The 72,089-nt window shown below is 40.4% G+C and overlaps 1 protein-coding gene across 1 annotated transcript; it reads left to right on the top strand.

The window, feature by feature from the left end:
* The first annotated feature begins 13,999 nt into the window (after positions 1-13,999).
* On the top strand, positions 14,000-66,990 carry LOC145397686 (protein amalgam-like). Its single transcript, XM_080270730.1, has 8 exons — positions 14,000-14,072; positions 18,223-18,320; positions 21,344-21,551; positions 36,950-37,102; positions 39,684-40,002; positions 58,009-58,118; positions 63,485-63,652; positions 66,839-66,990. The coding sequence occupies exons 1-8, from the start codon at positions 14,000-14,002 to the stop codon at positions 66,988-66,990; spliced, it is 1,281 nt and encodes a 426-aa protein (XP_080126856.1).
* Positions 66,991-72,089: the final 5,099 nt, after the last annotated feature.

The raw sequence follows: 72,089 nt of genomic DNA, 5'->3' as shown, positions 1-72,089 counted from the left end.
CTTCGACCAACATGCAACATTTCGTGTTCCTAGGTTACTTCTTTGACTATGCATTGTCCAGGATCACAGAAAGTCACCCACCTCCCCCTGTGTGGTGGTCGTCAGGGTTCCCACCATGGTCATAAGCAGGCCCGAGTCTAAAGAGGTGTCTAACGGCTTTGGACGGGATTTCTAAATGCCGCATCCTCCTTTTGAGGGCAGCCATCGGCTGTCCAACCCTACCTAAAACATTCAAAGGTTTGTGTTTGTAGGTTAAAACCTATGGCTGCACATATCGGCTTTGGCCAAGCTCCCCAGGCATCCCCCTCCCCCCTCGCGAAAGCCTGTCTTCTGAGATCCCACCATGTTTATGATCTGGCACGATTGAAGCTCATTAGCTGTGCAAAAATACATGTTTGCAGGTAAAACACTATGGCCATTCCTTACAGCTTTGGTCAGGATCCCAGGGGTTGTCCCCCAGTGGGTGTGCTCCATTGTATTCTCTTTATTTCTGAAATATGGCCTGGATGGAGGTCGACCACTGTGCAAAGTCTCGTTTTCCTAACACTCATCCCCCACATTAGGCCATACCTCTTTCTTCAAAACAGTACAGCAACTCACTGACTGAGTAGGAAAGTGAGTGACGTGCTAAGAGACAAACACTATATTTTGCCGCCCCTGTTTATGCGGAAATATCAAATTTCGGGAAGAAAAATGATACATCTTCCCCGTGAGGTAGTGGACATCATACTAATTTCATTTTTACCAATTCCAGACGATTTCATTTAATATACGACGAGGCATAGTGAAATGAACGTCTTAAATATATCCTACTTTCACCCCAGCATTACCAGTGGGCTTCCTAAGCTAAATAAAAATCATTTGTTCGCAGCAAGTGTCAGCTAACATATTTCAGCACTGGGTAGCATTTAAAGTCAATCTGTATTTTCGTTTGTCTACGTTAGTTTTTTCTCAAGACTGTAAGAACTTGATTGTACAAATGTTAAGTTAGACACAATAAAGTTCTACCGGTACCGTACTTCATTTCGTCTACTTCACACCTGGGCATCTGTGTAGTGATGTATCATATCAAAGAGATCTGTCTGGTGGCAGAGAAACAAACCAATCTTCTCTCAGCTGAAGGTTATAATGTAGCTGATAAAAACAATAAGAATAAGAAGTGAAACATTAGGCAAACTTTTGTTCCCAGTTATATGAACTTATAGTAAGAATATCGTATAATTCCCATTAAAAGTTTTCCCTGTTAAATGCCCAGCACAAAACAATTTCTTAATTCGTTAATTTTACTATGTTTATCTGGTCTCTCCACTGCGGTGGTATCCAGTATTGGTGGGTGCATCGATACCAAAATCTCGATACTTCCGATATTAGCAATTTACCTGGAAGTATCTGTACTGATGGCTAGGTATTGATTACTAAGGGTACTAGAGATTCTCCAATTAACGAAAACATATTTTCTAAAATGTTATTTCTTTGGGAAGTAAATGATTCTACGATTTATTGGTGCACTGAACGGTAGTGTTGGTGTTCACATTCCCTGAAAAGGTTGCAGTAAAGTGAATCTAACCAGCAATGCTTCCCTGGTGAAATTTTTTATTATATTTTAGGGTGGTTCACCGGAATGACACGGTTATAATAACATAATTATCTAGCTACCAGTATCGGGAATAGATACTACCAACACTCACTAACAAAACAATAAAAACCGTACCGAAATTCTGTAACTGGAATCGCCCAACATTAGTGTCCAGCTCTGACGGCCACATCAAGTAACCTATGTGCATTCTTAACTACTCCTGACTGGGACCCTGTGGTTTTCAGTACAATCTTGACATTGAGCCAAATGTCAGGTCTCTCGGTTTATGTTGTGGTGTTGAACATATTTCTGATATTTACTGCTTAGACCACACAGTATTACTTCATTTTGGTCATAACTTCAGTTTACATATATTAATCAGAGGAGAAAATATAACCATATGTTGAAAATGTGTTTATTATGATGATATAACATTTTCGACACAACGTGGAGAATCTTTCAGTATAAGGGTGCAGTTCAGGCCTGAAGAATTTTCTTTACAGTAACACAACTTCAATATATAGGTAGGCCATAATAACATCTGTTACTCTTTTTGCATCGACACCCACCCACCATGTTCCTGGTAATGGAAAAATACAACAATAAATAATGATCACAATCTACTCACTCAATGTAATGCTACTTTGGGTTCCTGCCCATTCCTCTATTCCTTCCTTTCTCTTCTGTCTTTCTTTCCTTCATTCGTCCCTCTTCCTTCTTCCTATGGGTGACTTTACACTCCCTATTCTTCTTTCTTTCCTTCATTCTTTCTTCTTCCTTCTGCCTATGGGTGACACAACACTGGGTGACAAGCCATGTGATTTTCTGTACACCAGGAATCCATTTACTGTGCTGAGTGGTAACCATAAAATCAAATTATGGCGCCTGGTGGTTTAGTGGGTAATTAAGGCGGTCCAGTCGGATTGAGCCAGTGTACTTTCATATCCAAGGGATGGTTGTGGTATATTGCTTACGAAATGCCACTCGGGGATGATTGAGGCTGGTCACTTTCATCTTAAATGTCAGGACCAACTTGCCTAGCCCCGAGCTCCTACGCTTCTCATGGGGCAACGTAGGATTGCATGATGAATGGATGGATGGTTACAAAATAATAATCAATACTATATATATATATATATATATATATATATATATATATATATATATATATATATATGTGTGTGTGTGTGTGTGTGTGTGTGTGTTTCGAAATCAGCATTAACAGTAAGTTTTTCACAGACATTTACTTATTTAAAAGCTTCGTGAAATAACCGATGAATATCTTTTCAGGTGCATAAGTATATTCATATTTTAATGATCAGAACATCTTAGATATTGTTTTCCAGCTTTCAGACGAAATTATTCGTCTGAGAATATGTCATAGGAGCCTGAGATTTAATTAACGATTATTTTTATCCACACACGGGAACTACGGCTCACACGACATTTATACACCCAGTCACAACACATGTTGTCTAAATATAAGGCAAGAAGCACGTCTTGCACTTTGTCTTTACTTCTAGTAATCCAGAGTAGACTTACTGAGTGCAGAAACTGAATTCAAATAAGAACTGCACTTGAAACGATGCAGAAATCAATAACTATTATAAGAACATATTTTTGGATACTCTTTGGAGAGAGAGAGAGAGAGAGAGAGAGAGACAGAGACAGAGACAGAGAGAGACAGAGACAGACAGACAGACAGATAGATAGATATAGATAGATATGGATATATTGATATAAATATGGATATAGATAGATTGTTGGACGGATAGATAAATGAACTGCTTGGTTGAATAGCTGGTTGACTGATTGACTGACAGGTAGACAGAGAGATCTATCTATCTATCTGTCTATATACCTTGGCTGCTTCCCCCTAGGAAAGGGAGGTAGCCGAGACAGGACTACACACTCCCAATTTACTCATCCACTCGAACACATTCATTCGCATCTTAGCCCCAAAGAGGAGAAGGGACAGATCCTCACTGCACAACACCGCACGAGGGTCAACTGCGCAGTGCAATCAGTAACATCCGCAACAGGGCCCGACAGCGGAGCTGGTTTACCCCTGCCACATCATAACAGACCCATCCCCTTACTTGCACCTGACCTGATCAACTGATCAGACAAATGCGGGAGAATATCTCCTCAGGGCTGCATCATCATTTATTCATTCACAATTTCTCTCCATTCATTTCTATCACGCACGGCCACTCTTCCTTGCTCAACAGACATCCCTCTCGCATGCAATGCTCTCTTCTCCCTGTCCATCGATCCTATTCGTGGTCTTCCTCTCAGCCTTACACCTCTCACATCAGATCTAGTTATCTTTTTCACCAATCGCTCATTATCCATTCTCTCCATATGCCCAAACCATCGCAACACCCTCTGCCCAACTCGGTCAGCCATCATCCGAGGAACTCCAGTTCTCCTTCGCACTTCATCAATTCTCTCTCGATCCACACGCATCACTCCATACATACTCCTCAGACACCTTATCTCCATTACATTCAAACTTTTCCTCTCTGCTGCACAGAGAGATAAGTATACAATTATGTGTGGTCAACACATGCAGTTATGTACTGCATACAAATTATATGTATCACTTCCCCTCCATCTTTCTCCTCCTCCATCCAGGGTCTGATTAAAGCATATGCCATGACACTGGGACCCCCGCTTTTGCTCCCCTATAGAGCATTGAACCAAAATTTCAAGCTGGCCTCGTATACCTACACACAACTAATTGCCAGTGGATGTAAAACACGTAGCAATGATATGTTCAGGCATGTCAGATGGTCTATTTGTCTATATATCCAGGCTTTTCCCCCTAAAGAGAGTTAGCCGAGACAGGCGGCACACTCCCCAAATTACTTATCCACACTCACATTTACTCATACCTTAGCCTGTAAGGGGAATGGTAACCTGACTAATACTTCACAAGAGCCAAATTGATAAGCAACGTATTCACTGTTGTATGATCAATGTGGAAGACATACGTAGTGCAGACAGAGGATTGGCAGGTTTCAAAGAGAGGCAAGGTGGGTAGTTGTGGGGGCAGGATGGATAATTATGATGGGGGGAGATGCACTCTTGACCTAGTGGCGTAGGGCCTGCTAAAACCATAATAATGTGTCGAGTAGTCGATGAATGTAGTTAATCATAGTTTACTGATGTTCTCCGCTGCTGCCAATATCGATGAGCGTAGCCGTGGGTAGATGTAGAGAGATAGGGAGATTGGTTATAGATCGTTGAAGCACTGCCAGCATAAAGTCGTGAGGTGTCGTATGACTCGAACTTGCTGCCGCTTAGTAAAATGGTGTGTCGTCATCTAGAGTGAATAGGAAAGTCTTTCTCTCTCTCTCTTTCTCACCTTCCCCCTTTGTGTATCATAAGTGAAGTGAGTTACAGAACTCTCTTGGGTTACGGAGTTTATTGTACACAGTTATATCGAAGTGTGATTTACAGCTAACGTAACATGACGGCAAAACCTCCTAGCTGACTCTGTCCCCTGCTTTCCGCCCTCGATTGTATTCTCGGGCCCTCTCTAACCCTTCTCTATGGCTTTCTCTCTGGTTCTCTCTCTGGTTTTCTCTCTGGTTCTCCAACCCTCCTGCATGTTATTTCGGACTTATATCCCCCTCTAGGTTCTGGCTAAAGTGCGTGTGGCTACGTATGTGCGTGTGTGTGTGTCGGTCATATTTCCAGCAAATGATCAGGAGTGTTTGGCATTCTTGATTAGTCCAAGCAGGGAAGGGAATGTGTAGTTGTCTCTTCTTGGAGAATTTCAGACATAACTACCACTTTTGCATATTGTTACCTATAGCTATATAGTTACATATCATAGTTACATATAATATTGTGTCATAACATATTATGCCTACAGTGCTAACAAAGGAATATAGCATAAGTTGTGTATAAAACTGCTTGTGTAGTCCTCGCTCATACAGCAAATAGAAAGTGAAACTGGAGGGAAAAAATGTGTAAAAAACTGGACCATATATATATATATATATATATATATATATATATATATATATATATATATATATATATATATATATATATATATACTGTATATAAAATCATCATCATCATCAGCTGTTCAGTGTCCACTGCAGGAGCGGTCTATCCCGACCGAAATGGGGCTGATACAGCCTATGTGTCTCTACCAAGTGGCTTAGGCCGTCTGGTAGAGATTGTATGTAGGGTGAAAAGTGCTTGAAAATGTGATTATAATGTTGGAATGGCTTTGGATGTGTGTGTAGTCTGTGAACCAAGTGTAATTGGCTCAAACAACGCGACTGGGTGCAAGCATACTTTATAGCATGCGACACTGGTTCAACCACAGCACCTCTTATGTCCGCCAGAGCTGTCCGTGGCCAGGAGAACACTCCCAAAGTTTCTTACACTGGCGAGGCGCAAACCCTGGTTCTCTCATGTACGATAACGCACACTTTACCACTGCACCACAGAGGCACTCTCTCTCTCTCTCTCTCTCTCTCTCTCTCTCTCTCTCTCTCTCTCTCTCTCTCTCTCTCTATATATATATATATATATATATATATATATATAAAGATATATATAAATATATATATATATATATATTAATTTATTTATATATTTATATATATTTGGAGCCTGGTGTTTTAGTAGGTAATTACCGCACTCCAATTGGATTCAGCCGGTGAAGGTTTATATCCAAGGGATGGTTGGGGTTTATTGCTCACGTAATGCCACTCAGGGATGGGTGAGGCCGGTCAAACTCATCTTAAATATCGGGATCAACTTGCCTTGCCCCGGGCTCCTACAATCCTCATGGGGCAAAGTACGATTGGTTGTTGGATATATATATATATATATATATATATATATATATATCATCATCATCAGCGGTTGAGGTCCACTGCAGGACCGACCTATCCCTACCGAAGCAGGGACGATACAATCAATGTATCTCTACCCAGTGGCTTAGGCTTTTTGGTAGAGACTGTATGTAGGGTGAGAAGTGCTTGTAGTGGCTTTGGATGTGTGTGTAGTCTGTGAACCAAGTGTAATCGGCCCGCCTTAAGCTGATTAGGTGCAAGCATACTAGTATGCGACACTGGTTCAACCACAGCACCCCTTGTGTCCGCCAAAGTAGCAAGTTGCTTGGTGAACGCTTCCTAAAGTTTTCACAACTCTGGCGGGAGGCGAACCCTCGCTCACCAGCGTCCGAAACGCACACTCTACCACTGTACCACAGAGACTATATATATATATGTATATATATATATATATATATATATATATATATATTTCTTACCTTCATTCTTTCCTTGTCCTTCCGCCTACAGGTGACTTTACACTCCTTCTGTCTTTCTTTCCTTCATTCTTTCCTCTTCCTTCTGCCTGTGGGTGACTCTACAGTGAGTGACAAGCCAAATGGTGTCCTGTACACCAGGAAACCATTTACTACGCTGGGTGGTAACCATTTAACCAAATTTTGTCGCCTGGTGGTTTAGTAGGTAATTATTGCGCTCCAATCGGATTGAGCCAGTGAAGGTTTATATCTAGGGGGTGGTTGGGGTTGATTGCTCATGTAATGCCACTCAGGGATGACTGAGGCTGATCACTCTCATCCTAAATGTCAGGACCAACTGCCTAGCCCCAGGCTACTACGCTCCTCATGAGGCAATGTAGGATTGGATGATATATATATATATATATATATATATATATATATATATATATATATATATATATATATATATATATATATATATATATATTAGGGTTATAAGTTTTTTTAAATTTTTTCAAATCAAAGGTAGCCTTTATCATAAACTGATGAACTTTTGTGTAAAAACAAAGAAGAAAGGCCTTTTTCCTATCACTTAAAAAAGAAAAAAGTTCATCCCCAAATAAAAAAACGAATTACCATGTATTTAATGTTACCACGCGCAAGTTTGATCACTTTCTTTATCTTTATATTGATTTTTTATAACTTTATAGACTTGCACAGAAAAACTTAGAACCGTTTAGAACTTTCTAGAACAGTGTGTAACGTTCTAGTATGCTTTAATATTGTTTAGAACATTCTAGAATAATCTAAATATTATCTTTCATCTAGTGGTAGTTGCACTGAATCTGATGACAGCAAATATAAGGATGAAGATGAGACTAATCATCCACCAACCAGAAAACACAACAGAAGTAAAGTTGCAACTAACTTGGTGACATCCACTGGAGTATCGAGAAATAAAGCTGCTAAAATATGCAAACAGTTGTCACATGATGGTACTGACATTCCAGCTCCAAGTCAACCAGCAATTTACAAGTCAGTATACAAAAAGGCTGCTACACTGAAGGAGGAAATGATTGAAAAGTTACAGGTGGAAACATGGTCTTTAGCCTACATTTCGATGGAAAACAGACTGAAGAAAATGAGTACCAAGTAGTACTACTTAAAAATGAAAGAACCGACATAAAATTGCATGCATTGCGTTTGGAACGTGGCAAGGCTGAAACTATTACTGAAGGAATTGCAAACGTTATTGATGAATACAATTTATGGCATGAAATAAAAATGATCACTGCTGATACAACTAGCGTTAACACTGGGAAAAAAGAGTGGAGTTGCTGTCAGTTTACAACAAATGTTCTCGGATAAGAGTTTCAACAAACCACAATTTATCTGTTGTCAGCTTCACATTGTGGACAGAATCCTCCATTTGGTGATGGACGAAGAACTTGGCGCTAACACCAGTTCTACAAACATCGAATATCCATTTGTGTCTCAACTAATAAAGAATTATGAAAAACTAAAATCACAGTTTGTTAAAGGAACAAAAGAGATCCTCGATAAGTCAGGATGGAAAGATGACATGAAATGCTTGTACCATTTAACACGGGTGTTTAGATTCTTTGAAGAAAAAGGGCCTTATCCTTTGATTACCTTTCACAAAATTCCAAATACCAGTAATGTGAGGTGGAATTTAAGAGCCATTCTCGCTATCCTTGCATTTATTCTTATACCTATAACAAGGAAGATCTTGGAGAAGATATGCAGATTCATTTCGTACAAATGGGCAGAGTACTTGTTTACTAATCAGATGTACAATGAAAACAACATCAAGAACTTGTTAGAAAGCACTAAACTCATTGCAGAATCACTGGAAGCAGGAGCCATCCTTACTCAAGATACAAAGAAGTAATCATTGTGCAGAACGTGCAATCAAAATGATGCAGGAACTTTATGCTTAATGCAGAAACAAAGTCAACTACAACTTAGATTTATTCTAGCTAATAAATAGTGATTTTATGAATTAATGCATTTGTATAAGCTCTTCTGTTTTATTTTTTATTTACTATACATGTAAATATACACTTGCAAAAATAGGATTTTTTTTTAATTCAGGGTGACCTTTTCTAAAAAAAAAATGAGAGGAATAAGGGCTTTTCTCTTTGTTTTTAAGCAAAAGTTCATCGACTTGAGGTACAGGAACATAAGGTTGTAAAATAGTTCTAACCGTAATATATATATATATATATATATATATATATATATATATATATATATATATATATATATATATATATATCATCATCATCATCATCAGCCATTGTGAATCCACTGCTGAACCAAGGCCTCCCCCAACCTTCTCCACAAATTCCTTCACTGAGCCAATCTCGGCCTTGTTTTGCCTGAAAATTTCTCTGTCTCATCTCTTCACCATATGTTTGGCATTTTTCTGCAATGCTTACTATCTCTTGGAGTCCAGTCAGCCTCTGGCTCCATCGGTTATTCCTTATTGTTGCTACATGGCCTGCCCACCTCCATTTCTGTTCATTTATTACATTTGTAATGTCTTTGACTCCAGTCTGCTCTCTCACCCAAGTTGATCTTTACCTGTCTCTCAAAGATACCCCCAACACTGACCTTTCCATTGCCTTTTAGGACGGATTAGTTGATTTTCCATCGATTTTGTTAGTCTCCAGGTCTCACAACCGTACATTATAGCTGGAGTTATACATTTGTTATATATTTTTCAATTCATACATATTGGCAAGCTTCTTTTCATGAAGTCCGTATGTTTACTGAAAGCTTTCCATCCATTTGCAATGGGTCTTTTTATTTCGCTATCATGGTCTTCCGTTAATTTTAATATTAGCCCCAAGTAATTTTACTCCTCGACTTCTTCAAGTATTTATTCGCTTATTCGGATGACACTCTTTGACATATTTGGATTAAACATTAGTTTTACTCCGGTTCAACTGTAGCCCTACTTTGAGACTTTCTCTTTTCAGGTCATTTAACATTTCTTGCAATGTCTCTGCTGTTTCTGAGATTAAGACATTGTCATCTGCAATTCTTGTATGGTTTAGGCTTTCTCCATCTATGTTTACTCCTTTGTTTTCCCAGTCTACCTTCCTGAAAATGCCTTCTAGGCATACTGTTAATAATTTTGGTGAAAAGTATCTCCCTGATGCACGCCCTTCCCAATCTTAATTTTGTCCGATTCTTTCTGTAACTTAATTATAGTATTGTAGTTCCCTCTTTATATTATATGTTTTCGAGCAGTTTTACAATGTTCCCATTCACTCCTTGTTCTCGCAATGAATTTATAATTGCCATGTGCTCCATAGAGTCGGAAGCCTTTTCGGAATCAATAAAACCTAAGCACAGTTACTTATTATATTCTATAGTTTTCAGAATTAGCTGATTCATTATATATATATATATATATATATATATATATATATATATATATATATATATATATATATATATATATATATATATATATATATATATATATATATCAACCCGACAAAATCTTCCACAGGTATACCCACTAATGTTTAATAATATTCAGCTTAATCCTGCATCATCCTTGAACATGCTTGGGGTTTCATTTACTCGGGACTTATCTTGGAAAAATCATATTACATCTCTTGTAAAATCTGCTTCCAAGAGATTGGGTGTGCTAAGCCGACTCCGCTCTTTCTTTACCCCTGCACAATTGTTGACTCTATACAGGGGTTTTATCCGTCCCTGTGTGGAGTACAACTCTCATGTGTGGGGAGGCTCCCCACCAACAGCTCTTCTCAATAGGGTGGAGTCAAAGGCTTTTCGTCTCATTAACTCTCCTACTCTTACTGACTCCCTTCAACCTCTGTCTCTTCGCCGCTCTGTTGCATCTTTATCTCTTTTCTATCGCTACTTTAATGGTCACTGCTCCTCTGAACTGTCTGCTTGCATTCCTCCACCTCTACGGCGGGTGCGTAGCACCTGTCTGGCAGCAAACTCTCATCCCTTTTCTGTCCAACTCTCTAATGCAAGAGTTAACCGTTACTCCCAGTCTTTCATTTATGCAACAGGTCAGCTCTGGAACTGTCTCCCTCTGTCTGTATTTCCTGCTGCCTATGATCTCCAGTCTTTCAAACGCAGTGTGTCCAGGCATCTCAAAATGATCGGATCTTGAATTTGGCTCTCTATTGTGTTTTGTTTTTCTCTTGGAGGGAACTGTTACTGCGGGCTCATGGCCTTTGGTTCCTTCTTCCTCGCATAAAAAATATATATATATATATATATATATATATATATATATATATATATATATATATATATATATATATATATATATATATATATATATATATATATATATATATATATATATATATATATATATATATATATATATATATATATATATATATATATATATATAGTACATCCTCATAGTACACGAGTTCCAAGTACGTGATCCCCCTTGTATGCGAAGACCTATTTTTTTTTTTAATTTTAGTGTATTTTTTATTAGTACACGAATTGAACTCCTTGTAAGCGAGAAGGGCAGCGAAGAGTGGCCCAAATCCAGGGTTACCCTGAGTACACGACATTGCCCCCCCAAGAAACGATAACAGTTGCCTACGCTCCGCCCACCTTGAGCAGGAGATAGCAGCAGAAAAAGCAGCGACACCAGTGAAGGAGAGTGAAGATTTGACCATGATAGAGATCAGAAGGGTACTGTGTGCCCTTGATAAATTCAAGGAAGAATTGAAGGACATCGAACGCTCTCAGTTGCGAGTGGAGGAGGTGATGTCTTCACTGGACAGAACCTTCCGCTACTACACCGACAAGCACAACCAGGAAGTACACAGATGGAAGCAAACACTCATCACCTGTTTTCTTCGACTTGAACAAAGTGAGGAATCACTCCCTTCAACATCAGAAGAGCCATATCCTAAGGAAGATCAAGAGGCTGATTCGATGTCTGAGGTGTCAGAAATAGACTTTGAAGTGTTTATGAACGAAATGAGTGCATTAGGTAGTGAAAGTGTCGAAAGTGGTGAGGAAGGTGGTGTGTCGGGTGGTGTGGTGGGTGATGCAGGAGATGCACACTGGGTGCCTCATCCTGCCTCGGATCCCCTTCTTACCTCCATCAAGCCTGTTGTCTTCTTGGGTAAAGGTGAGCAGCCATATTCTTGTTAGTTTAGTCAAGCCATATCCTTGTTGATTTACCTAGCAAAGCCATAATTTTGTTGGTTTACTTTATCTTAGGTAATATGTCATAGATAGTTTCCCTGTATATCACAATACATAGGTCTGAAAGGCGTCTCAACGGTTGCCCATGAAGGGGGGTGCCACCAATATGTAATTTTTCCCATAAGTTTATGTACTCACAGTACGCGAATTTCTAGTACGCGACGTCCTCTGCCGCCCATATAGTCATGTACTAGGGGGATTTACTGTATATATATATATATATATATATATATATATATACACACACACACAGAGGGGGGGGAATTCACTTCTTAGATCTCCACAGTCTGGTGGAAACCTAATTCGTTAGCTAAGTTTCTATCTTGTTTCTTCGTTGACTGAATGTTCCCAGAGCTGAATCCCGTCATGCTTACATATTCCTTAACTCGTTCACGAGGATTGTTCTTAATGGAATGACAACTGCTTTAAGATGACGTAGCGTTGTGATCTTCACGTTTGACCTGTTGTCCCCCAAAGCAAATGTCAGCTCCCTGATTTGCTCTCAATCTATCCATCAAGTTTGGTTTGGGTCAGATCATAACTGTTTATTTTTGTTCACATGCTGGCACAGACAGGGCGAACTTTGACCTTGACCATTGAATTTTACCTTCGAATGACTGTTCACAAAACGGAATCTATCCATTCTTGTCTTACCTTCAACCCTTCCACCTAGTTTGATCCAAATAATATCAAAGCTGACTGAATTGACCTTGTCCTCTGACCCCGAACATTGACATAGCTGTGACCTTGACCTTAGAGTGGCTTTTCAAAATTGAAAAAAAAATTGTCAATGCATTTTCCTATTCTTTTCTAGTAAACTTGGCTTAACTCAGACGAATTCATTTTAAGCTGACGTAGTCGTGCGACCTGAACCTTTTACCTATGTTATAAAACATTTTAACCCCTTGATTGATCCTCAACTGTTCCACTAAGCTTGATCCAAGTCACAGTCAGAATTTGGCTCATTGCACTTAAATTCGAACCTCTTCGATTTTATATTAACCTCGACCCTTCCACCAAGTCTGATATAAATCCGATAAAATCTGTTCAGATTGGTCATACAAGGTCAAACTTTTATGTGGTCCTCTGAACTTACTTTGACATACAGTACTGGTCTGCATAACACAATATTTCAAACCTTTGGTTGTCGTTTTGCCTCTCCATCAAAATTGGTTAATATCAGATACACAGTTTGAGTTACTTCGTGCGCGCGCGCGCGCACACACGCGCACGCACGCACGCACGCACGCACGCACACACACACACACACACACACACACACACACACACACACACACACACACACACACACACACACACACAAAAGCATGCGCTCGCGTAGGGCAAAACAATACTTGCTCCCGTTCCACCAGCACGGGTATAAGAAGTTGTTAGATTATAGAGTTCAATCCATTTAGAGATAATGAAAAATTGGGTATTTTCCTGTTCCCACTTGAGCAAGTAAATAAGTAAACATGGAATTAGGTAAATTCATTCATCATCTACTCAAAAACGTTAGGAAATGCAGGGGGAGGCGGTGAGTGAATCTGCAGAAAGGTGGCCTACAGTACTAAAGGATCCTTGTTGGAGCAGGGAACAGTTTAAAGATCTGAATTTCATAAAGGGGACTTTATTGACCTTCCAGAAGACCCGCCGACATGTCGGAAAAACAACCCAGCTAATGCTAATACACCAGTCCTGTATGAGCGAGCCCTAGCATGTATTCAATATGGACGGCGGGTGTTGGCGCCTAAGTGGTGACAAGTAGAGGCTGCGAAGCCTATGCCCAAAGTCGGACACATACTCGTAAAAATATTACAGATATGGATCATCAGTGGACAAGGCTGAAAAATTTTATTAGTGTGTTATCTAAAGACTTATTTTGTTTGTATATGCGTGAGGTGGAAGGGGACACCGAGGGAATAGTGGAGCAAAGGAGTGGAGAGGTACACATGAGTGAGGCTGGTGAGTTGGAGGATGGGCAACAGGACTGTAGAGGACAAGGTGATAAGGAGGCGCTTTGTTTGCTGCCTATCCCCTCAGGGATTAATTCGTTTGACTATACATAAAGAGAGGCAGACAGAGAGAATGACACATAGAATGATAGAAAGATAAACAGACAACTAGAAAATAGACAGATAGATAGATATACATAGTTAAATGAATAGGTAGGTACGTAGGTAGGAAGACCAATAAATGGATACTGTATATGAAGATAATTAGATAGAATGATTGATAGATAGGAAAATAAATAGACAGATGTACAGAAAGTTAGATAGAAAGATAGATAGATAGATAGATAGATAGATCGATGGATGAGTGGATGGATGGATGGAAGGAAGGATGGGCAGACACCATACAGACAAATAGATACAGATAGACAGTAAGATAAACAGATATTGTAATTATGCTATGGCTTCATCTGAGAGCTTCTAAACCACCAGCGCTTCATTTAGAAAGTACTATACATTTAATGAATATTGACGTAAATTAAAATTCCTTAACACTTCCTTGAAACTTTAGTCACAAGAGACAGTTTATCTAGTTTTCCGTATTTAAGCTCAGACGATTTTCGTTGCAACTCAGAAACTCAGGTTGTGGTGGTTAAACATCGAGCAACTTCTTCAGTCCGATGACAACTTTGTATAGTATGTCCTTTCTACCTTCAAACGATTGTGTAAACCTTAAGCAATATGTCTCGTACTGAACTGGTTAATGGAGTTTGTATCTAAACTTTCTAGCTCGAAAACTCTAACTAAATCTGAGTAAAATTATCTGGTGGTAAGAAGAATAAAATGAAAACAAGAACGAACACAAACAGGGTGCAACACCCGCGACCATCAAAAGGTCGTATATATGACCCTGTCTATGACGACTTTCTAAAGATTATTCTCAAAAGTTAATTACTTCGTTCTTATCTAAATCCTGACTTCCACCAGCTTTGGTTCACATCAGTTTACAACTGTTTTAGTTGACTCTTCCCAGAGACATTGATTTTTTACCCTTACCTGTGACTTTGACCTTGGATAGATTTTTTTTTTTTTTTTTTTTTTTTTTTTTTTTTTTTTTTTTTTTTGAAAAGAGAATATCCTACTTTTAAGCCGAACCCTTCCACAAAGTCTAGTCTACATCAGATCAAACTTGGTTAAGTTGATCTTGCCATGTAACCTACGTTGACCTTTGACCTGTTGATCTAAGATAACATGTCAACCTTTTGTATGATCCTTAACTCATTCACCAAGTTCGAACCAAATCGGATACAAACTGTTTTAGTTATTTAGTTTACACACAGACCTGTAACCCAGGAAACATTTACAACGTTTGGCGGTAACCATATAACCAAAATACGGGGTGGTGTGGAGCCTACTATTGTACCCCTATTATCTGGGTGAAGAGATGCAAATATGACGACCATCCAGGAACCAAACTTCATCACTCTTCGCCAAGCATTGCTGTGGTGAGGCGCTGTCCACAGCAAGGGAATATCGGTTCACTGTACGAGATTGCAGAGGTGACTGCTTGTTTGCGGTTGATGGGTTTGCTCGACTGGCCAGACTAGGGTTACTTTACTACTACTACTACTACTACTACTACTATTACCACCACTCACAGGCAAATGGGTTGAACGTGGACCTTGCTTTGTGACTTTGACCTTTAACTGTTTGTTCTCGAACTTGATTTTTTTTTTTTTTAACTGTACCTTAACTCATCCACTAATTTTGGTCCAAATCGGATAAAAATTATTTGAGTTGACCTTGCCTCGTAACCATGGAAGTTGATGTTTCCTTCTAACCTTGACCCTTCTGACAGATTACTATCGAGTCATTTATTCTTCCCTGATACTCAACAGTTCCGCAAACGTTGGTCAAACTCTGATAATAATTGTTTAAGTTGATTTTACTTTGTGACCTTGACCTCTGACCTATAATTCTCGAAAACAATAAGTTTCTCCTTTCGATAACCTTCAGCGCTTCCACTCAGATCGATTACAATCGACTTTAAACTGAAAAATTTTGTCACACAGCGGTCGAAGTTTGACCTTGCCCTGTGACGCTGACATTTTGCTGATTGTTCCCAAAGTCGAATCACTTAATTCTTGTCTTACTGTCAATCATTCCCCCGAGTGTGAACAAAACTGGATAAAAATCGTTTATTTTGCTTCGTCAACGTTTGACCCAGCCCTGTGACTTTACATATATTTTTTTCAACAATAAACTTTCTCACAGAGTGTCCCTTAACCTTTCCCCCAAGTTTGGTTTGCATCAAATAAACTGTCTGAGATATTTGCTAAAACACACACACACACACACACACACGCTCACAACTTAGCACCCACTGTCGCTTCGCGAGTTGCGCACCCACTCTCGTTTCGCGAGTTGCGGTCGAATAAAATGTCTCAGCCTACTTAATATATCATTTATCAGCCACATTTAGAATGATGACATTATATGACATCATATGACAGATGCTTCCTGACGATTCTGCTTAGTCAAGTGAAACCCAGTGCAGTCAGACTAACTGCCTAAGTAATATTCGTCTTTTTCAGTTACGATCCGCTGGCTTTCGAGAAGTCTCTCTCCTCAGCTGAATATAAGTGTCTGAGAGTATTAAGAACGAGAGGGAGCACGCGGATAGTGCAACACCCACACTTACCGTACCAGTCAGTCTAAGGAACGAATATTTGTCCTTGCCCTGTAACTGCGACCTATCTTTTTTTTTTTTTTTTTTTTTTTTTTATCAAAACCGAATAACTCCATTCTTGCCTAACTGTCTGAGCTGACCTTGTCCTGTGTCCCAGAGTTAGGCCTTTCCCTATGACATGGACCTTTAACGGAGTGTTCACAAAATCGAATTCTTTTATCCATGTCTTACACTGAACAATCCTACAAAGTTGGGTGTAAGCTGGATAACAGCTGTTAAAGTTGATCTAGCATGTGACGACCTTTGACGCAGTTTTATCAAGAAGTCTGGCAACTCCTTGGCTAATTCTCAGTTCTTCTACTAAGTTTGGTCCATATCAGATCAAACATTTTCTAGCTATTTTGTTTACACGCAAACACACCTTTGAAAATTTTACTTTACCCTGTGACGTTGGCCTCTGAATGACCGTTACCCAAAATGAACCCCTTCGTTCGTCCATTACTCTCAGCTATTTCACCAGGTTTGGCCTAAATAAATTATATATATATATATATATATATATATATATATATATATATATATATATATATATATATATATATATATATATATATATAGAGAGAGAGAGAGAGAGAGAGAGAGAGAGAGAGAGAGAGAGAGAGAGAGAGAGAGAGAGATAGTAGCATCCGTGGCTCAGTGGGTTAGAGCGCTCCGCTCGACCGAAGGGTCGGAGGACCGAATCCACCCAAGGGTCATTGGTGGACATCAGGAAGGGCATCCGGTTATAAAATGCTAGACGCTCCAGTCCAAGAGTCCTCTACCCAGGGGAAACGCCTTAGCCCTTCAGGGATACCTGACGTAAAGCCAAATTACTTATATATATATATATATATATATATATATATATATATATATATATATATATATATATATATATATATATATATATATATATATATATTTACCTGGCAAGGTAAAAATGACCTATCCCTACGAACTTGACCTTTGACGACTTGGACTCAGATATAATACTTAAACTCCATAGCTTAAACTCCATATAATGTTTGCGGGCCCCTGGTCTTTGGTTCCTTCTTTCTTGCATTAAAAAAAAAAAAAAAAGCTGCTCCTCTACCCCTTCACCTAATTTGGTTAAAATTGAATATGAGCTAATGGAGTTATAATGCACACAAACACACACACACACACACACACACACACACACACACACGCACGCGCGCGATATGCAAAACATAATACTGACTGTGGCTTTGCAAGTCCTGATGGAATAAAACATAGATCTCACTGAACGAGTTAACGGGCTAACTTTCAAGCGTCTTCTCCCATTCATATTCTTATTTAAAAAACAAAAAAAATCTCCCCTAAGCAGAATATAAAAACGAAAGTATCAAGTCCAAAATAAAAAAGATAATGTCGTGTTAAGAGTCAAACGAATAGTGAACTTTTCCCCCTACAGATTCGCCGTACTTCGACCTACCGATAAAGAACATAACAGCTCAGGTCGGCCACACTGCTAAGTTGACCTGTGTAGTGGAGAACCTGGGTCAGTACAAGGTTAGTTCCCACCTTTCATGTTGTTGCTTCATGTCATCTGCCTTCTCGTTCAACGATTCCATATTAACTTCACTTTCTTCCCGTCATGCAGTGTCTAGCAGCTTATAACTATTCCAACGTTACAACGACGTATCTTAACCTCTCATGTCTATCACCTTCGTATTATCCTCACTTTTTTTTTTTTTTTTGCTTAACACCGGTCATGTCTAATTAAGCTTGATTTCCTCACTTATCCCTCGCCGTGTTTGGTAGGTCATATCAACATCACCCTTCTTCCTCATATCCTAAGCTCATTTCTCTCATTTCTTCCCATCATACCTCTGTCCTAGTTTCTCCTGTTCCTCTCCTCAAGTCTAAAGCTTTCGTATCATCATCATTTCTCTCCCTTCATGTCTCAGACTAACTTCTCTTCCCATTTCTTTCTCGTCATGTCGTCATTTCACAAACTGACTCACCTTATTGTCTGATATCCTTGCACCTCTCAGAGCCTCACTTTTAACTCTCCCTTCTCACAGACGATGGCTATAACTATTACTTCTTGTATTTGTATTTGCTGTTGTTGTTGTTCAGGTAGCGTAGGGGTACAAGGAAGAAAGTGCGATATTTACATTAGTTTTTCAGGTGATATTAAACTCACTTCTCTCCTCATTTCTGTCATGTCCTCAACCCTCATTCTGCCTCACTTCTCTTTCCCTCCAAGACCTCACTTTACACCTACTGTAAGGTCCCCTCGTGTTGTTGTCCCAATCCCATTTTCTTGGTTATGATGTCTAACAAACAACAGGCGCGTCAGGAGGTTATTCTCTCGGGCATGGAAGCATACATTCCTTTCTCATATCCTTTGACTAACGCAAGAAAGCCTTGGTTTAATCACGCTTGTTCTAATGCTGTCCGCAACAAGGAGAAGGCCTACAAAAGGTACCGGAGCCAACCCACCCCTGAATCACATAATCTTTACGTTTCTGCCCGGAATCGTGCTAAGTCTGTTCTTCGCTCTACTAAAAATAATTTCATCCATACTAAATGCTCTCAACTCTCCAACTCGAATTCTTCCCGCTCCTTCTGGCACCTTGCCAAAAATCTTTCTAACAACTTTACCTCATCATCCTTCCTCCTTTTCTACTCTGATGGTTCTGTAGCTATTTCTTCTACTGATAAAGCAGATCTCTTCGCACAGACTTTCTCCTCCAATTCCACCTTAGACGATTCCGGTGCTGTTCCTCCATCACTTCCCCCCTCTGACTTCCTCATGGCTGACATTAAAATTTCTTCAGTTGATGTATTTTCTGCCATTACTGGCCTCAGTACTAACAAGGCATATGGGCCTGATGGGGTCCCTCCTGTTGTTCTCAAAAACTGTGCTTCTGTGCTTACACCCTGCCTAGGCAAACTATTTCGCCTTTGTCTGTCAACTTTTACCTTTCCTTCTTGCTGGAAGTTTGCTCTCATTCAGCCAGTCCCAAAGAAGGGTGACCACTCCCAACCCTCCAACTATCGTCCAATTGCTTTAACGTCCTGTATTTCAAAAGTTTTCGAGTCAATTCTTAATAAAAAAAATTTAAGGCATCTTTCCTATCACAACCTTCTTTCCGATCGTCAGTATGGGTTCCGTCAGGGACGCTCCACTGGCGATCTTCACCTACCTTTCAGACTCCTGGTCATCCTCCTTTCGGGGACTTTGGCGAAAGCTTTGCCATTGCACTTGACATCTCAAAGGCTTTCGATCGAGTCTGGCATAAATCTTTAATTTCCAAACTGTCCTCCTACGGTGTCTATCCTTCTATCTGTACCTTCATCGCTTAGCTTCCTTTCTGGTCGTTCTATAGCTGCTGTCGTAGACGGCCATCGTTCTTCTCCTAGATCTATCAACAGTGGTGTTCCTCAGGGCTCTGTCCTATCACCAACTCTCTTCCTTTTATTCATCAATGATCTTCTAAGCTGTACATCTAACCCTATCCACTCATACGCTGATGACTCCACTCTTCACCTTTCCATTCGGTTCCAACGCCCATCTCAACAGTTACTTCAAGAAACAAGGGATGAGGCTATGGCACACCTAATGTCTGACTTGGCTCATATCTCTGACTGGGGTAAAAATAATATGGTTGTCTTTAATGCTTCTAAGACTCAGTTCTTACACCTATCAACCCGACAAAATCTTCCACAGGTATACCCACTAATGTTTAATAATATTCAGATTAATCCTGCATCATCCTTGAACATGCTTGGGGTTTCATTTACTCGGGACTTATCTTGGAAAGATCATATTACATCTCTTGTAAAATCTGCTTCCAAGAGATTGGGTGTGCTAAGCCGACTGCTCTTTCTTTACTCCCTGCACAATTGTTGACTCTATACAGGGGTTTTATCCGCCCCTGTGTGGAGTACAACTCTCATGTGTGGGGAGGCTCCCACATACAGCTCTTCTCAATAGGGTGGAGTCAAAGGCTTTTCGTCTCATTAACTCTCCTCCTCTTACTGACTCCCTTCAACCTCTGTCTCTTCGCCGCACTGTTGCATCTTTATCTCTTGGTCACTGCTCCTCTGAACTGTCTGCTTGCATTCCTCCACCTCTACGACGGGCGCGTAGCACCCGTCTGGCAGCAAACTCTCATCCCTTTTCTGTCCAACTCTCTAATGCAAGAGTTAACCGTTACTCCCAGTCTTTCATTCATGCAACAGGTCAGCTCTGGAACTGTCTCCCTCTGTCTGTATTTCCTCCTGCCTATGATCTCCAGTCTTTCAAACGCAGTGTGTCCAGGCATCTCAAAATGATCGGATCTTGAATTTGGCTCTCTATTGTATTTTGTTTTTCTCTTGGAGGGAACTGTTACTGCGGGCTCATGGCCTTTGGTTCCTTCTTCCTCGCATAAAAAAAAAAAAAAAAAAAAAAAAAAAAAAAAAAAAAAAAAAAAACTACTTTTCCACTAGGTATATTTCCCACACACTTCCTCACTCCATAATTCTCTACCTTCACACTCCCTCTCAAATCCATCCATGCCTCTGACTCTCTCCTGGTGCAGGTAGCGTGGGGGTACAAGGGAACAGGTGCAGTACTGACGGTGGCCTCTCAGGTGATAACAAACAACAGGCGCGTCAGTGTGAAGCGGGAACAGCGTTCCACCTGGGTCCTCACCATCACCAACATCACCAAGAGGGACCAGGGCGGATATTGGTGCCAGGTTAACACTACCCCGCCAAGGTCAATCACGGGATACCTCAATGTCGTAGGTAAGGTTAAGAAATTAAAGGTTACCAAAACACATAAAGGAAAATTGGCAAGAGATAAGAAAGGTAGATGGCGCCGACTACCATCCAAATCCACTACTTGATATAATGCTGCCTACTTCTTCCTGCGCCTTTATCATTCTCTTTCTGTGTCTTCCCTCCTCTCTTCCTATTTCTCCCATCTTCCTGTCACTTTTTACTGCTATTCTTACCTTTTCAGGTGGCTTTACACTGAGAGACAAATCTAATGGTTTTCTGTAGGCCGGAAACCATTTACAAAGCTGGGTGGTAACCATATAATCAACCCGTACGTGTTCCTTACGTGTCAGCAAATGGCTTGGCTGAGGGTTAGTGCCCCTCCCCGTAAACTCAAAGTCAAACAGCCACTCCTTACGGGATTATGGCTTCTGAGTAGCCTATACATAGATAGATGGAAACTGATAGATGTGAGGAACGGTTACCAAAATGCATGCATGAAAATAGGTTAGGGTGAAGAAATGTTACCGAATTGCATGCACAAAACTAGGTCAGGGTCAAGAAGGGTTACTAAAATACTTACACAAAAATGGACAGAGGTCAAGAAAGGTTACCAAAATGTTGATATGAAAATGGGTAATTTCAAGAAAGGTCACCAAAATGTTCAACTCGAAATAATACCAGACCCATATTATAGTTCCCTAAATGAAGTTATAAGAGATAATTTAAGGTTTTTGAGCACACACACACACACACACACACACACACACACACACACACACACACACACACACACACACACACACACACACACACACACACACACACACACACACAATTTCCGTCTCCTACTGCACTGAGAATATTTCGATCACTGTATATGTCTCGTATAACCATCTTACCTGTCAGCATATTACCAACACCGCTGATAGAGAGTAAGCACTAGTAGTTTACGATGGCTTCATGCACTTTACGATAACGTCTTTTGTATTTTATTTTTGATACCACCAGACGATTCTGCTGAGCTTATTACAGGCCTTTCTAACTGAACGCGTTAATGGGTATATTTAACCCGTACAGTTCGAAATGTCTGCTAAGTTTAATAAAATAGCTCTGAGGTACCAGGATAATACTAAAAATGACTTCACCGTAGGGAGGTGTCTAAGAGTGTTCTCCAGTATATGTGTAAAATAATGACTGCAAACATTCAAAAGGTAGTGTTGGATGGTCGTCAGAGGAAAAATTTCTGGACTCTAAGATCACCTCGGAAAGCTTGGTAAAATCTACTGATTAATGTTGAAACATAGCATGCATTTCACGAAAAAATTGGTTTGTATTATTTGACCAATGACGCCATAAAACACTCAAAGACGCCCAGAATGAAATGAGGAGAGGGTCTGGCGATATTCGCCCAAGGATAAGTTTTAAAAAGTTTGAGGTAAACTGGCGAAGACGTGAAGGAATGTAGCCAGATTTTACGTATCTCGAAGAAAGAAAGAATAAAAAATCGAGCAAATACTTTATGGTCTCCACTGCATGGGGAGAGCATGAAAATCAAGTTTAATCGAATATTGGTATCTCTCTTATTTCATTCCCTAAGACAATGAGGGTACGTTTTCTCCCCTGTTTGTTTGTCTGTCTGTCTGTCTGTTAGCAGGATTACTCATAAACTAAAAGAGAAAAATGAACCAAATTTGGTGGGTAGATAGCCTAACTTTTGGGACCGATCCGGATCGTACTACAGACTCTGGTTCCGGAAAACATTTTCTGCGAAATAATAATCATTGAAGAGAAAACCTAATTTAGTATGAAGAGTGGTTTAGAAATATCTTTGCCCTTGTCGGAGAGATGTGCTCCACTGACTGCCCCTCTAGTTTCTGAATGGTTTCATTTTGTCATAATCTTGATGCATTATCTAAACAAAGTCTGGAGAACATGGAGTGAGATCAGTGGATATAGTGGTCTCAGACAAAATACATGCGGTATATAAACTGGGTGAGACAGAAAATGCAGACATCCTTGACAGGTATCCAGTAATGGAGTCTGTTGGACCGGAGCTGGAAGTGCGTGTTCTGCGGACGGTATATTCTCACAAACAGTGTGTATAAATGCGGAGGGGAACTGAGCGTTATAGAAATATTAAACATGATCTATCGCATATGGGGAGGCAAATCCCAAATTTCATACGGTCATCTATATTACAAAGGCATCTCTCTCTCTCTCTCTCTCTCTCTCTCTCTCTCTCTCTCTCTCTCTATATATATATATATATATATATATATATATATAAGAATGATTATCTGGTCTACTTGCCTTCTTTCTTCCTTTTATTCATTATTTTTTCATGTTCCTCCCAACTGATTCCTCAGTTTTCTCCCTAACTCTAGTGACAGGTGCTTTGCCATATATCTGTCCTGTTGAACTGAGAATTCAACCACCCCTTCTATTACCAGCCACTTCTCTTTCCCCTTTTCCTTGGTATAGAGAACTACGAGAATTATTTCTCACGTCGAGTCTTGTTGAATTTTAGTTTTCTCCTGGCTAATATGCATACCATGCATAGCAGTTCGTTCAAGCAGTATCTGTCCCCCTTATTTCATCATTTCACGACTCACTCCATCAGTTTCAGATGCTTTCCTATTTTGACTTTATTCATTGTCTCACCTACTTCCATTTGCTGATCCCATCTTCTTGCCTTTCTTCCTACCCTAGCTATACCTTAAACACATTTACATGAACTTCTTTCGTCTCAATATTCAACAGCTAATTAAACCTTTCTCTTGGTCTGATAAATTTTTCTTCTCCACTTGGATTCTGCCATTTTTATCTTTCACCCCATTAAGCCTCCTCTCTTTATCTACTTCCAAAAATGTTTCCTTCATACTCTGAATTCTTCATTTAGGTGCATTCCAAACTCCTCATTCTCCCTTTTCTTGCTCTCTCTTATTAGCCTCTTCGCCTTCTTGTCGTCTCACCATACAGCTCTCTTTCTCGACTCTGAAAATCCTCCATTCACCTCTTTTCACCCTCTCACATCTGCACCACACCCCACACACTACCTCACAATGTTTCATATTTAATTACTCTGTAGTACATTATACTTATGTTCCTCCGCGTACACCTGCTTCCTATCATATGTACAGTACCTAGTCGTTTTTTTACATCACCCTTTTTCCCCCTCCTGCAACCTTTCTGCTCTTTCCAAAAATCTCTGATTCGTGTCTTCCTCTGCCTTTTTTAGCCAAGTGCTTCTGCACCTCTGTCTTCGATAAGACTATGTAGTGACCAGGCAATCAACTCCTCGATCTTCGGTACTCTAATACAAGTCTTCTCATTCGACTATCCAAACACACGTAGTTAGTCATTGGCTTATGTTCCTCCAGCTCACCCCATCCTCATTATCACTCGCCATCTATAAATATGGATCATCATTTTCTGTAAAAAACGCTCTGATTAATGCCCAGCCCTTCCCTAACCAAATGGCCACCAGGGCCCTACATTTTCCATCCACTTCAGAGGGTACACTTCACTGTCCAGCCACCCCATCTGCTCCACTGTAACATACCCGCACTTTTTCGTCCATATCGCTGCTCAGAAACACTCATTTATCTTGAACGTCTCCAGGCATGCTTCTACATTTTCCAAGAATTCCTCTATCACTCTAGCTTCTTAGTCTTCTGTCGAAGCATACGTGGATACAGTTGTCCATGCTTGTACTCCAGCTTTCATTCCTACACTTGTAATCCTTGATCCAAATGATCCATGCTCCCTTATACTCTATTCCATCTCCTGTACACAGTAGTGCATACACTGTCCTTCGCCCACTCTTTCTCATTCACTATAACACATATATCCACTGCACACAGTCATTCGTTCACACACCCATCTTTCTATTTACAGTATCTTAGTCAACCCGCATATGTCTACTTTTGCATTCTTATGTACTCCCATAATCTCCCTTTCTTTTACTTCAGCATGTTCACCTTTCACGTACCATGTCATTATCCTCAGAATGTCTTTTCTGGCCCATTTTCATCTACAATAAGTACCTCCAGGTCTGTTTTTTTGTCTTCATTTTTGTAGTTCAGTACTTTACAAAGGAAGTTACTAAACCTATGTTAATCCGCTTCATCGTACTGAAAGGGTTTCTGACAGAGTTTCTAACTCGTGCACTGCGAGATGTTTTCCTAAGCTGAATAGGGTCTCTGATGGAAATAAGAATCGAGTACTTGAGTCCAAAATTAGGGTTTTGTCCACATCGTCGCACTCTCAGTTTAAATAATAGGACCTTAACTCGAACCTGTTTATCCAGATTTGTTATGAATTCTCTAGCCGAATAAAATCGACCAATGGTAGCAAGAACGAGAGACCAATGGGCATGGTGTGTTCAATTATTTTCGTTTTCCAGAATTTCGTGGACTATCAACTGCATAATGTGATCACCAGTATCCATCGATCTCTACGTATACTTTAAAGGTTGTCAGATTCCAAATCCTGCAGTTCGTGAAGGACAAAATCTCTTCAATCTCCTCTGTGCCGTATTCTTGTCGACTTAGGGAATTTTCTAGCACCTCTTCCTCAGTGATTTATTCGACGTACTACAGGACACCTTATTATTGCCGTGCATATTATATTTCTATACTGAAACTAGTAAGGCTTCCGATGTTGCCCTGGTAAAAAAAAAAAAATGGCTTTGCATACTGGAATTGTCTGGAACTCTGTTGGGATCCCATTTTTCCCACTGGCCCTATGCTCTCCCTTTATCCCATTTCCCCTGGGATATATTCGCCATGGAACTACTCCGATCATGGACTTTTTCACGTGATGCATTTAATCCCCATGAACCCATTTTCTCACTACTACTCAGCCACCATGCCGACCTACCCACCAACACTCGGCCATTCTTTCATCCATCCTACCCACTCACTCACCCACACACGCTGCGCCACCTTTCCCTATCACACTCACTCACCCACTCACCCAACCCTACCCAACCACCTCGTTCCCTTGTCCACCCTTACCGATCCGCCTTCCCTTCAACCACCCTACTAACCAAGCATTAAGCTCCATCACGTTGATTTGATATTGTGATTTTTAAGCTGTATTACTGATGTAGTTGTTGGAAGATGGTTATATGGTAATTGTCTTCCATTTTCCATATTGACCTGATTAGCCCTAGTTTTGGCCATTAGAGGTGCAATAACTTCCTCGTAAAAGGTTACGTCTGTTAGTCCTCTCTGGACCCCTCTAGATAATGTCTCGAGCCCCTATTGTTTCGAGGGCAAACCAGTAGACAAACAGACAGAGAGACGTAATTTTATAATATATATACAGTATTAAATAGACTGCCTAAAGGCCATAGAAGAGTATATTGACTTAGCATATACAGAAAAAAAAAACAGTAATCAAAAGACGCTAGAGAGCTTCCTTATTCCTTCATTCTGATGACACATTTTTCCAATTTAGTCTTGCTACTTACAGACGAATTTATTCAGCTTAGGAGTGGCTCTTGAACTGATAGAATTAATCGTGCATATCTAACTCGTGCAGTTCGAAATGTCTGTGCTAACTAAAATCGTCTGGTGCTGCCAGGAATAAAAAAGAAATCCATCATAGGACCGAACAAATTAACCAAGGAGAATGCGGTCCTTTGTCATAACTCTCCCTTCTGCCCATCCATTATGCACCCCCTCATATTATCCTCCTCTTTATTCTTGGCTCTTAGTCCTCGTTTTTTTTTTTTTCGGGTTCTGTATTCACTTTAATTATATAGCATGTTCTGTTTCACTGATTATTTCAGTTGTCTCAGTATTTTATGTTTTGGTGCATAGGAATTCTCTTAGTAAAATAAAATCAGCTGGCATTAACGAGAACAGAGTACCCATGTCCATTCATCACAACTAGCGCGGAAGCCCAGGGTAATTCTTCACAATCAGAGGGGTACAGAAACAAATTTTAAGTTCTAACGTAAGTATGCTGTGAGGTGAATATAATAATCTGGCTTAAACGAAAAATAAAATATCAACTCTGTCCATCCGATAGCATACTTTTCATTTTATTCAGATCGTTACCAAACGATTTTATTCACTTTAAGATAGACTTTCCGAACTCCAGGGGCTAGATGCAGCCTAGATTCATCCCTTCATTATGAAAAATCCTCGCTACATTGAATGAAACCTTCAGAAGGAATAATTTATTAGGCTAAGCCAGTGTTTCTCAAAGTGTTTCATTTCATTCCCCACTTTTGGAGATCTTAACATCCTAGTGCTCCCCCTTCAGTTTTCTCTCAAGCCCCTCACAAATGATGATGAAAAAACTGTTTTTGTGCTCACCATTTCCTTTTATGGTCACAGCTATCAAACAGAATGCATATTTCCTTACGAATCAATGGGATGGATGACACTGTTTGCTTTCAATCAGTCGACTGATTCGAGGTTGAGTCACTGATAACGCACATCTCATATCTGGGTCCACAGCCAACCAGTTTTGGCTTTTACTTTTTATTTAGAGAAAGGTGGAGTAACCAAATTCACTACAACATATATTGCGGAAAATGGCAAGAGGATTCTAAATGTGATTTCACTAACTTTTGGATATAACTGATACATGGAGCACCAGAACCCAGCCTGAGATTTTTCTTCATAAAGGTCTCTGGGAGCAGAATCATTCTTGAGGTCAAGGAATTCATCCTGAACATCATCGGGAATGGCAGTAATGTCAAGTGTCAGAGAAGGGATTTTTCACCAATTTCTCTCCTTCCTCTTTGAATTCTGGGAAGTATATTTTGACCTCTCTTTCCAAGGATTTCAAGTACTGAATTATTTCACTTTGAATGACAGCCCAAATAGGTGATCCTCTTCAATCTCGTCAAGAACAGTTGGATGGTTCTCAAACAAGGCAACGTTTTCTGCACTCACTTTCTACTGCCAGTTCTAGATTTTAGCAAGAAATGCACACATGCAGCCCATTAGGTGAAATACGTTTCTTTCCTTGCCTTGTAGCTTGAGATTCAGCCTGTTTAGCTGCTCAAAAATGTCCGCCAGGTTTGCAAGACGTGACTCCCACAACGGTTTGTTGAAGAGACTTAGTAGATCTTCCTTCCCTTTTATTTCTGGGAAAAGTATAAAATTTTCTCAGATCAAATACTCTGTTCACAACATAGTCCTTTAAGAGCCATTGCATTCTGGAGTAGAAGAGGTGAAATTCATGCTCCGAATCCACGACTTCACCGAGTTTATGGAAAAGATGATAGCTCAAATCTCCTGTTCTCACAAAGTTGACACATTTTACCACTGCCTACAGGATCTTGCAAAGGGCATCAAGGAGGGTTTTTGACGCCAGAACAAAACGATAGATCATCCAGTACATTGGACCACTTTCGCATTCGGAGCTGCTTCCTTGACATGCTTCTGTAGCCCAGATTTTAATCCCAGCATTACCGAAGCTCCATCAGTGCAGACTCCACAACAACTTTCCCAGGCTATTCCGTTAGCTGTGAAGAAAGATGTCAATTTTTCCAACACATATCAAGCTTTTGCTGTAGTTTCAAGCTGTGTACAGAACAGATATTCATCTCTGATATCATGTATGAATGCATACCTAAAAACACGAACAGCATTGCACAAAAACTCACATCCGTTGACTCATCCAACTGTACTGCGAACATACCGGTTGGAGACAATTAATCTCCTTTATCCCTTCTTCCATGATATCAGCTGATATTTCATTAAGTCTGCGTTTCACTGTGTCGTTTGACAAGGAAATCTGTTGAATCTTATGCGCACTTGACTCTCAAAGAATCCGCTTGGCCATTTTCTTTTTTATTATTTCAATAAACCTCATATGATGCCTCTATTACACTTAAGTTCTGTTGCTGGACAGCACCACTCCCATCCATTCTCTGTTTTCCTAAACTCTGTTCATGGCACTTGACGAAACGGAGGTCTTCCCCCGCATACTGAGGGCAGATTGTCGTCAGATGATGCTTCAACCTACCAGGCCTAATAGAATCATTCCCCAGCACTTTGAAACACAGCACACACTAAGGTTTCTCGATGCCATCAGCGAGGATTGATGTAAATCCATAGTTAATGCATTCATCATTGTACAATACTTCCGCTTAGTAACACTGACAGCCATTGCAGATCTATATTTTAAAAAGGCCAAACATACAAAAACAGACGAATGATAAAGTTTAAAATTATGTGGTTACTTGCACCAAAGTGAAATAATTCACTACATCATTGAAAATCACTGTCGGAAAAAAAAAATCAGTGTCAAACGACTTTCACCCAACTAGCATGGTTTATTTTTAATTACATCCAAGGTAATTAAATTTTATGCATTATGAAGTCACTGGTTTTCAGTGCTCGATTTCTTTTTTGCAAACAATACTGCATTCATTTTTTCTTATGTTCTGTTTCAAGTAAACTAGAATAAGCTTCATGAATGAAACTTTCGAGTTAAATATGAAGATGTTACCACTAGCGCAACTGAAGCAAAATTCGTGTGGCATCATGGTAACTACTCTATAAAATTCTCCGAATCCTCCGCGTGTGGTAGCCGGGTTCCGTCGTCACCTTTACAGTACTAAAGTAAATATTATGTAAAATCTTGGGTACACTGTAATAAAACAATGTGATATATCGTGTGAAATTTCTAAATGCAGCATTGCACTTTAAATAATAATGTTTAATCATTACCGTATTTTTTTCACACACAAATTTTGACAGCAAACAGTAAATGTTGATTTAAAAAGTAGACAAAACGGTGTCAAACGCAACAAAAGAAACACAAGATACCATATATAAATGCGTAATCATTCTAAAACATCGATAATTATAAGAAAGTAGCAAAAAACAAATACTGGTTTAAATTTGTAGCCAACTCTACCCCGCATTAAAAATTCACTTTGTCATAAATTTCAAGTCAGAGCTGCTAAATCTGAATTGAAGTCGGGTTTGGTGAGAGCAATTTGATTTAAATTCAAAGTAGCATGTTTTTTTTTTGTTTTTTTTTTCAGCATTGATTTTAATTCAGGTTTCTTGAAGGTGATTTGGTTGAATATTTTTTTATATATTAAATCAGTGCAGCATTTTTTGGTGCAAGCGGCCAGTGATATTAAAAAAAAAAAAAAAACAAGTGAATGAATGAGAAAATGAACAGTAATTTGATTAAAAAGAGAGTATGTGAGACAAGTATCAATAGCATAGATCTGACAGGGAGGCCACCAGTGACCTGGGAAGGCTATCTATCTATCTACAGTATATACCTAGGCTGCTTCCACTAAGGAAAGGGAGGTAGCCGAGACAGGACGACACAATGCCAATTTACTTATACACTCAAACACATTCATTCGCATCTTAGCCCCAAATGGGAGAAGGGACAGATCCTCACTGCACCACACCGCACGAGGGTCAACTGCACAGTGCAATCAGTGACATCCGCAGCAGGGCCCAACAGCAGAGCTGATTAACCCCTGCCACATCATAATAGACCCATCCCCTTACCCGCACCTGACCTGATCAGCTGATCAGACCAAATGCGGGAGAATATCCCCTCAGGGCTGCGTCATCATTTATTCATTAACAAATTTCTCTCCATTCATTTCTGTCACACACAGCCACTCTTCCTTGCTCAACAGACTGGAAGGCAGGGTGGAGAAATACATAAAGTATAAAACTATATCTATATCTGAATATATGTATAGGTAGATAGGTTGCCAGATAGAAAAAAAAAAAGTCATTTTCACAATATCATTTTCACGATACTAATATCAGTTAAGTATCTCGTAGGTAACACAACAATACCGTACAGTATGCAGTAGATATTATTCACAAACCTACATCTGCGGGTGCAGAGCGAGAGCGAGGTTGTACAGGGAGCGAGGGAGACGCACTTGTACCCTGTGCACAGTACTAGTCTGTAGGAAGAATCGCTTCTATAGAGGCGAACAGGGCTATATATGGTTTGCTCGACAACAAGTTCACTCCTGCATATTGCATATAAAATACTGCCATTTAGTCATATTTCTTCTTGCCCGCTAATTAGCTAATTGGTCCTGCGGTGATGAAATGCAGTAAGTATACTATCTATCTATCTATCTATAGCCCGACGCCCTAATCCCGCAAAGGGTGGCCGCAGACAAAACGCCTCCAAGTCACTCTGTCACCCACCATTTGACTCCCCTCCCCCCAACTCACCCCCCCCTCCCTCATATACCTCTCAGCTCCATCCCTCCACCTCATCCTCGGTCTACCTCCCTCTCCCTCCTCCACCTCACCTACATACACCCTCTTAGTCAGTCTTTCATTCTCCATCCTCTCCACATGTCCAAACCACCTCAGTGTATTTCTCCTAATCTTTTCAACCACATCCACATCTACCCCACAACGTTCCTTCACTTCTTCATTCGTCAACCTGTCCCTCCATGTCACTCCACATGCTCCTCTCAAGTAACTCATTTCCACTGCTCTCACTCTTGACTTGTTCCCCTCTTGCAAGGTCCACGCCTCGCTTCCATACGTCAGGGTAGGGATCACAATACCATCATGCAGTGACTTCTTAACTTCCATACTCACCTCCCTATTTCTCATCACTGCTTTCAGTGTGCCAACAACCTTCCTTCCCTGCTGTACCCTTTCACGTACTTCATCCCCCAAAGTTCCATCCTTACTCATCACACTACCCAAGTACTTGAATGCACTCACATTCTCCATATCCTCACCATCCAACCTCACTGCACACTCTGTGACTTCATTCCTCTCAAACACCATAACTTTACTTTTGTTTACATTAACTTTCAGCTTCCTCCTCCTACACACTGTCTCAAATTCATTCACCAAACCTTGCAACTCCCATACACTTTGGCTAAAGGGAAGAAGGCAATAAATTTTAATACGTCGCCCCCTCACCCGAGTCAAAGGAGACATGCTCTGATTTACTTCTTACATTAGCCCGCCATGGGCCCCATAAAATCCTGCCGTGGCCCCATAGGATACCATGGTTCCCAGTTTGAGAACCAGTGAATTAAGTCATCAGTGCAACGAAGTGGTTAAGCTGAACATTATATTGAAATTCATAATTTAGGTTAGTTTTCAATAAATCCCAATGTTTCAGAATTTTGTCTTTAACCTAAAAGAACGAACCGGTTTGGTGGATCCAAGTTTCTAACGGTCATCTGTGAACCAGCGGCAAAGACGCTTAAATCCTTGAAGCCGATGGCATATTTTTACTACATCAAGAAAATTTCTTTCGGCATGGAGATCCTTTTTAAAATGTAGAGGTTAGATATAGCTTCCATTCTTACTACCCCCCTAAAATGGAGGCAGCAAGAATTCAATGCCCTATGTAATGATGTTCACCCATATCACAGGTTTCACAGCTGTCCGTCAGAAATTGTAGACTTGTCCACCTTCACCACCTCTATATTAAGAATATGGTTGTTGTTGTTATAATCTTATAACTGAGACGGTAAAGGGGAAAGCAATCACCAAATTCCTGACTGGCTTGCTCATTAAACAAATGTTCTTTACATTTCTCACATATACATGCATATACACATATGTCACGCTTACACTTTGTGTGTGTGTGTGTGTGTGTGTGAGAGAGAGAGAGAGAGAGAGTTGGTTCTGTTACAAAAACCAAGCCTGGATATCCAAGCAAAATGCAATAGAGAGGAATTAAAAAAAAAAAAAAATGGCGGTGGGTTAGATCACAAAACATGGAAAGGAAAACAAAAACAGATGGTAGGTACGTAGGTGGACGGGCAACTCAGGGAAGCATAATCCTAAGAAGGATATGTGGCTCCAGTCTTAATAAATTACACAAATAAATCACTCTCAGGCGGGGCACTCAGCCGGGAACACATTAACCACTTAACTACCCTGACGTATTTGGTGTTATTTTTAATCTTTTCAACCCTGGAAGAATCTCATGCAGTGAAGGGATAAATTACAGCTAGATCTAACCCCTCCATTTCAGTGAGCTCTCCTTAATCAAATCGTTTGAAAGTAACAAGAATAAATTAAAAAAAAATAGCCACCACATTAAAGAGGCTGAAGGTCTTACCTTGTAAAGTCATTGAATCTTGTGATGTATAAATTAGTAGCCTATATTCTTAATAACTCTAAGCCACTGTTTCTCAAGCAAGGGGCCACGGCAGGATTTTAATAGGGCCATGGCAGACTAGTGTAAGAAGTAAAACACAGGGTGTCTGTGAAATCGCACTTAGAGTCCTCTTATTATTTTCCACAACATATTGACTTGAATTCGGTTTCTCCACCCTTGTACACATAAAACGTAAAAGCCGAAACCGGTTGGATGTGGACCCAGACATGAGCTCTGCGTTATGAGTGACGCAACCTCGAATCAGTCGACTAACAGTATCATCCAACCCACTGACATGTATCAAACTATGCATTCTGATTAACAGTTTGTTTTCGCATTAAAATTAATGACTAGCACCAAAACCTTTTTTTTTTTTTTAAATTATTATGCGAGGCTTGAGAGAAAACTGAAGGGGGGCCACGATGATGTTAAGATCCGCACAAGTAGGGAAGGGAGTGAAAAAGTTTGAGAAACATTACTAAACCAATAGAAGTATTGCACCGATGGAAATGAGTATGCCACCCATGGGCATATTCCGCCAATGGACATATTCCATCGACAGACATATGCAACCACTGGACATAATCAACAGACATAAGTGTTGGGTATGCTCAACAGACATATTCAACTAGTAGACACACAACACCAATGGCAATCTCCACTAATGGACATACTCAACCAATGGACATTTAATCGACATACTACATTTTCAATCAGTGGAAATACTCCACCAATGAACATATTCACTCTTGGCATATCCCGTTATTTATTAAGGTAAAAATGTCCTTTCCAACAATTAACATATTTTTTTGCAGAATAAAAAAAAAATAATTATTTCCATAAAACAGCCTAATACTGTATCATAATGGTAATGTTTTTGAGGATAAGATTTTCACACATTTAAAATACAGCGTCGGTTGAATCGGAGGGTAAGATTAGTACCAAGGCAGTTGCTTAGATTAACTGATTGCCCTCATGACCATCTTCCAATGTATGGACATAATCTTTGCCTTCTTCATCTTTTAAAGGAACAATAAAAGTACGCCTTTGGGAGAATTCAGATTTTAGTTTTGACGATAATGATGTTAATGATGAAAATTATGAATATACTCCTACCCCATGTATTAGCTGAAAAGAGGGAGAGGACGATAATACTGATGATGGTGATGAAGATAATAATATACTCACACCAGTCAATAGTGGGAAATGAGTGGTAGTGTTGTTGTTGTTGCTGCTGGTGGTGATAATGATGATGATAATACAGTAATATACCCTTTCAGTGAATTAATGGAAAAGAGGGTGATGATGCTGATAATACTATATATCCATCCAGGATATTAATGGGAAAGACGGGAATGATGGCGATGGTGATTATAAAAATGATGTAATCACTCGATGTATTACTGGAAAAGAGAGAGATCATGATGGTGATGATAATTACCTGTATAATCATGATGATGGTGATGACATGCCCATTCCATATATCAGTAATGAAACAGGGCAATGGAGATGATGATGATGATGATGATGATGATGATGATGATAAACCTACTCCATATATTAGTGGGGAATGGGTGTTGTTATTTTTCTTGTTGTGGCTCTACTTCCTTCTTTGTAGCCGAGCAGACCTATCGATCACAAGCAAGCAGCAGCTTACCTGTTGTAAAGGCATTACTTCCGACATCCATCTGATCTGATCTCACCTGTGGCAGACAGCGCCTTGCCAGGGTGAGAATATGGTCCTTCCACATGGGGAGGTGCAGGGGAAAATCGAGGGTGCATAGCGCCCAGTAGGATGAGCTGTGTATAGAAGATAGGTATGAGTGGTAGTCTCAGCCCGGAGTTTGACTACCTGATACATGTGGTTTAGTGCCTCATCTGAGAGGGTTGTGCAAGACCAGCCACCGAGCCTTGGCCCCACGTCACTCCCATTGTAGTTCCTTCCAGGACGATGGCAACCATCTACCGTGTATTAGTGGGAATGATGATGATGATGATGATGATGATGACAGTGATAATGTAACCACCCCATGCATTAGTGGGAATGATGATGATGAGTGTATATCCAATCCCCTGTAATGCTGGAAAAAAGGAAGGTGAAGATGATGATGATTCACCGACCCATGTATTAAGACGAAGGATGACCATGATGATAGCGAGGATGATGCTATTCCTCCAGGGTCGATAATGATGATAATATTAATAACAAGACGGAGCAATCAGAAAATGCAGCTCCGACACCCACCAGTTGGTCTAAGAGCCGAACATTTGACTTTGCTGTGTGACATTGACCTTCAAGATATTGCTCTGAAAGCCGGATTAATTCTCTCTTGTATAACCCGTCTATGAACCTGCGTACAAGCCGTATCAAAACTGTTCTGAGATGTCATTTTATGTGATCTTCATCTTTGGCCTAATATTTCCATAATATGTTCCCATAATCAGGTATCCTCATCCTGCCTGCCTCTTTGTCATTCTGTCAACTTTGGGTGAAATAAAAAAGTTGTTAGAGTCATTGGTGGGACATTTGATCTGCCATGTGACCTTGACCTTTGTCAGATTGTTCTCAAAATCGAATTCAATTATCTTTCCTTTACCTTGAAGCTTCCAAACAATATTTAGTCTTTATTGGATCAAAACTGTTTAAACTGATCTTGTCATGTGAACTTGACATTCGACCTCAACGTGACTTTGGCATTTAACGGACTGTTTTCAGAATCAGATTCCTGTATTCACGCCTTACCCTGAAGCATTCCACAAGCGTTGGTCTAAACTGGACAAACACTGTTTAAGCTGACCCTGCCATGTGACCCTGAAATTTGACCAACTGTCCTATAATGCTGTATGTCAACTCATTGGCTGACTCAGTCCTCTCACAAAGATTGACCAACATCAGTCTAAAACTGTATATTTACATTTTGTTTATTTTCCTTTTTACAGACACGTGTAAAACTTTGGCCTTGCCCGAGCTTTGGCCTTGCCCGTGACTTTCACCATCCACCTGTTTTATCCCCAGTTTGGTTTGGATCGAAAGAGAGAAAAATCAAGTTCACCTAGCCCAGACGAACTCTGAACTAGTCCTGTGACCTTGACGTTTCACCTCTTGTTCTCGGAAACAATAGGTTAACTTGAGTGTCCCTCAGTCTTTCCACCAAGTTTGGCTTAATCGGGGTATATAACTTTTGACTTATTCTGTTCACACACACACACACACACACACACACACACACACACACACACACACACACACCGAAGAAGAAACACCCCATCCTTGCTTCGTGGGCAAGGGTGTAATAATGATGGTATACCACTCCCAGAGCCACCTGTACTTGAGGGCGTAGATGTGGAGGTAACAGTGAACAGCGGTGAATCAACCAACCTGACGTGCCGGGCCCACGGCACGCCCTCACCCAGCATCAGGTGGATCAGGGAGGACCACAGGCACATCAGGCTCACACCGCACGCCTCGGGTAGGGTATGGCAGGTTATGGGTAAGGTCATATGTCTCACCTGTCAGGTCATGGCTAAGGTCATATTTCTCACCCCTTAATAAAGTCACAGTAACTGGAGGGTAAAGTCATATGAAAGCAATGGTTACGTAGTATCAAGCATGTGTAAGTCCATAATTTATTTTCCCTTCAGATCATAGGTTGTCATATCAGGTCATGGGTCAGGTCACCTTAGACTGTAGTCGGGTCGTATTGGGCCATGAGTAAGGTCATATCAGGTCACAGTTAAGGTTACATCAGGTATTGGTCGGGTTATTTCAGGTCACCGGTAAGGTCAAAGCAGACCAAAAGTTCAGAAAGGAGACAGTATTAAACTAATAAAATGGCATTAATTTACGGGTATGGTCTAGTTCGGAATGGATGACGTAATAACACCTACCCCCAAGGTCCTGGTAAGGGCAATCAGTATAGTGACCCCGTGGCGTAAAAGATGCATTGCTAGTCTGTTGCTGAGTTATCAGAGTTGGTTACTTTGGGCAAATATGTCGGCCACAAGACAGATAAAATGGAAGACAATTTTGGATATCTTACTTTTTGAGTTTAAGTAGTTTTTGAGATGAAACTTTGATGATACATCATCTAAACCTAACCAGTCCGACCTCGAGTGCCAGTATCCAATTACGGCACCTAACTTACGTATATCAGCATTGCTTTTCTTGTAACATTCTTGGTGATCTTCATTCAGTATTTCATGAACTCTAAATAGAAGCATTTTTGCAGTTACGATCATAACAAATAAGGTAAAAAAAGAGCAAGGGATTGACACAGACAACTTGAAACCAGTGCCAATAATCTATTTATATAAGTGGAGTTCCGGAATACTGAAGCAAGAGTCCAACAAGTTAAAATAAGAGAGACTGCAGTTGTTAAATAAGAAGTCAATAGGTTTTGAAACATTCAAAACAACTGAGACCAGAAAGTATTCATAGAGCACATACCTCCGCCAGCGTCAGTAAAATTAATGACTTAACGCTGCCATTCCTCTTACCGACCAGTCCAATGCTTTCACCCTCTCATTTACGGTGAGCAACTAATTTTACGATCTTAGTGGGCCTTGTTGCACAGTTGCATACAGCGTACACATCAGTCATCGCCGATAAGATTTATTATTTCTGCATCTGGTTTCGCATCAACGTTAAAATCTAATCAACTCTTCTTGACTCGCTGCCCAACTATCCACCACTTTTCACTGAAATTCGATCACACCTTATTGAGATATCTTCTATACAAGCAAACCAAAACACAGGGGTGAATATAATTATACTGTAGCATCCGTCCACTTTCGTTGCGAGAGTTACTAGAATAGTTGGGCCTGATTAGACTAATATGTATTCCACCCATCAATTATCCGTTTTTGTCGAAGATTCCCTTGGAAATAATTGTTACCGTATATAAAGACAAACTTTCTATACCGAGCCTATGGGGCGACGTGCAAATTTTCCAAAGTTTGAATTGTAAGTGAATGGAAGTCTGCCAATCTCTGCTCGTCTCGCTGCTGACAGTTTGTCTACTGTACCTTTATTGCTGCCCCTGTCCTGGTCGCTTTCATGCCGTCTCTAATGGAGAAAAAAAAAAAAAATTATTGTGATGAGTATGATCTTTATAATAATTAGTGTTATAATTATTGCTGTTATTATTATTATTATTATTATTATTATTATTATTATTATTATTTCTTCTTCTTCTTCTTCTTATTATTATTATAGTGAGGAGAGGGGGAGAGGGAGGGGGAGGCCAAGGATGAGATGGAGGGATGGAGTGGAGAGGTATATGGGAGAGGGGTGTGTGAGCTTGGAGGAGGGCAGTGAAATGGCGGGGGACAGGGCGACATGAAGGCGATTTGCTTGTTGCCATCCCTTACGGGATTAAGGCGTCTGGCAATAGTTTGTTGTAGAGTAGATAGATGTTGATGATGATGATGATGATGATGATGATGATGATGATAATGATGATGATGATGATGATGATGATGATTAGGAGAAGCAGGAGGAAGAGAAAGAGGAGGAGGAGGAGGAGAGAGGAGAGAGGAGTGTTAAGCTATATCTCCGGTAGCTGTCAGGAGGCATGGAAAGCTAACCCCTTCAGTACGATGATGCTGTACTTAATTTCCTTTTCTTTTACTGGATTATTAAACTCAGCTTAGGGAGATTATGTCGTAGTGTCGGGGTTGATGAACAGTTACTGATCCTTAGTGTACTATGCAGGAGCCCTTTTCTTAGCTGCATAAAGCTGTATGGAGGGAACAAGATTGAATATCACTATTGTGCTGCATTGTTCTGAAGGGGTTAACCATAGGTCGAGGATTTCTCTCCTTCTCAGAGCTCACACTGTCATGTATATCGGCACATATTTCCCTACCTTTTTGCTGGGGCGCCTTAAACAAGAAAATTAAAAGATATACGGGGCACCTTTACAGGACATTTAAAAGCTATACTTGTGTGTGTGTGTGTGTGTGTGTGTGTGTGTGTGTGTGTGTGTGTGTATCAGATTTTAAATATATATGTGCGAGATCTACAAACATTTTCTTCTGTGTGTGCACCAGTGGAGGAGGTGGTGGGGCCTCAGCTCAGCCTGGTGGGAGTCAATCAGAGCAGTGCGGGCGGCTACCTGTGCATCGCCAGCAACGGACACCCTCCTTCAGTCAGTCGCAGAATCAAGGTCCTGGTCAACTTCGCGCCGGTGCTTCGTGGTCCGCGGACGACGGTGTGGGCGCTACCTGGCTCCACCGTAAGCCTCACCTGCCTGTACGCTGCCCACCCCGCCCCCCACACCGTCTGGCGAAGGGACAACTCATTGGGGTCGCAGATACTTGGGCATGACTTCTTCACTGTTACCCCCCAGGATGGTCATCCGCCTTATACGTGAGTCAGCTCTTTATCCATAAAAAAATGTCAACACCCCTTTACTGTTCATTATTTATTTTCCTTTCTAATTATCAGCCTAGCCACTGCACTGCCTACCAACCTAGCTAGCTCCCTGTCTACCTGCTTACCTAAGTACCTAACTATCTACCTGCCTACGTACATGTTTCTCTATGTACCTGTCTACCTATCTGCCAACTGACGTACCAGTCCATCTGTTTACAAGCCTACCTGCTGTACCCACCTACCTGCCAATGCGAGTTTCCCATTAATCCTCTGCTCCAGTAAGGTAATATTTTAAATGTATTCTTGTCATTTCCATACGATTTTACTCAGCTTTAGATGGGCTTTTCGAAGTTAGGAAACAGGGTATAGCTTTCATTCACCCCAATTCATTCAAGGAGGAGGGTGTGATTATGCAAGAAAGAAAGAGCAAAATGCCAGGAGCCTGCAAAACTGTTCTCTCAAAGAAAAAAAAGCAAGACAACAGAGACCCATATTCAAAATCACTTCATTTCGAGATGCCTGGATACACTGCATTTGAAAGACTGGAGATCATAGGCAGTAAGAAATACAGACAGAGGGAGACAGTTCCAGAGTTAACCTTTTGCATACATAAAAGACTGGGAGTAAATGTTAACTCTTGCATTAGGGTGTTGGACAGAAAAGGGATGAGAGTTTGTTGCTAGACGGGTGCTATGAGCCCACCGTAATGGTGTAGGGATGAAGGCAGACAATTAATTGACCACTGAAGTAGCGAGAGAAAAGAGATAAAGATGAAACAGTGCAGGGAAGAGACAGAGGTTGAAGGGAGCCTGTAAGAGGAAGAGAGTTAATGAGACGAAAAGCCTTTGACTCCACCTTGTTGAGAAGAGCTGTATGTGGGAAGCCTCCCCGCACATAAGAGTTGTACTCTACATAGGGGCGAATAAGGTCAACAACCATGTAGGGGTAAGGAAGGCACAGAGTCGGCTTAGCAAACCTAATCTCTAGGACGCAGATTTTACAAGAAAGTTTATGTGATTTTTAAAAGATAAATCCCGAGAGAATGAGACCCCAAATATGTTTTAAAAAGATGCAGGAATGAATTGAGTATTGTTAAAAATTAAAGGATACTCATGTGAAAGATTCTGTTGGTTTGAGATATGTAAGAACTGAGTTTTTGAGGCATCAAAAACAACAAGATTACTTTTACCCCAATCAGAAATATGAGCCAAGACAGACATTAGATGTACTATAGCCTCATCCCTTGTTTGTTGACTAACTGCTGAGATAGACCCTTTGGGAAGCAAATGGAAAGACTGACTGGTGGAGTCATCAGCATATGACTGGATAGGGTAAGAAGTACAGCTTAGGTCTTTGATGAATAGAAGGAAGAGAGTTGGTGATAGGACACAGCCCTGAGGAGCACCACTATTGATAGCTGTAGGAGAAGCTCGGTGGCTGTCTACAACAGCAGCTGTAAAACGACCGGAAAGGAAGCTATAGTTGGAGGCACAGATGGAAAGGTAGAAACCGTAAGAGGGTAGTTTGGAAATTAAAGATTTATTCCAGACTCGATCAAAAGCCTTTGAGATGTCATGTGCAGGCAAAGCTATCACCGAAGTCCCAAAAGGAGGATGACCAGGAGCATGAAAGGTAGTCTAGAAGATTGCCAATGGAGTGTCCCTGGCGGAACCCATACTGACGATCTGAAAGAAGGTTGTGATAGGAAACGTGCTTTTAAATATTTTTTTGTTAAGAATTGACTCAAAAATTTTTGAAATACAGGATGTTAAAGCAAAAACTGAGCGATTGTTGGAGAGCTGGGAATGGTTACCCTTCTTTGGGAGAAGCTGGATGAGGACAAATTTCCAGCAAGAGGGAAGGTACAAGTTGACAGACAAATGCAAAAGAGTATACCTAGTCAGGGTGGGAACACGGAAGTACAGTTCTTGAGGACAACAGGAGGGACCCCATCACGCCCATATGCCTTGTTAGTATGATGGCCACTGATGGCACAAAATTTATCAATTGACGAAATTTTGATGTCAGCGATGAGGAGTTCAGACAGGGGAAGGGATGGGGGTGCAGCACTGGAATCATCTAAGGCAGAATTGGAGGAAAAAGTGTGAGTGAAGAGTTCTGCTATATCAGTAGATGAAACAGCTACAGAACCATCGGAGTGGAAACGAGGAGGGAAGGATGATGAGGTAAAGTTGTTGGAAAGGTTTCTGGAAGGTGCCAGAAGGAGCAGGAAGAATATGAGTTGGAGAGTTCAGAGCATTAAGTACGAATGAAATTATTTTTAGCAGGGAGAAGAACAGACTTAGCATGATTCTGGGCAGAAACATGGAAGAGATGAGATTCAGAGGTGGGTTGGGTCCAGTACCTTTTGTAGGCCTTTTCCTTGTTGTGGACATCATTGGAACAAGTGTGATTAAACCATTTTTTTTTTCTGTATTAGTCATAGGATATGAGAAAGGAATTTTATTCATGCTTCCATGTCCAAGAGAAAAATATCTTGTTCTGGTTCTGGCATGACTCCACAATGAGTTGTCTCATACTACTATACATATCACATACATAGATACATTTATTTATATTTAATGGATATGTATTGTAGTGTTGAGATGAATAACCAAATACATCCTCACTGTTGAGAGTAGGTGGGAGAGAGAGAGAGAGACCAGACATGCTAAGGCTAGGACTTTCAGATGGAAACAGGGAGAATGAAGGAGGTGGTGAAGGAGGGGAATAAATTCTGTATATATCTCAGTCTTGGGAAATATATATGGGTTAATACTACATATACAGTTAATACTGCCTTATTGAGATGTATGATGTGCATGGTAGAGTTGTAATTCACACCTACTCATGTATATATCTCCATATGTCAGAGAGATTGTGACATCTAATTTGCTGACCTGTACTGGTTTCCAGGGCTGGGCAGCGAGGGCAGTCAGATAGCTTTTAGATCCTGCCAGAAGCAGATGCTCTATTCCTTTATTCTCTCTTGTCACAACTCTATTTTTCTGTGGCATAATAAAGAGGGAGAAACACACCTGCTCCTGTTTTTCTGATTCACCTGACACGCTACCTGCTCCTAATTCACGGGCTCATCATCATCAATCTCGGCGGCTAACTGTGAAATACAGAAGAGACTACACCGGGAACAATCTGCACTGCACAAAGCGCAGTCAGATGGCTCTTGGCCATGGAAGCAATAATCATTTCAGAGAAAATCAAAGAAGTACTGCCTGAGGGCTTCCCAATCAGCAGCTCTGAAGTGCCATAGCCGCCGCTTCTTGGGAGGGTCCACAGGCCTTACTGGAGTGATAGGACAGGTTAAGGTGATAAGACTGTTATCACAGGAGCCCAACGGAGAGAAAATATTAACAGAGTAAGCAGAAGGATTCGTTGTAGGGAAGAGGTCAAGTATGTAGGAACTCTTTCCAGGGTGGTCAGAGATACGAGTAGGGTGCTGTACAAGTGTCATAAAGACTTTGTAGTTACTTGTAGAGAAGTATATTTTAGACTTGTGGTCGAGCGGCTTTTATATCTTGTAGTAGTTTCCCCACCAGATGTCATGTAGTGACGGGAGAGGTAAAGAATAGTAGGGGACTATTTTTATTTGTCTTTACAGGTCTCTCTATGGGAAGAGTATAAGTCCCGGGTAGCTACCTCCCTGTCTCGCTATCTCTCTCTCTTTCTGTTCTAAGGCTAATCTCCGTCTCGACCTCTCTCTAGGGTCGCTTGTCTCCTTCTATCTAGCCTGTTCGGTGGCTAATCTCCGTCTGAGCTCTCTTTCCTAAAATCTGGTGTAGCAGGGGTGTGTCACGTATGTTCCTCGTGGATCTTTGTTCACGAGAGGACTGCTGACAGCTAACTGCATCATCTCCTTACTGGCCGCTGTCGTCAGCTTTCCTCAGTGTTAAGAGTGTGTAAGCATGTTAGCACTGCTCGATTCTCGCAGACACAACACCTTCTCATCATTTGACTTCCTGCTTCTATCTGTCTCTCTATCTATCTATTTATCTATCTATCTATACAATATGTAGTCTTTACCACACTGCTCGGTCGCGCGAAAATGGCGTACCATCGACATTCAATAGTCATAACATATTAATACATACTACATACACATTATAATGAACTTATAAGCTAATGAAGTGAAATACATAATATTGTAAAAGTAAATTGTATGAATATTGTATACATATAATATAGTAAATAGTGATTCACCTAACTTGTATGATTATACTGGTAATACAGAATTGTGTTATAATTGTATGACTTATATTGTGTTAACGCATAATTGTGTTGGCCTTATAATTGTAGTTACATTTTGTTAATGCAACTCTTACATAAGTGTCTTGGCCTTATAATTGTAGGTAAAGTTACATAAAAGTTACATCTTGTTAATGCAACTGTTACATAATTGGCAAAGTGTAACATAAAGCAATCGTTTGTCGTTACATAATTGTTACATATCGTTTGTAGGTACGTAATTGTAGTTAGTGTAACAATGCAATCGTTTGTCGTTACATAATTGTTACATATCGTTTGTAGTTACAAAATTGTAGTTAAAGTTACATAAAAGTTACATCTTGTTAATGCAACTGTCACAGAAATGGTACATATTGTTTGTAGTATTGTTTGTAGTTACATAATTGTAATAAGTGTAACATAATGTAATCGTTTGTCGTTACATAATTGTTACATATCGTTTGTAGTTACATTATTGTAATATGGAGTAACATAATTGTAATAACTGCAGTCCTAACATATGCTGCGGTCGATGATAGTGATGATGTGTCATGCCACTTGTTTGTGGAGACACAATTTGCTTTTTGTTTGTAGTTTATGTGGTATTTTGGCATATGTAGTAACATTTACACTTATTTTCATTTGTTTGTTATGTGATCTTACTTTATTTCTCTTTTTTCTTTCTTACTCTTCTTTCTTTCTTTCCTTTCTTTTCTTTTTTTTTTTTTTTTGTATGTATTGATTTTCTATAGTTTGTTTCTCTTTGCTTGTGTACGCTTTTTTCCATGTTGTTCATGGTTACATAATTACTGGCTAATTTCCTTGGGATACTTTTTCAAAGTTTAGTTTATATTGCACAGATACTATAAAATGATATTATATAGTCCCATATTTTGTTATTTTATATAAAAAATATATACGCTATATACAGTATTAACTATACACACTGACTTGTTGTTCACCTGTACCTATCGTGGGTAATATGTGTGTCAGCACTGTGTGGAAATCATTGTCTTCACGATTGTGTTGAAGATGTTCACTCTTGCTAACGGCATTTGTGTTGGCCATTTTTTTTTTTTTTTTCCTTCTAGTTTACCTTGTAACTTAATTTATATGTTTCCACTAGGTAGCTTTAATTAATAAATGTTTAATACAGTTCTTTTAATCGCTCACTGAGTAACTGCGATGGTATATTTTCTTTATCACTTTGTGGATGTAATAATGTATAGCTGTATGTATGAAACACGTATTTTATGTAGGTATAAATGGTAACACTCGTTGGTAGTAAATAAATGTTATAATAAATGAATGAATATATACTGTGTAGAATATTTATTGTTGGTGCAAGTATTTAATGATTGAATTATGAAGATAATTGAAGTACGTATGTGTATTTAAGCTGTAACTATACAACACGTTTTATATGTTTGTGCAGAAGCTTATTGTCTATCACTGTGTATTGTATAATTGAAGTAACTATGTAACTCACTAATTTTTACCGTAGTGGAAATGGTGTGAGTGGTGTTGCACGTGGTGATAGCGTTGTCCTTCGCGGGTTGATTGGCGTGTTGTCGTCTCAGCACATGGTGACGTCGGCTTCCCACACTGGTAGCTGTGGTGAGTGAATGAGTAGCGATGAGTAACTTGAGTGAAGACGAGTGAGTAAGACGAGTTGTGAATATGGACTTGGTGTTTGCTTCGTCGTCCTGACCTCTTCACACCTGCGTAAGCGTTGGGGGTTGGGTGGATGTAGCAGAGAGAGGAGGGTGAGGTCTGGTGGTTATGAGTTGTGAGTCGTCTCTCACTCTTCGTTTGTTTGTTTGTTTGTTTGTTTGTTTGTTTTCTTTCTTTCTTGATGTATTCTTGGTCCTTTTTTCTTGTGATTTACTCGTTGTGGGATGAAGACTGCCGCTTCTTGTAGGTGCGTGTAGAAGATTATACAGACGACGTAGAGTTGTTAATTGTAGTTGATTGTAGATGGTTGTAGTTCGCTGATTCGTCGTAGACTCGTAGACTTTGTAGACTATTCGCACTGTAGGCTGTATTTTGTAGGATTCAATGTTGAACTGAAGCTAATCTTGTAGAGTCTCGGTTGCTTTTTGTAGAAATTTGCTTTTAATTCGGAGACGATGTCCGCAGATTTGCTGGTTTGTCGTTAAGCTACTTGCAAGGCGTCGGTGATCTCTTGACCTCTGCATCAGCGTAATGATCTGGGAGACGGAGGGGGCAGGATGGAGAGAATACTGTCAGGAGCTGATGTTGTTGGTTGTTTTCAATCTTGATATTTTGTAGGAATTTAATGTTGATTCGTAGACGAGGTTCGTATACGTTCGCTGCTACCAGATGTCATAAAGACTTTGTAGTTACTTGTAGAGAAGTATATTTTAGACTTGTGGTCGAGCGGCTTTTATATCTTGTAGTAGTTTCCCCACCAGATGTCATGTAGTGACGGGAGAGGTAAAGAATAGTAGGGGACTATTTTTATTTGTCTTTACAGGTCTCTCTATGGGAAGAGTATAAGTCCCGGGTAGCTACCTCCCTGTCTCGCTATCTCTCTCTCTTTCTGTTCTAAGGCTAATCTCCGTCTCGACCTCTCTCTAGGGTCGCTTGTCTCCTTCTATCTAGCCTGTTCGGTGGCTAATCTCCGTCTGAGCTCTCTTTCCTAAAATCTGGTGTAGCAGGGGTGTGTCACGTATGTTCCTCGTGGATCTTTGTTCACGAGAGGACTGCTGACAGCTAACTGCATCATCTCCTTACTGGCCGCTGTCGTCAGCTTTCCTCAGTGTTAAGAGTGTGTAAGCATGTTAGCACTGCTCGATTCTCGCAGACACAACACCTTCTCATCATTTGACTTCCTGCTTCTATCTGTCTCTCTATCTATCTATTTATCTATCTATCTATACAATATGTAGTCTTTACCACACAAGCTGCTCTAGGTCGTTAAGGATAGAAAAGATGTAGGCTTGTTCGCCAGGTGGATCAGTGAAAGATGAGGAAAGCCAAAGATCCTGGTGAACATTGAAATCGCTTAGGATGGAGATTTCAGAGAAAGGAAAAATTGAAAGTGTGTGTTCCATCTTTGGAGTAAGCTAGTCGAAGAATTTTTCATAGTAGAATTAGGGGATAAATAAACAGCACAGATTATTTAGTCAGTGAATGACAGGACAGCCGAAGCCAGAGGGATGCGAATTCAAAAGATTCAAGTTCAGAAACACGAGAGCAAGTTATGTTGTTGCCTACATATACACAAGAGCCACCTTTTGCTTTTAAATGAGCACGGAGAAAGTAGGAGGATACAGAGGAGGGTTTGCTCTCAGATGCCTCAGACAGCTGAGTTTCAGTGAGGAAGAGAAGGTAAGATTTAAAGGAGAGGAGTTGGTGCTCAGCAAAGAGGAAGTTAGTGGAAAGGCAACGAATGTTGCAAAAATGAAGAAGTGAGTCAGACAGTGGTTCCAGTCCAGGCATCTCGCTTGGTCGTCACCGAGAGAGGGGTGGGTGGTGGGGACTTTGATGGTCCCCCCCCCCCCGGGGACTCCGAGGCTTGATGATGATGAGACTACGTTTTGTTGCATACTGAATAGTAAGTGTAATGTGTAAGAGTAATGTGCATAATTTTGGAGCTGACAGTTAAAGGAACTTCTACTGGAGAGCATGCTGGCCTACTCTCTGTGTTACTGGAACACTGAAAAAGTTCATCAAAGGCAGATAGTCAGAAGCTAGTCCCGAGGGCTGATGAAACTGGAGCTCCAGCTCTCCCTATCATCAGCTTTCCATCCACCTTGGGAGTGCCACTCTACTCGATTGGTGCTACAGTCTACTCCCTCCCCCCTTCCGTATCCTAAGTTTAATGAAATTGTTACCGTTAGCTACAGCAAAGAGAGAAAAAAAAAGAAAAAAATGTCTTCTGAACGAAGAAGTTCACTGTGCCATCCGTCATATACAAATTATACATTTATCCAGTTAACCAACTTTCTGTCATCTATATACTGACTGACCTGTCTACGTATCAATCTATCTGCATATCTGTGTTTTAACTTGCTCACTTTCAGTCTATCCATCTGTCTGTCTGTGTCACCCCCTACACGTGAGTCACCCCCTCCTCCACTGTCACACCAACGCACCATTACCAACACCGCTTGATGTTAGATGTGGATGTAATGTATTGTTCCAGACTTCTGCTCTCGCTCTAGCTTGTTTGTTGCTGGATGGATGTTGCCGACTTATTTATTCTGTGTGTGTGTGTGTGTGTGTGTGTGTGTGTGTGTGTGTGTGTGTGTGTGTGTGTGAGTCGATGCAGGCTGGATGGTACTACTGTATATATAATAACGTCATCAACCGATTGATGTGGAGTTTTTCGTAAATACTGGCGAGCGTCAGTGGCAGCTTGTGTGTGTGTGTGTGTGTGTATGTGTGTGTGTGTGTGTGTGTGTGTGTGTGTGTGTGTGTGTGTGTGTGTGAGAGAGAGAGAGAGAGAGAGAGAGAGAGAGAGAGAGAGACATAATAATAATGAGGGTGGTGTCATGTCCACGGTATGATCATGGTGTTCCGACTACATAATGATATGTGTTCTCTCTGTCTCCCCGCCTCTCACCTGCTGTACGATTTTATCAGCATTATAAGTATCATTATCATCATCATCATCATTATCATTACTGTAAATTTTTCTTCCTCCTCCTCCTCCTCCTCCTCCTCCTCCTCCTCCTCCTCTTCTTCTTCTTCTTCTTCTTCTTCTTCTCTGTAGTAGTAGTAGTAGTAGTAACAAAAGCAGCAGCAGCAGCAGCAGCAGTAGTAGTAGTAGTAGTAGTGGTAGTAGTATTTGTATTATTAAGAACTCTGCATACTGTAGAGTTCTTATTGATATTTTAAATGTACAATATATATATATATATATATATATATATATATATATATATATATATATATATATATATATATATTTTTAAGGTGGAAGGGGAAGATCTGGCTGGCTGGCATTCCAAGATCGTTGAAGACAGGGACCTGAAATTTTCAAGAGTCTTGTATCTTGGCTGCAGGCTTCTTTAGGCTTTTTTTTTTTTTTTTTAGAACTACCGCCCTCTGTATTTTTTTTTTTTTTTTAAATTCTTGTCCTGGTCAGCAAAAGCTACATAATCGATTGTTTGGCAATTGTTCCAGTATGTGGTCATCAACATACACAAGTGCACCTGGGTCGTGATACTGAGATCCAACAAATACTTTTTGAGGTATTAAGGAAAATCAAAAATAGCCGCTTCATGCCTGAAAGTGCTAAATCGGAAAGTATTTGGCTCATTTTGACCATAATCGGTGGAAACGTAGTGGGTCATGAGTGAACACGATCTGCATAGCATGAATGACCTTGACCTTGATTTGAAGGTTACAGGCCACAATCCGTAAAAATTTTTGGGTCATACTTGAAGTCCATTAGTATTTGGTCAACAATGATAAAAGTATAATCATCTGTATTGTGAAGTTCTTTGAACATTGCTTCTGCAATTTCAGAATTCTAGCTATTATTATTATTATTATTATTATTATTATTATTTTATTATTATTATTATTATTAAATATTATCATCATCAACTTCGTCTTAATTATCATTATCATAATCATCATTATCATCACAATCGTCATCATCATCATCATCATGTACGGTAATTATCGTCATCATCAATATCACTGATCGTTGTAACGCGTCCCAGTCATCATCATCGTTCAAAAACAGAAAATGAATGGCACAAATTCAGGAGAACTATCACCAGAGTGGAAACATGTTTCTAAACATGGCAACTTGATTGTTCTCGCATCCTACCAAATAAAAAGCTGGTAAAATTCACACACAACAAATATCCTGCCCCACCTTCATAAACTTTTAAAGTAAGGTGACGGATTTTCTTCATGCAGTCTTTACATGAGACCTACGGTGGCTAGACTGCTAGAGAGCTTGTCTCCTTATGCCTGTGGCTTAAATTTAGGGTCCGAACTCAAGCTGTGACGGACATTTAATGTATGCTTGCAAGTGCTCGAACCTTACTGGTCCTTCCGATAGCATTTATAGGCTCAAACAATTCCATATGTATCCATAACACACGTCGATGCCACATGCATCACCCTTGACTCAGTGTCAGCACAGGGAAGCGTTACCTCTGACTTCCACTTTCGCTCCGTGAAAGGTCTTGTTCTGCAGTGGACCTAATATGGCCTGATGCAAAATGAATACTAAATACAAATCTCCATACCGGGTTTATTCATTAAAAAGGCAGCCCTCTTAGTGAAAGTGTTAAATTCATTGCTGTTTGAACTTTAAAACTCTTTGCATTAAACGATAATTTTGAAGCATCATAGTTTTAACATGCGTGTGTGTGAAGCAGCAGAAGACTTAAGAGCAATGTTTATCGACTGCATAAGAGTTATTAACCCACGAGTGCCCAGGGATACTGTGCGTGGGATTCTGCTGGAATGAAACTTAGCACACTGTCTTTCGTCTATCAGCTCATAGTCATTAAGCCCGTGGGCCCGTACCCTAGGGTTCATCTTCTTATTAACTGTTGAAGTAACTAGTTACGTCCGTTTTCAAGAAACAATGAATACTAATGTTTAAAGACAAGCACAAATTTTACTGAGCCCAGTTTTCTCTAAGAATAGTGACTTTAAATCTACGTCTTCAACGGTGCCACTTTGTCGACAGGAACTAGGGAGGAACGATGTGCATGTAGTAGGATATCACTTTGGGTTCCTTATTTATAATCTTTCATGAGCTAAAGTTATATATACGTTTGCTTGTAGATACTTGCAAATTCACACATAATATAACCAAACACATCACAACCAAACGGCAACACTGAACAAATAAACAACTGGGAGAATGTCTTATAATTTATAATACTTATTCACTGATATGGTGACTCCTTCACAAATATCTCCCCAGAATATAACACCCTTAGGGACAGCTGTCTTACAAAACTCCCATTTTCTCTAAGCTGCTCGGTGGTTGGCTCGTTCGGGCTGATTGGATGGCTAAAATGCGCACTAAGAAGTTTTTTACAATCCATTTTTAGGCCCGTAGATATAAGCAGGCCTATGCTTTTATGAAACAAATGCCATGAGTTTTAAAAAGGCTGAATTTTCATATGAATACCTAAAACATGAAAACAAGAAAGAAATATGAAAATACGCTGTTTTCCCTTCGTCATATAACGCAGCTTCTTTTTCACACGCACACACACACTTTATATATATATATATATATATATATATATATATATATATATATATACACACAGTGGTTGAGTGTGCATTTCGTACATGAGTGAACCAGGGTTCGCGCCCCTCCAGGGTAGTAAACTTTGGGAGTGTTCACCCGGCCACGTACTGCATTGACGGACACAAGGGGTGCTGTGGTTGAGCCAGTGTCGCTTACTATAAAGTATGCTTGCACCCAGTGGGCTTGCGCAGGCCGACTACACTTGGCTCACAGACTACACACACATCCAAAGCCACTCCAACACTACAGTTACACTTACAAGCACTTCTCACCCTACATACAATCTCTTCCAGACAGCCTAAGCCACTTGGTAGAGATACATTGGCTGTATCGTCCTGACTTCGGTCGGGATAGGCCGGTCCAGCGGTGGATACTCAAACGGCTGATGATATATATATATATATATATATATATGGAAGGAAGAAATCATGTGCAAGACTGTCCCTTAAGTAGAAATAAATAAACCCAGTGGTTGTGGAACAATACGAGTTGAAAGAAAAACGTTTCAGCACCGTTTCAGACTATCTACATCCACCACTGATCTCTTGGGGGGGGGGATCAACTAAAGATTGTTGAAAGTGTTTTTAATACAGATTCAAAAAGTACAACTATTTAGGAGGAGTATGAACCATATTGGGTTATTATGTTGCACAGAGAGAGGAGAGAATTTGGTCTATAAACAAAAGTTACATCGAAGAATGCTGACGCTAGTTTTCAGTATAAAAAAAATATATATATAAATACTGTACAGCGTATGCCCCTTTACTCTGTATTGCTGCAATTTTATGTGATGGAAAGAAGGTAATGAGAGGCAATACAACGAAATAAACCGAAGGAAAAAAAAAAAAAAAGCTTTAACTGTAACGGTGTGAAGAAAGAAAAAATCAACCAGAAATCCAGAAGTCTACACACAATTTTACTCTTGTGGGGTATCACCTATAGACTTGTGAAGAGTAAAGTTCAACTGTTTACAAAGAGTATTTAGGAAGCTGAATGACTATATGATAAACAGAAAAGGAGGAAATGAAGTCTGAAACTCCTATGAATACTGGTATTTTGTGGAGATACAGTGGTATGGTTTGTGGCGTTGAGGAGTGTGGTGGTGGTGTGATTGTGGTGTGATCTGGTGGTGGTTTGGTGGGTGAATGATGCATATTTTAAATTAATTGAATTTGCCGAGAAAACTTGGAGCTAGTGTGTAAATCACTAGTCACATTACACTATGTTTTCCAAGGCCACGGCCGATAACTTTTTCCTCTCTCTCTCTCTCTCTCTCTCTCTCTCTCTCTCTCTGCATATGTGTGTGTGTGTGTGTGTGTTCTTATCTAATTGTTCTTATCTAATTGTATCTTTAAAGAAATGAGTCAAGCTCGTACTGTCCCGTGTCTTAAATCATATTTATCGTACATATCCTTAAATTTATGAATTGTTTTGGCACACACTAATTCATTCTGTAGTGCATTCCACTGATCAATTGCTCTATTTGGGAAACTAAATTTCCTTACGTCTTTATCGCCTCTCTCTTTATGCAGTCTTTTCCATTGCTCTCTTGCTGATGCATCCCCATAGGTTACGTAATCATTTATGTCTATTTTCTCCTTCCCTGATATGCATTTATATATCATAATCATGTCTTCTCTCTTCCTTCTCTCCTGTAGTGTAGGCAGATTCAGTGTTTCTAGTCTTCGTAGCTTAGATCCCTGAAGCTTGGTACTCATCTTGTCGCAGCCATTTGAACTTTTTCAATCTTATCTATTTGCTTTTTGAGATGAGGACTTCAGACTACTGATGCATACTCCAGGGTTGGTCTGATGAATGATGTTATTATCTTTCTTAGCATGTCTTCATTTATGTATGTGAATGCTGTTCTCATATTTGCAAGCAGTGAATACATGTTCCGTACTTTCTCACTGATGTGGTCAGCCGGAGATAGTCTATTATTAATAATCACACCTAGGTCCTTCTCTCTTTCTGATAATCCCAATCAGGTCTTTTCCACTTTTACCAAACTTGATTACATGACACTTGTCCACACTGAATTCCATTTGCCATGTATTGCTCCTTTCATGATGTTTATTTAATTCTTCTTGTAGCTCTTTACAAGAGCCTGCATTAGTAACTGACCTTTGTATTTTTGTATCATCGGCAAACATATTTAGATAGCTTTCATTTCCAATGTTGCTGTCTATATCATTTACATACAAGAAAAACGTGATTGATGCCAGCACTAAGCCCTGTGGAACTCCACTAGTCACTTCTCTCCATGATGAGTAATTTCCCCTTAATACTGTTCTCATTTCTCTTTTTATGAGAAAATCTTGCATCCAACAATACAGTTTGCCTCGAACTCCTCCTTGATGGTACAGTTTCCATAAAAGCATTTAGTGCGGTACTCTGTCAAATGCTTTCTTAATATCTAAATAGATACTGTCCACCCATCCTTCTCTTTTCTGTAATGTTTCTGTTACTCTATTATAGTAGCTCAAGAGATTAGTAACACAAGATTTTCCTATTTTGAAACCAAACTGTCTTTCTGTTATCATATTGTGTTCTTCTAGATGATTTACCCAAGCTTTTCTTATCAGCTTTTCTAATACCTTGCGTACAACACTGGTTAGTGATACTGGTCGGTAGTTGAGTGGATTTTGTCTATTTCCTTTCATGAATAAGGGAACAATGATTGCTTTCTTCCAAATATCAGGTAGTTTACCTTGTCCCAAGGATTCCTTGAAAATTAAAAACAATGGTTTACTTAACTCCTTCGGACATTCATGTAGCACCCAGCATGAAATTTCATCAGGACCGTTTGTTTTAACTTTGTCTAATTTACTTAGGTCCTCCTGTATTTCTTTTTCTGATATTTGTATATCTGGTAATATGTGTGGGCATGCCTGTTCCATATCATCTCCCTCAAAATTGTTTTCTTCTGTAAAAACTGATTGGAAATTCTTGTTTAGTGCTTCCCCTCATCCGTAATGGATTGTATTTTATCTTTTACTTTGGTTTTGTTTCTGATGTAGCTGTAAAATAGCGTCGGTTGATCACTGGTTTTATTTATGTGGTGCGGTGAGGATCTGTCCGTTCTCCTCTTTGGGGCTAAGATGCGAATGAATGTGTTTGAATGGATGAGTAAATGGAGAGTGAGACGTCCTGTCTCGGCTACCTCCCTTTCCTTGGGAGAAGCAGCCTAGGTATATAGATAGATAGATAGATCCTCCTCAAACTGTTTTTGGGCTTCCCTTCTTATTCTTGTATAATCGCGTCTTGTGTATTTATAGTTGTTATATGCCCTCTCGTTATTGCGTCTTCTGGATCTGTTCCACAACAAATCTCTTTTTTCTTTTAATTTTTAATATTCTGTATTGAACCATTTCTTTATTTTTTTTTCTGCTTCTTTGTGCTGTGGAATGTACTTCTGGACTCCTATTCCATAAAGTTCACAGAATTTTTTATATATAGCATTTAAATCTTGTCCTCTAAGCTCCTTTTCCCAATCAGTATCTAAGAAGTACTTCTTTAGGTCATGATAGTTTTCCTTTTTATAATTTAGGCACTTTTTGTAACTTTCATTGCTGTTAACTATGTCATATTCAATCCTGAAGTTGCAATTTAGTACTGCATGGTCGCTTTTGCCAAATGGAGGGTGATTCATTAAATTATCAATATCGTTTTCTTGCCTAGTAAATATAAGATCTAGCACTGAGGGTGCATCGAGTCCTCTTTTTCTGGTGCACTCCCTTACATGTTGCATCAGGAAAAACTCCTGCACGAGATCCAGGAGCTTTTGGTCCCAACAGCTTTCTTGGCTTATCATATCTAGAGTAGTCCAATTTATGTTTGTATTAAAATCTCCAGTTAGTATAATTCTTTCCGATTTCTCTTCTATTCAATGTAGTAATGCTCTCAAACTTTGAATTGTACTCTCTGCCAGATCCTCATATTCGCCTCTTTCCCATGTATTTGATCTGGGTGGCTTGTACAAATTGGCTACAATTACTTTCCCTTCAGATGTACTGATCTCTACTGCAATCAGTTCTACTTGTGAGGGTATATCTACTTCTATTTCTTTGACTTTTAGATTTTTCTTTGTTAATATTATAATTCCTCTTCCTTTTTTTAAGCTCCTATCTCTTCTCCATATATTGGATTCCTCTAAGTTTAGGATGTCATTTGATATCCTTGGTGTTAATTTTGTTTCAGTTAGGCATAGTATATATGGTTCATTTTCTCTTATATAATCTTTCATCTCTAATAATTTAGATACGATTCCATCCACATTTGAGTACATCAACTTAATAATCTTATTTACATACTTGTCATAACTTGGTTTTACTACCTTCCTCCTTTTTATTCCCTCCTGTTTATGTACCACTTTCGAACCTGCAATCCGATTACTTTGTAAAAAAAATGCATTCTTCTCCTCCTCTGATCTTCCCTAGATCTTTGTTTTTGCTTCCTCTCTCTTCTCTTTTAGTAATTCCCGCTCTTCTTGAGTTAGACATCTTTTTATCCATCATTTTTTAAAACCTCTTTTTCCATGAGTTTCTTTGCATTTTTTAGTATCTCCTCCACAGTGTTTACACTCTGGAAGGTTACCTTTAGGGACCTTGACTTATTTCTCTCGTATTTCTCTAACCTTTTGTGTTCCTCTATGTCTTTATTACAGATTTCCTCAGATACTTCCTTCAATATGCTCATTACATTTGCCACCTCCGTTTTATCTCTCGAGATCTTGTTTCCTATTTCTTCCTCTTCTATACCAGTAATTACTATGGATTTGTGGATATCTACTGAATCTCTGACCAATTTAGGGTTGTTTTGGATTTTTCTTTTCACTTCCTTTTTAATGTTTTTTTTCTTCCACCTTTGTTTCTAAGACTTTCTTTACTTTCACCATTTCAGCATATGTGGTTTCCACATCATTTCTGTAGCTTTGCACCGCTTCATTCACCTGTGTTATCTTCTCCTCAATATCACTGCTCTGATCTATCAGATTGCTTGCTTGCCTAATTGTTTCTGTATTATTTCTGAACTCTTCCATGATACTCTCGTGGTTGACTACTGTACCTGCCATTTCACTAATTTTCCTCCTAAGTGAACCCACCTCTACTGTCAGCTCATCTATTGCTGTGTCTTTCTTGTTGACTTCTTTTTCTAATTTTTCTATTTCTTCCTTCTGCCAATGCAACAGTTTGTTTATTTCATCAGTTTCATTGTGAAAAGCCATCTCTAATCTGCTTACTCGTTCCACCAGTTTATTGTAAGTCTCCATTTCAACCAGTTCTTGGAAGAAATCATCATCCTGCTTTCTACCTTTATCCCTTTTCTTTTCCAGATTTGCTTTACTAAAGTAGGCCATCATGCAGTACTAAGAGCACAGATTCTACTTACAGTACATTGCCTGGCACAGAGTCGCAGACTAAACAACTGATCAGCTGATCTTGCGCATTTTTTGCGCTACTTTGTTTTCCTTACTATCTGAACAACAGTCTTACTTAAAACTTCTTTTTTATATTAGGACACCATTTAGTCTAACCTGGTACACAACTTGACTTATATAAAGATACTAATTTAAAGATAACCACTGGCCAGGTTTGGCCAGGTATGGAGTGGTGTTGACATGCGTCCACTCTACTCGGCGCCTGGTGTGTGTGTGTGTTTTAGAGAGCAATTATTTTAGTTCACTTAATATCCGATTACAGCATAAATGTTGTGTTTTAATTTAGTTTGCTCATTTGCACAGTTTCAGAGCAATGTTGAAGTGCGATTGTGCAGCTGGTGGACACGTCAGATTATTTAGCTTACTGAATACTCGTCTCGTACATGTATAGTTAATCAGTTTAGCTGTCTTATTTGTTTCCCTCATGTCCCTAATCACCCAGCAGTACAGCGAGGAATATGGATGTTAACATGTAGTGGCGTAATCTGGGGGAAGGCAGGAAGTTAGTACACACTGACTTAAGGATGTTCGTGTAATCAATGGGCATAAATTAAACTCTTCTTCATTTTTTGAGCTATTTTTTTCATCAGGATTCAAACGTGCCTCGAAACTGATCCCAAAAACCAACTTTGCCACATTACCTCTAAAGGACTTGGCAACAGCTGTCTGTCTTAACCTAGTACAGTCGGCAGGCATAAATCTATCCCTCTTTTTCCTCTCACCCATACTGAACTCTTTGCTTGTCACATTCTCCTGTTTATAGAATTCCAGGCTCAGCTATTAAAGTAACGGAATGTTTTAATTAGATATTTAATCTTGAGTTAGACTGTGAGAATCCTGAGTGTGGGAATCTTGAGGAGAGTGAGGGATTCTGAGGTGAATGTGAGAGAATCCTAAATAAAAGTGAGAGAATCCTGAGTAAAAGTGAGAGAATCCTGAGTGAAAGAATCCTGAGTGACGGATTCTTGACTAAGAATCGCTAGTTAAAGAGAGAGAGAGAGAGAGAGAGAGAGAGAGAGAGAGAGAATATCTCTGACCGAATCCTCTACCCTTTCAGGCACAACATGACCCTAAAGATAAGGAATCTGGCTCTGTCTGACTTCGGGCTGTACACTTGCACTGTGAAGAACCGTATGGGCCAGGACCAAACCACCATCATCCTTAGGGGTGAGTCGGGGATGAGGGGGATATGGGGATGAAGGGTATTCTGATTCATCCACCGTGCTGAGCTGACCTTGGGAGGAAGGGAGGGAGGCTGATGTGTATACTGATTCATCGACCGCACTGACTTGACCTTGGGAGGAAGGGAGGGAGGCTGAAGGGTAAGGGGAAATAAATTTTCGTACAAATATTTCTGTCCCTATTGATAAGTATGAACCTTACAAGCATCCTGCCATCACTCAGCCACACTGCAACCACACATTCATCTAATATACTATAGCAGTAGCCGTGTGTGTGTGTGTGTGTGTGTGTGTGTGTGTGTGTGTGTGTGTGTGTGTGTGTGTGTGTGTGTGTGGTGTATTTTGGGCAGCCGAAACTACACATTCAAATCGCACCAAAATTGGCACAAAAATAGCAAAAAAATCGCTGATGTGAAAAAACTTGGTCCCATCACGATTGAAAAACTTTTACTATTTTTAATGGGCGATCACACTTTGACCGAAAAACACTGCTCCCGGAGCCTGGCATAGGATCTCCGTAGAATTTTTTGCCTAGAGGTAGACCTAAAATAAACTGTAGCAGTAGCTGTGTGTTTGTGTGTGTACTTTGGACTTGCGTTCGGACAACATGGGTTCCATTCCCGAAACTGCAAATAACACGAGCAGTTGGTTAGCTGCAAAAAATCCAAGTGACAGCGTTACACTAGAACAGCAAATAAACGCAAGAGTCCTCCACAGGAGCAAATGCTAGGGGCCCGAAGGGCCCACGAGCACTTGTCTTTGTAACCATAGAGCTTTATCAAGATAATTCGTTAGGTGGAATGGATATATAAATAAAGATTAAAAAAACACAAGAATGTGACAATTGAATACCCAGTAACGTTTGACTTATATCCATTCTCTTAAAATTTAAGCTTTCACACTTCTTTGTTAAGCTCACAGGCCGAAAGATCCGCATAGAAATGTGTTTTATAATGCCTGTGGAATAGAAAATATTCCATGGACTGTAGAGCTGAAAAAAGAGTGCAGTCCACCGAGTATTCTAATTTTGCTTCATCAGTAAGTATGGCTGTAGCTGAGGAGAGACGTGCATATGAAGTGTGGCTGCAGAGGAAGGATAAGGTGTCATACTCGTATGAGAGGTGTAAGGAAAGGAGGAATAGGGTGAGAAGGACTGGGCGTGATGCTAAAGTGGCAGCAAATGAGAGGTGGGGTAGGTGATTGACTGAGAATATTCAACAGAATAAGAAAATGTTTTGGAAGGAGGTGAAAGGGTGCGAAGGGGAGAGTCTGGGAAGGAAAAGCGAGTAAAAGCGTAGGATGAAAGGATGTTACTTGAGATGGATGCAGTAAGGAAGAGATGGGCAGAGTATTTTGAAAGATTGTTAAATGTGGAGGAGGAAAGAGAGGCTGAGATCGTGGCGGGTGGAAGGGTGCAAGGAATTAATGTGTTAGGAGAGTTGAATGATTCTCTGATCACGATGGAGGAAGTGCAGGAGGCAGTAAAGGAGATGAAAACAAGGAAAGCTTCAGGTATGGATGGGTGTGCTGTGGAATGCCTGAAAGGTGCTGGAGCAACTACTGTTTTGTGGCTAGTAAGATTGTTGAATGTGTGTTTTGTGAGAAGTATGGTGCCAGTTGACTGGGCAGGTGCTTGTTTGGTTTCGCTATATAAAGGTAAAGGTGATAAGTATGAAAGTACTATAGTCGCGGCACATGACTCTGAAGCTTCATCATCATACCCTGACAACCTACCCATTAACAGTACTTCCAATTTTGCATCATATTATACACGAATATATTACACCCGAATATTATTATACACGAACATATTAGACACGAATCACACACATACCATATTATGCACAAAATCAGAAGCACAGTTGATGGGTGGGTTGTCAGGGTAAGATAATGACGACCTCAGAGTCGTGCGCCACGACTATAGCTTTAGGGGTATAAGTCTGTAGGTAAGGTGCATGGTAGAGTGCTAATTAAAAGAGTTAGAAAGGGTACAGAGGGAGAGATTGATGATGAGCAGTGTGGCTTTAGGAGAGGGAGGGATGCAGGGATCAGGTGTTTGCTGTGAGACAGGTGTGTGAAAACTATTTAACGAAAGGTAAGGATGTGTTTTCGTCGTTCATGGATTTAGAGAAAGCGTATGGTAGAATTGATAGGGAGGCTTTGTGGACTGTTTTAAGACTGTATGGATTTGATGGTAGGTTGCCAAAAGGAGTGAAAAGTTTTTATGTAAATAGTAGAGCATGTTTAAGAGTAGGAAATACCGTGAGTGACTGGTTTTCTGTGAGAGTGGGTCTGCGGCAGGGAAGTGTGATGTCTCCTTGTTTGTTTAATATTTATATGGATGGTGTTGTAAGGGAGGTGAATGCAAGACTGTTAGATGGATGTTTGAGTTTGGTGAATGCCGATGGTAATGAGTGGCATCTGGATCACCTGCTGTTTGTGCATGATAATGTGCTGGTGGCTGATTCAGAGGAGAGATTGAGACAGTTGGTAGAGGAATTTGGAAGGGTGAGTGAAAGGAGGAAATTGAGAGTAAATGAGAATATGAGTAAAGTGATGAAGTGTAAGAGGATGGTAGATGGTAGGAGGATGAATATAGTTTTGAATGGTAGATTGTTTGAGGAGGTAGAGTGTTTTAAGTATTTAGTGTCACATGTTGCTCTGGATGGAAGAATATGTGGTTTAGAATGACTGAAATAGGAAAGGTGCCAGGAGGAATGAAAAAAAAAGTATTTAGATGTCATTTGTTTAGAGTGGATGTAATGAGAAGGCTGTATGAGGGTGTTGTGGTACCAACTGTTTTATATGGGGCTGAAATGTGGAGTATGGGTGTAGCTGAGAGGAAGAGTTTGAATGTAATGGAGATGAAGTGTCTGAGGAGTATGTATGGAGTGACTCGTATGGATCGAGTGAGAAATGAAGTGCGAAGGAGAACTGTAGTTGTTTTAAGTATTTAGTGTCACATGTTGCTGTCGATGGAAGAATAGATGGTTTAGAATGAATGAAGTACGAAAGGTGCTGGGAGGAATGGAAAAAGTATTTAGATGTCATCTGCTTAGAATGGATGTAAAGAGAAGCTGTATGAGGGTGTTGTGGTACCAACTGTATTATATGGGGCTGAAAATTGGAATATGGGTGTAGCAGAGAGGAAGAGATTGAATGTAATGGAGATGAGGTGTCTGAGGAGTATGTGTGGAGTGACGCGTATGAACTGAGAGAAATGATGAAGTGTGAAGGAGAACTGGAGTTGTGTGGGAGATGGCTGATCAAGTTGAGCAGAGGGTGTTGCGATAGTTTGGGCATATGGAGAGAATGGATGATGAGCGATTGGTGAAAAAGATAACTGGATCGGATGGGAGAAGCATAAGGCTGAGATGAAGACCACGTATAGGATGGATGGACAGTGTGAAGAAAGTGTTGGATGCGAGAGGGACGTCTGTTGAGCAAGGGAGAGTGGCTGCGCTTGATAGAAATGATTGGAGAGAAATTGTGAATGAATAAATGATGATGCAGCCCTGAGGGAATATTCTCCCACATTTGGTCTGATCAGCTGATCAGGTCAGGTGCAGGTAAGGGAATGGGTCCATTATCATGTGGCAGGGATAAGCCAGCTCTGCTGTCGGGCCCTGCTGTGGATGTCGCTGACTGCACTGCACAGTTGACCCTCGTGCGACGTGGTGCGGTGAGGATCTGTCCCATCTCCCCTTGGGGCTAGGATGCGAATGAATGATTGTGTTTGTGTAGTGAGAAAATCGGGAGTGTGTCGTCCTATCTCGGTTACCTTCCTTTCTTGGGGGAAGCAGCCTAGGGAAATAGACAGATAGATAACTTCATCAGTCCATTTCTATACCTCGTCACTTTGATTGCTTCTTGAACTTCCATACCTCACTTTTTCACGCACTGACTTACATTACTATTCATCCTCTTGACCTTTCACACTTCCAACCCACACATGTACTCATGTATACAGTGTTTTCGCCACCTACCTGTATAGTCCTAACTCATACTCACTCCTTTTCATTGCAGTCCTTTAGTACTTTGAAAAAATACTTTTCTTGAATACTCTGCACACAAGTGACTGACTCCCCCCTCCCCTCCTGCCCCACATACAAGACTCCCCGGCAGCTGCATCACGGTTTACTGGTTTCATGTTCAGGAGATTCAAATTTATAGGTAACTGTCATTCCTTCCCTTCCCCTTGCCACCTAACAATACAGCTGCGGGCATGTATGTAAGCGCGCGTCCACACGTTTGCTCAACCAAATGCTGGCAATATGTAAGCAACACAGTAAAAAACATGTTGCAAACATGTAGGAAACAGCAGCATCCAGATCATGTTGGCACCATCATGATGAAGTCTCAGCTGCCTGGTATGAACATACTTATCCCATCGCCTCTGCTGCCAGTGTTAGAAGCTGCACTGAAACATGTTTGCATACATCTGTCCAAATACTGCTGCAAACATGTACCCAAACATGTTGCCAGCTGTGTTGCCAACATATGTTCGAGGGCACGTGTGGACGTGCCCTGACACTGAATTACCAATGATCTGATTTTAAGGAAAAACAAAGATCTGGCAAAATAAATGTCTGCTTTAATAACCCTTGTGCAGTCGGTAGGCATTAATTCTAAACCTTCCCCCACTGACAATTTGAATTTGAGGAATTCTATGACATCATGGCAGTCTGGGTATCAATCACTTGTTAAGTCAATGAATCAGTCGGCCAGGAAGTCAGTAATTAAATCAAGCAGTAAGTCCGTACATCAAACAGTCAATAAGTCAGTTTTCAATCAGTTCATGCTGGTGAATCAGTAAGGCTAACGTCGTGTTCTAGAGCGGGACGAACTGGTACAGTGTTTCCCTGCTTCCTTAGTCAGTGAATATTGCAATCAATTAATCAATCATTGGTTTGGTCCGTAAGCCATTCGGTCAGCCAGCAAGTCAATTGATTAGGTAAAGAATAATTCTGACAGTAAATTATTTGGTCAATCGATTACTCATTAATTCAGTTCATTACTAACAAGTATATTATGTTGTCAGTCAATCAGAAGATCAGCTCATCCAACATTATGTTCTGGCCGCGAGTCTAGCATGAGGTGGACTGAGAAAACCTTTTTATTGTTTATTCATATAATGGCTATTGGCTTCACCCCGTCTCGACAACTCGTGACCAGGACCACAACCAGCACAATAATCACAGCATAACCACTCTTTGTGCCGAGTGTGACGTGTACTGACTTTTTTTTTTTCTGATTCACATAGTTAGCGATGACCATCACGAGATGTGTGACGACCAGGAGCACGATCACGACTGTTAGGCAGATTTCCCAAATGCTTTCCGTTTTCAACAGAGTTGGCGACGACTACTGCGACCAGTACGACCACCACCACGACCACCACCGCCGCCGCCACCACCGCCGTGCTACCCCCACCACGACTCTTGTATGGCGACTATGATGACGACGCCAAGAACCTCACCGCGCCATTAGTCTTCAACACCTTTCCTGACGTGGCGAAAGGTTGTCGTTTTGGGCTTTGTTCCACTTGCGTCTCACGATTATATTCGGCTCAGAGTAACCTACCGCATTTCATATTAATGGTGTCACCGAGAAGTGATAACTTTTTATTTTGTAATGGTTTTCATCAGATTTTAGTTACTTTTAAAAGTAACCAATCAGACCAAAATAGTCGTAAGAGGTCTACTCTAAGCTGAATATAATCATCTGGTGGTAGCAAAAGTATAATAAAAAGCACATTGAAGTGGTAAAGCTGTCCTTTTTTGCGCAGGGGGAGGGAGAGGGTTGCACCCGCAGTTCGGCTAAGTCATGAGTGTGTCTCTGACTGTGTGACCCACTCACCCATTGATTGAGCCATTGCAGTTTTTTGAAGGATAAAATTTGTCACGCTACAACCATAGGGGTATTGAGGTGTGGAGGTACTGGTGGTGTGTGCATGTAAGATGTGTACAAGGTGCATGTGTTGTGCATCTTGAGTGTGTCTGACAGGTATGTTGGGGTGTTACATAGTGATGTGGTGGGTGCAGTTATCAGTTGTGTCCTTTTTCAGTGGAATGGCATTTTTGTCATTCCTACAAGGGTTGGGACGCTCACTTACATTTTTATTTAATCACTGAGTTTCGTTTTATTTTGTTTATAAAGGCACCAATATGTTTGCATGCATCAGCCTACGTAAGGCGTCTCTCCATGTTATTTAGTCTCTGGCAGCCCTGTTATTCAGTCCCTTATCCCTGAGGCCACGCTCTTCGACCTCGTCCCACGTGTTCTTTGGTCTGCCTCTCATAATCCCTTCTTTGAGGTTCACACCTCACCTGCATCCAATTGTCATCTTCTGTCTTCTCAATTATACCCGAACTATCTCATGTTACCCCTCCTCATCATTCATACATTCAAGGCCCGACCTTCTAAACTTTTCAGTTGCAGTCCTACCCCCCCCCCTCCAGGCCACTCATTCAAGGGTGCACTACACGCTCATCAAAATAGCATCATTTCTGTACGTTTGAGCCAATGAATATCCTCTTCCTTTACTGTGCAGGTCTCACTTCCGCACAGTATAACACTCCTAATACACGGTGCATAGAAGAGCCCTTAGCAAGAAAGGTGAGTCTCTCAATGTCAGGAGAAGCAAGAGTTCCCCGAATTTCCTCCAGCCACCCATTACCCTAGCCAATGTACCTTGCTGAAGGTTGGGGTATAGGCTTTGTGTGGCTGTCAGGAAAAGGAAATTTATCATTGTTGTAGACTTTCTTTGGGTCAAGGTTTTACACAGAGTGTGATCCCTGAGGACTGCCCCTCCCATTCAATGCCTCTTGGAATTCCAGTGAACACTGGTATGCATGGCTACAGTTTTTACGTATGGATTTGAGATTTGACACAGCTGAAGATTTCTTCCTGTACCAGCATTTGTGCAGGGTGGGAACCTCCAAGGTTACGGACATGGCCGGTGTGCACTGTAGTAGGCATCCACCTGGAACAAGTTTTAAGGATGGTAAGAGATACCCCATGAGGAAACCTATTGTGTTTAGAACAATAGGTCAAAGGTCAGCCTCAGAGGACTAAGTCAAATACCGACCTGGCAAAAACAGCTTCTGCAGTTTTTACCCAAACTGGATCACACATGGAGAAAATGTTGTAAGGAAAAAATACAGTGGGTCAAGTTTAAGTACAATCAGTCAAAGATCAAGCTCAGGGGCCAAGGACAAATGTGTGTGTGTGTGTGTGTGTGTGTGTGTGTGTGTGTGTGTGTGTGTGTGTGTGTGTGTGTGTGTGTGCAATGTCAACTTACACAACTTTCGTCCGATTTAGACCACCCATTTTGGAAGGACAGAAAAAAAAAACAAAAAAAAAAACGATAATTTCATTTGTCCTAAGACCAATCAACCAAAGTGAAGGCTACAGGGCAAGGACAAAGTCCAAGGTCACAAAGAGAGATCAAATTAAAATGTTTTGATCTAATTTCAACTACATTAATTGGAAGTGTTAAGATCATGTAAGAACGAATGTATTCAGTTTTGAGAACTACCAGTCAGAGGTTAAAGCCACAGGGCAAGGTCAAAGCTTTCTGTGAGCAAAGTAAATAAATACAGTATATTTTAATCTTACTTGACTAAAACATTATGTACGGGTTGAGAATCATCCACGATGTATTTTTTTAAGAACAACAGGCCAGAGGTCAGCCAAAAGGCAAAGTCAACCTAACCAGATTTTAGCCAGTGTAGACAAATCTTTGTACAATGGTTCAGGTTAAAACAAGTACAGAGTGATTTAAATTTGAGAAGAAGCAGTCACAGGACAAGATCACAGCGAAACGTGAATGGTCAAATTCTCTGAGCAAAATAAATTCAAGACGTTTTGATGTGATCTGAAGCGGAGTTGGTGGAGGGGTTATGGGTTACCAAGAATGAAGAAACTTCATTTGAACATAATCTGTCGATGGTCAAGGTCACGGTAACGTCGTATTATGGCCGCGGGTGTTGCACTCTCTTGGTGTTGTTTCCTGGGTTATCTGTATTATTATTATTATTATTATTATTATTATTATTATTATTATTGTTATTATTATTATTATTATTATTATTATTATTATTGTTATTATTATTATTATTATTATTCGTGAGGACAACATTTTTCACTGTGGTAGACCTCCCAAACCGGATTTTACGAAGGATGATGCCTGTTCAGTGTAGGGGGTGGGATGACCCCCATGGATCCTAGGAAACGCCTATATGCATGGCTATAATTTTATCATCATCATCCGGACCTCGTTTTCCACCCCAGGGCAGGGTGAGGGCTATAATTTTACCACCCTAGGAAAACAAACATTTGCACAAGGCTAGCCCTTCATCCACGTCAGGTTTTAGCTGGAATATGACTCCCAGTAATCGATCCTCTTCCATCAGTAATTATTTTTTTCCTCTCAGAGTAATGCAGGGATGTGTGTGGCTATAAAAGGCGCCCGTTCTCTTCTTTTTTTTTTATTCGGTGGGGAGGCTAAAATCACATGATTTTGTTCATTTAAGGAGAGATTTTGCCTTGGGAAACGTTAAAAATGAGTGCAGATACTATGGATAAGCTACTGAATAAGTTAATGGAGATTTTTTATGATCCTTACACTAGACGGAGAGAGAGAGAGAGAGAATTTCATCCAGCTGCAGATCTATATAATATTTCTCTCCTTTTTCTCCGCAGGTGTGAGACAGGAAGGCAGTGGTGTTTCCTCAGCATCACCTTCCCTCTTCCTCCTCACCCTGGCCCTCCTCACTTCCACCGCGCGCCCACGCCCACGCACGCCTTTCCTCATCCTAGTGTTTGCTGTGGCTTGGATCTGCGCGGCTTTGTGATAGATTGTTATTTATCTATTATCCCTTTCACCACAAGGATGTCTCTGTTTATATGAATCTGAATTATTTGGCCAGTGCCTGGAAAAAGTGAGAACAAAAACTCGTAAATCTAAAGAGGTTGATTAATGTGATTTGTACAGTGGTGTTGTGTGTGTGTGTGTGTGTGTGTGTGTGTGTGTGTGTGTGTGTGTGACAGTATGTGCATGGATGTGGTTTTGTGTGTGTGTGCATTAGCGTGTGTGAGTGTATGCGTGCGCATTTGTGAATGTGTGTGTTTACGGGAACAAGATAACACAAATGCTATACCAATTATTCTTAAGCAGGAGCAGCTCATGATAGTTACATGTGTCCTATTTATTTATGTATCACTGAATAAATATTTTTACATGTACAAGCATTTTTAATTTTTAGTAACCTGGAATCAGACTAGTGGTAAGATCTATAAGTCACGTTCTAAGAGGCACTTTGGTCTATTTAGTGTCTTCATATCAAATCATGTATAAAGTCTTAAGCATGCTTGCATGCGTCAACTTTGGTCACTTAATGGCGACCCTCCACGCTACTTGATCTGTGGCAGCCTCCTTATTCAGTTCCTTTTCTCTCATGTCACAGTCCATGACCTTGTCCCAAGTCTTTTTCTGGTCTGCTTCTGGCATCACTACTCCTGGCATTCACACTTCTCACCCTCTGCACCCAACTGTCATCCTCTATCTTCTCTACTTGCCCAAACCATCTCAATCTTCCCCTTGTCACAACACAAATATTTTGAAATCCCATCCTCCCTTTCAACTCATGAATCACAATCCTAGCCCCCACTCCAGGCCGTGTATTCAAGGATACATTACACATCCGTATAATCACTGTCATTTCTGTATCTTTGAGCTTACGAATATCCTCTTCCTTTACTGCCCAGGTCTCACTCCATACAGTGTTACACTCTTAACATATGCTACACACAGAAAGATCCTTTAGCACAGAGGGAGTGCCCTCTCAATGTCAGGAGAGGTAACACTTCCCCAAACATCCTCCAACCACTCCTTACCCTAGCCACAGAGCTAGCTCCAGCCCCACCTCCAGCACATAACATGACCCCCAAATAGCAAAACTCCTTCACATGCTCAAGAGACTCTCCAGTAAGATTAATTCTTTCACTTCTGGCAATTTCTACATGCTCTCCCTGACACACGACACAAACGATATCAGCATGATTTTGCAGCCTACTGATAATACTGTCATCTATTATTATTATTATTATTATTATTATTATTATTATTATTATTAAAGAAAATAGATCTAGGATTTTTATCTCATTTTGTGGAGGGCTTGGAAGGATGTAAACTTTCTTTACCATAAAAAGTAAAATAAACGTTAGTAAAAGAAGTAAAATTGATTAGAACACAGAGGAACATAGGAAAAATACACAAAATATTGTTGAATTCTCTTCAAAATCAGTAGAAAAAAATGAAAAGACGATTTTTTTTTTTTTTTTTATAAGTAACATAACAGTCTTCAGAAATCAGTGAAATTGTCTGCTGATAAAATACTAGCTGAGTGGCGGGATGGAGTGCTGGTCGTTGGTGTATTTCAGCGATATGTCAATATTATGGGAAAAATTAAGCATACCCATAAAAATTTATGCAAAATTTCACGCCAATTTCTTGGGTAAGTGGGGAAGTGTATGAAAGATAAAAGTAAAAAATCCTGCATGTTATAGAATATTTCTGTGATAGTTGGAGGTAACCACCCTTCATTCACTTGATGTAGTGGTAACTTCGGATGAGTCTATACCTAGCCAACTCATTTACGCCTATGGGCCTAGTGGGTTAAGTTTATTCAAACGGAAATGACAAATAATGATTTACATTGAAGGAATTATTGGGCTTATTGCTCACGTAATGCCGGTCAGGAACAACGTCATTCGAACCTTGAATGTTTGGCTTTAGCAGCCTAGCCCCAGGCCCCTGTGACCCTGAGAAGACAATACTAATTCGAGTGGTGAATTGGGAGAAATATTTAACTCCTTCAGTCAGGTGGCCTACTTCTTATTTCATTCAGGCTGCCACCAGACGATTTTATTCGGAGTAGGGGAGACGTCTTGCTGTATATTGAATTTGTTTTAACCTAAGATCCTTCATCTTTTTGAGGTAACCTAATGACCAAAGATAGTACGATTAATAGGTGAATTTGACTATCAAAAATAGTCTGATCAGTAGGTGAATTTGACTGCTAAAAATAGTCAATTAGTAGGTGAATTTGACTGTTGTAAGGTTGTTTACAGGTGACGGTACAGAACGACTCACGTAACATAAATATTAAGTCTGAACTGCGTGGAATTCGATAGGCCTTACTTATTACCTATGTAAGAATGAATCTCCTTGGCCATTTCTCAAGTCAGCCCTCCAAATTAACCACATTTGGCCGCCAATTAAGTTCAAATGGACTAAGAATTTTTGTCATATAAACAAACGAGCTTTAATAAACATGGATACCCATTCCTATCTCACAGATAAGGCTACTCGAATTTAATTCAGTCACGACCTATCATGTTGAGGATGTGACCCCCTTCCATCATGTGAAATCAAACTGATTATAGTGAAGGTTATAATCGAACCCGTCCAGGTCAAAAAGTCTATCATAAGGTGAATATGATCGTCTGAAGACAGCAAGAAAAGCTTTATCATGAGTTTGGTAGAGTGAATCACACTGTAGGATTTTATCTTCTCAGCAGAGTAATAGTATCATGTAGGTCCTTCCTGGATTTGCCGAAAATAACCTATGGTCATCGAACGGAAAATTATTTCTGACTTTACTAAGACACTAGCAATCAATATTTCTCATCCCTTCAAGCAGAACAGCAATCTTTGCTGCAACAGCTAGATTCCGCACGATCTATGTTCCAAGGTTAAGTTTTCAGTTAATTTACATGATAATATAGTGCAATATAAAAGATTAAAACATTGCAGATAGAGATTAACCTATTTATCGACTAAGGAGTTGAAAGAGATTACTTAGAGACGAAAGCATTCAAACACTAACAAATGAAGAGAAACGATGACTGGGAGAGGGCGAAGGGATGAAGGACGGAGGAGAAAAATGAGGGAAACGGAGGAATGAGGAATAATAGGAGAGAAAGGACCGGGAAAGAACGAGTAGAGAAGTAAAGTGGATGGGGTGAGGAGAGGAAGAGGGAGGGACAGGGGTACAAGTCGTATGAGTCGCCGTGTGTAATCAGTCAGTGGATTATTTTGTCGTTATCCAGGCCAAAACGGGAATATCGGTGGCCACTCCACACTTGATTAAATGTAAAAGCCACTCACGCCCAATTGGCACTCGTACCATGGATTTTTATTACAATACAGTGGAACAGGGCAGTACTCCCAAGGAGGATGTTTCATCAACCCTCGGGACTAGTTCATGACCATCCCCCTTTGCTGAACTTTTCAGTGTCTCAGTAACACAGAGACTGGGCCAGCATGCTCTCCAACACAAGTTTCTCTAACTGTCAACACCAAACTACATGCACAGTACACACTACACTTCCTTTTCCAAAATTCAGTAACAAATCATGGCTACACAACACATAGCCTCGGAGTCCCGGGGGGGGGGGGACCATAAATGCCCCCCACCTTCCGCCCCTCTCCCGGTGACGACTCGAGCTGCCTAGAATTGCTATCTGACTCGCTTCTTCTTCATTTCTGCAACATTCACGGCCTTTCCTCTAACTTTCGCTCAATTGAGCACCACCTCTCCTCCTCTAAACCTCACCTTCTTTTCCTAACTGAGACTCAGCTGTCGGAGGCAAACTGACAGCAAACCCTTTTCTGTATCCTCCTACTTTCCCTATACTCATTTCAAAGCCAAAGGTGGCTGTTGTGTATATATACGCAACAACTTATCTTGCTCTCGTGTTCCTGAACTCGATTCTTCTGAGTTCTCTACACTCTGGCTTCAGCTTTCCTGTCATTCTCTGACTAAATATATCTGTACTGTTTACGTATCCCCTAATTCTACTGACAACAAAAAATTCTTTGACTATCTTACTTCTACGATGGAACACATTCTATCCATTTCTCCTTTCTCTGAAATATCCATTTCTAGGAAATTTCAATGTTCACCACCACCTTTGGCTCTCATATCCTTTCACTGATCCACCTGGTGAACAAGCCTACATCTTTTCTATCCTTAATGACCTAGAGCAGCTTGTACAGCACCCTATCCATATCCCTGACCGCCTTGGAGGGAGCTCCAACATACTTGACCTCTTCCTTACAACTAATCCTTCTGTTTACACTGTTAATTTTTTCTCTCTGTTGGGCTCCTCCAATCACAACCTTGTTATCTTAACCTGTCCTACTGCTCCGGTACGGCCTGTGGCCCCTCCAAAGAAACGTCGTCTGTGGCACTTTGGAGCTGAAGATTGGAAGACCCTCAGGCAGTACTTCTTTGACTTTCCCTGGAATGATTATTGCTCCCATGGCCAAGAGCCATCTGAGTGTGCCCTGCGCATTACGGAGGTTATTCTCTCGGGCATGGAAGCATACATTCCTTTCTCACATCCTTTGACCAATGCAAGAAAGCCTTGGTTTAAGCATGCTTGTTCTAATGCTGTCCGCAACAAGGAGAGGGCCTATAAAAGGTAACGGATCCAACCCACCTCTGAATCACATCTTTTGTGCATTTCTGCCCGGAATTGTGCAAAGTCTGTTCTTCGCGACTGCTAAAAATAATTTCATTCGTAATTAATGCTCTCAAATCTCCACCTCGAATTCTTCCCACTCCTCTGGCACCTTGCCAAAAGCCTTTCTAACAACTTTACCTCATCATCCCTCCCTCCTCTTATCTACTCTGATTGTTCTGTAGCTATTTCTTCTACTGATAAGGCAGACCTATTCACTCATACTTTCGCCTCCAACTCCACCTTAGATAATTCCGGTGCTGTTCCTCCATCACTTCATCCCTCTGACTTCCTCATGGCTGACATTAAAATTTCTTCAGCCGATGTATATTCTGCCATCACAGGCATCAATATTAACAAGGCATATGGGCCTGATGAAGTCCCTCCTGTTGTCCTCAAGAACTGTGCTTCTGTGCATACACCC

This window comes from Coenobita brevimanus, chromosome 5, assembly GCF_032717465.1.
Source record: "Coenobita brevimanus isolate Jiangsu-jjx chromosome 5, ASM3271746v2, whole genome shotgun sequence".
Taxonomy (NCBI): Eukaryota; Metazoa; Arthropoda; class Malacostraca; order Decapoda; family Coenobitidae; genus Coenobita; species Coenobita brevimanus.
The sequence above is the reverse complement of the archived record's forward strand: the minus strand, read 5'-3'. Positions and strand labels throughout refer to the sequence as shown.

What these genes read in the sequence shown, in the direction of transcription:
- LOC145397686 (XM_080270730.1), top strand. Translation starts at nt 14,000, where the DNA reads ATGCGTGAGGTGGAAGGGGACACCGAGGGAATAGTGGAGCAAAGGAGT. An exon ending in AACCACCATCATCCTTAGGG is followed by an intron (nt 58,119 to 63,484) that starts GTGAGTCGGGGA and finishes CGTTTTCAACAG; the next exon opens with AGTTGGCGACGACTACTGCG. An exon ending in CTTTCCTGACGTGGCGAAAG is followed by an intron (nt 63,653 to 66,838) that starts GTTGTCGTTTTG and finishes TTTTCTCCGCAG; the next exon opens with GTGTGAGACAGGAAGGCAGT.